Source organism: Clytia hemisphaerica, unplaced genomic scaffold (genome assembly GCF_902728285.1).
Source record: "Clytia hemisphaerica strain Z4C2 unplaced genomic scaffold, Clytia hemisphaerica genome assembly, whole genome shotgun sequence".
In the NCBI taxonomy this organism is placed as follows: Eukaryota; Metazoa; Cnidaria; class Hydrozoa; order Leptothecata; family Clytiidae; genus Clytia; species Clytia hemisphaerica.
This window is the reverse complement of record NW_027104025.1, coordinates 504,325-576,413: the sequence shown is the minus strand read 5'-3', so window position 1 is coordinate 576,413 and position 72,089 is coordinate 504,325. Positions and strand designations below refer to the sequence as shown.

The window sequence follows — 72,089 nt, the reverse complement described above, 5'->3', positions numbered from 1 at the left end:
ATTCATACTTTCTTGAACATTTTCTTTGCTTTAGTGGTCAAGAGACTTTCAAACCAAAGATATTTTGTAATGGTTTTCTTTTATAAACCTTTTTCAACATTCTGCCATATCTTATAGTCTTTGCTCAAGTTTTCATAACGTTTTATGAGTGAAAATTCTACCTTAAATCACTTTTATTTTTAGGAAATAATGGCTTCTGATATGATATAGAAATAAATAAACTGAAATGCAGCTCATGTGTAAATTTGAATAAGATTGGAACTTTTTCCTTGATGCTACACAAGAAAACAGTCACTTCTGGATCTGTCGCTAACAACGGTCAGTGGTGGGAGACCGTGATTATTAAAAGTAAACTGATTTTGGAATTTGGTAATGGACACTAAAATGGACCTGATGTGTAAATTGGAACAAGATTGGTACTTTTTCCATGAGGCTACGCGTGAAAATGGTTATTTCTGGATCGTCTCGTTTGACGATTGGTGCAGTGGCTTGATTTTTCAAATTCGACACAGAATTATTTCAAGCTGATTATAGAATATGTTAGCGGAGACTAAAATTCAGCTCATGTGTAAATTTGAACAAGATTGGGATTTTTTCATGATTCTACACATTAAATAAATGATCAATTCTGGATCTGTCGCATTAAACAGACGGTGGCTTGATTTTTCAAACTCAACTCACATACCGTCAACCGACTCTAACTTGGGACGATTGGTCGAAACATGGGACTGTTGCATATCTGGTCTGTATTTTCACTTACTGTAAAATCGAAAGAGAAATCGTGTATTTTTAAATACGCCTTTCCTTAACTCAAATCAAATAACTTTGGAAGTTCGGTGAAATGGTGGCCGGATTGTTGTCCCATGTTTTTTCAGATAGTCCCAAGTTGGAGCAGTTGATGGTAATTATTTAAAGTATATAAACTGATTCTGGAATCTGTTAAACGGACACTAAAATGCAGCTCATGGGTAAATTCAAACTAGATTGAACATTTCTCATGGTTGAAAGGCATGAACAGTGAAAATGGTCATTTCTGGATCTTCGCATTAACTGTTAACTCACATTAACCACATGAATTTTATTAGCTTGGATATGCAGACCGTAAAAACTATTTCACCGTCTAGTTCTTTAAAGATCATTTTTCTGGTCTACGGTCTGGTCCAATTAACATGCCTGCAGGGATATTTCTCCCTGCAGCCCTGCATATGTGAGTGCACCTTATTCGTTAAAAAGTGCCCACTCACTAAGCAGAATATTCGGGGGATTTTTTTATATTTTTCTATGGGCGCGCATAATTTATGGAAAAAGCTGACCTTGTGAAAAAAGATGAACAAATGAAAATGAAAACACAGGTTCATTTCTAAACAAAATGGCCGCTGGAAAGGAGCCTTTTTAAAATGTGGCTTATGTTTTGATGTAGTTATAAGTAGTTTTCAATTTTTTTTGAGTTTGTAAATAAGGTTTTATGGTAAGTTATGTGTGTCTGCCTGGGTTTTCAAAGTTTTTATAGTCTCACAGGCAGTATCAAACAAACTGTACCCGACATTTTTGGTTACACCAGGTAAGATTTTTTTTCTGAAATTTCAGTCTGGATACACAGGCTAGAATTTTATTGGAAAGTTGACCATGCGCCTGTGTAGGCTCGGTTGGGAGGAGACCATTCAATAAAATTTCAAGCGTCTAACCAATGAGAAGTACCGCGGTGATTTTGAAAATTGTTTTCCTGTCTTCACTTTGATCCATGTCAACGGGGTCATACATTTGCTGTTTTCACGCTTGTTTTCAACACGTTACTTTTCGCTGGGCCTTCACGCCCAACGGGCTTCTTGTTTCTTTTAAATAAAGCGACTCGTCTGAAACTGATGTCAGCAAAATTTTAATAAAAGAGTCCTTTCAAATTTGTAAATAAAAGGAAGAAAAAAATCTTGCTCCACATTTTTCTTTATTCATTACAAAAGATTCTATTTATTTCAATCTGCTGATTCAATATACATTATAACTATGTAAAAGGTCAATGGCTTTAAGATGCTATTTTTAAAACTGGTTCTATGAGGCGGTCGAGGTTTTGAAGATAAGTGGGAGCTATTTTATGGAATTTACTAAAGTAACCAAAATAAACATTAATGAAAATGGTTGCCACTGGAAACAAAGCTGACTTCAGGTGAAATAACTTCATACCTTCAAAAGATGTTAATTAAGTTCTTTTGAACACAACAAATTAATCCAAGCTGCTTTAGATAATCCGTAAGTATTTGCATCAACAAAGCTCTGCAGGAGAGAAAGGAAAATAGCTAATTCAAATTGCTTGATTAGTTTAAGAGCATGACTAACATAAAAATGTAAAATGGCGAGCCATAATTACATGTTTTTTTATAAGAACATCCAATTTTAGAAGCCTTCGGATGTTCTTAACATGTTCTTATTCCCCCCGGGGGGGGGTACTAGGGCAAGATTTTAAACAATTTAGCCCACTCTTATTTACGTAACTACTTACCAGCAAGACTTGCGGCACCGGGTAATCTAAGAACAAGAAATCCTATTTATCAACTTAATATTTGAACTGAGCATTTCCGGAATTCTTTTTATCCATACTGCATAACACAGTGGAATATTCTGGCTGGTCGTATAAGAGATATGCCTTCAGTATCTACCTTCAAAAAAGCAATCCTCGAGTTTCTAAGGCCCAAACCTTCTCCTGTTTTTGGAGCTCGTGACAACCAGGGTGTGATCCTTCTCAATCTTCTTCGAGTAGGATTTATTCACCTCAATGAACATAAATTTAGACACGGTTTTCGTGACACCTTAGATCCATTTGGTGCGTGTAGAACAAATTCCATCGAAAACTCTCAACACTTTCTTTTGCACTGCTCTATTTACTCTCAGGCAAGACATCTTTTGTTCAACAAACTTCTGAACCAAGACATAAATGTTTATCCACTAAGCCCTCTTAATCTCTTCAACCTTTTGTTGTTCGGTGATCCAGAATTACCTTTCAACATAAATAACATAATAATTAATCTTTTCATTGAATTTATTCTCGACTCTGACAGGTTTAGTGGGGGCCTTTAGTAGTGCCTTATTTTAGTTTGATGATCTTCTAGCTCTATAATATTTTTTAATATTTGTGTTTATCCTTTTAGTGATGGTTTTCCCTTTAAATTTTTAATTTTATTCAATAGCTTAGTACCCTTGGTGATATCACTTAGTGCCTTGCGGGGGGATGAGCTATTTATTTTTTCTGTGTTTGTTTTTGTAAGTAGTATATGTTCGTAAGTGTGAGAAAGTTTATTTGAAAGAGAAACATTCTTGACATATCCGGTTAGCTAAATGAGTATACTGGATGCCCGGGGGGTACTAGGTTTGCAGGGTGACGGGTATGTCCAAGCCGAAAATCGAAAATTGACCCTTTGAGAGACAAAATTTTGGTGATTTTGGTACCCTTTGAGAGACTTTTTCCTAAATTTTGGTCCATTTTTTCCAAATTTTGGTTTGATTTTCACCAAATTTTGGTCAAAATTTTTGAAAATCGTGACCCTTTGAGAGAGAAATTTTAGATTTTCGTGATTTTGGGACCCTTTCAAAGACTAATTTTTGAATTTGTACCCCTTTGAGAGACTTTTGAGGATTGAGAAAAGGTACCCTTATGGCTCGCACATACCCGGCACCCATTTTGCCTAAGTACCCCCCCCCCCGGGACTGGATGCAATAGTTACTTCATCATAAACGTTTGAGTTGGATTGTCTGACAATGTATCATTTTAAAACATGCACTGTTCTAAAGATTTCAAAAGCTGAATCATCCATAGCCATTACAATTGAAGTCTTGCGTTATGTTTTCTCCTGCAGCAGTCTTATCACTGACAGAATCATTGGTATTTAAAATCTCATCCCATTTCACTTCATGCCCATCGTCCAGTTGATAGCTGAAATGGAAACGGAACTGCTTGATTAATAGGCAATGGTTAAAGCAGGTATCATGACAGAAGAAGTGTATGGATGAGAGGCAATCACTAGCGCGGTGTCATATGCGTGCTACTTAAAATTTACGTAAATAAATTTCAATTTTTATAGTACAGAACAGGAAACTATGACCCATTACATTTTATATCCATACAGAAGGGTAAAACGAACTTTTCCCTCGGGTAATCTGAAAAAAATTTCCAGAGGGTTTAAGGTAAGTCAAGGGGGTAAAAGTTATTATAAAACCCGTGCACACTCACTTAAAAGGTACGAAGAACTTTTTCCAAGGTTTGTTTTATAGTTTTGACATTTTCAAGGGGTTTCTAGTATCTACCCATTTTAACAAATTATTATTTTTTGCTTGAAAAGTTTTGTCCATCCCCTGTATGGATTTTAAATGTCAGAACACCCAATAAATAGTAAACAAATTAGTGCAGTCAATTCAATTAAACTCTCAAAATTCAAATGTTCAATAAAAACCATACCAATTTCTGCATTTTGAAATCTTGGAGCTTTGAATTCATGTCCAGATCAATTCTTTATAGCTGAAATAAAAAGAGATATCAGATAAAGATATATTACTGTGTATACATCTTAAATTTTGCAAACAGTGCCTCATATCAACAACTTCGATTGAAAGTAAAGGTATTCATTACATGTACAAACCTAAAGATCACTACTTTATGAAAAGTATGACTTACTCTTTTCATCCCCTAACTAGAACAAAATGTTTCATCTCCAAAGAAGTGTTAAGTGCAATGCCAAAGTGTTACTTTCTGCTTGACACATTTAAAACCTTATTACTAATGTCAAAAAGACAATCGTGACCACTACGTCAAAAGATATCGGCTAACTTTATTGGGAAGGAACTTTGGTTTTTAATGTGGCTAATATGTGTAGTCGTATCGATTCATTTAATGATCCCCTTTGTAATCTAGCATAAACCATCTCAAAGGGAAAGTATTGTTGCTCGCAAAAACGCCTTTGAAGAAGGAGCGCGTCACAACATGTCAATCCCGAGAGACAATTTCATTTTAGAGAAAATGACAAGATATAGGTAACTCGCAAAAACGTCTGTCACATTGCTGTTCATCTTAAAATGTATATATATAAATGGTAAAATTAATATGAAATATAAAAAAGAAATGTAAAGAAACTAACCATAGTTTAAAAAAATATATTATATTCTGAGCAAGAAAAAGGTAACTAAGTTCAGCATAGTTCGAGAAGCCCGTCATCGCCCATAATCTTGTATCCAAACCCCCTCGTTTTTTTAGACATATGAATCTTTTGGATCATTCGATTTAAAAAAAGTACCAAACCTTCCCAAAGTTATCCAAAAACACAGAAAATATCTTAGGTCTCAGAATACAGCCAGACAGCAGTATCATCCTTTTAATTATATTCTATTTTGTGTTTTAACGTTAACAATTATTTTTAGTTATTTAATATATCTTTAAAGTATTTCTCCCCTTTGTGAAGGGTTTCAGATGAACCAGTAATGAATAAGTCTCAGATAAACAATTTGAGGAAGTCATAAATGATCTGATTGGTCATAAATATCAGAATCAATAATCAATAACTAATCCAGGATACTGATGCAAAATCAATTGTTATTGATGAGGTATCAATTACTATCGACTACCTTTCGGAATTGGTTCTGACGATTAACAATCGATCATTATCAACTAACTTCCAGTGTATCGATAGTAATTGATTTTTCATTAATTGTTATCGATTTGTCATCAATCATCCATTGATTATTGATTTTGGTTTTATTTATAACACACAATGTGTCACATACTGTGACACAAGCACCATGGCAACACAATCCCAATTTAATAAAAATCTGATCAGATGTTACCAAAGATTACTTGTTAATTCCCAGAAAATACAGTTTGTCATCAAGAAAAGTTTCTTGATTGACATACACAATAACGAACTCTTAATATACGACACATACGTACAGCTACTTAGCTGTGAAACTCACACAAAAATTTTAAACCAAATCTTCAAAGTAAAAAACTTTTACATTGAACTTTTACTAATCCAAAAAAAGTGTAATAATACCATAATATTAAAAAATATTTTAATCATTGGCACAAGAAATTATGTACAAATCACATGGACCAGACTCTCACTAAATACAATTGGCAGCTTTCTTTCACTTAATAACCAAACGAGAACCAATTGATGGATTGGATATCAATCGACTTTGATACTTCAATTGGATTAATTTTCACGAGGATTAAATTTTACTTCTTTGATTGTGGTAAACATGTTTAAAGTGGTCCTTTGACATTTTTTGAAATTTAAGGTGGCGATCTACTGCCAAATTTAAAATCATTGAAAAAATAATTGAATTTCGATTTTTGGGTGTTTTTAGATCCTTAAGTCTTTCGGAACATCCCCTGAAAATTTCAGAGTGATATCTTTATTATTCAGGCTGCGGTGAGCATTTTTTTCCTGCTTGGTGCTTAAAAAATCCCCCTAGCAACGGAAAAAAATCTTTTTGATGGAAGTGATTTTTTTAAATCAAGAATAGACTCTACAGAAGCTAGAAAATTGCTGTACTTTGGTTGTATATGGTTATGTTTGATTTCTGCGTAAAACTGTCAAGTTGCCACCATTTTATTTTGCGCATTGGGCTGGCAGTGTGCTTTTAGTAGCAGACATAATGGTTTGTAGCAGATTTAAATCCAAGCACAACATGATATAACAAAGATGAAAATGTGAATTATAATGAACTGAACATAACTTCTCAAGACATACATTCTCATCTGACACCCGCTACTCATAACTGCCTTAGGTCAAGTCGGCTCATTGTCAGTTCAAGTCTATATGAATGAAAATATGCACCAGAAAGGTTTTTATGGCTACAGAGTCATCCTGGACTATCAATGAAGAATTTGTCACAGTTTTGTGGCAGTTTTCACCCAAATTTTATGTTTTCGCAAGATCACAACAAACTTTGCTATGTTTACGCGACTTAAGCGCAACACGTTTTTGTTGATTTTTGTACCGTGGCTGAAGAGGACCTTTTAGTTTGTATTCAGTTCGCGTTGTAACGCACGGTTCAGCCTTTTAACACGCAGCCACATTTTTCTCAGGTTTTAATGTACCTTGTCAGGAATATCTCAGGATCAGATAAAGACCTTGACTTGAAATTTTCAGGGAAATTGTTGTTTGGCATGCAATGAATTTATTAGATTTTTTAAAAACTGGTTTCCTGACTTAAAATCTCAAAAAATCATTTTTTTAGGATTCAGACCCTCTGAAAAATATTTTTGAAAACATTTTTCAATTCATTCCGCTAACTTTAGAAAAATTAGTCATTAAAAAGGAATTAACTTCATAGCTCAACTCAGTGTTTCAGACACAGGATTTTTGGAATACCACCTTAATACAAAAAAAAATTCATGGCTTAGACCTTGGGGTCGTCCCCATAGTACGTACACACTAAGATGTTGAAAATCAAGTACCCCCTCCCCCTGTACGCAAGCGTACACAAATGGCTATACCCCCTCTAGTAAGTACGTACTTTTTCATTCACCCCCCCCCCTCGGTGGAAGAAAATTTGGAATTCTAATCGTTTGGTTCGAACCTTTATTCATTTATGAAACTCTAAACTGTTTATTAAGAAACCTTTTCTTTTCCTTGATGCGTTTAAGGAGGCCCCCCAGCGGACTCAAAATTCACGCCATCACGCCAATTTTTTTTCGATTTCACGCCATCACGCCTGAAAAATTTGATTTTCACGATCACGCCAATTTTTTTCGGATTTCACGCCATTACGCCTAGAAAATTTAGTTTTCACGCTCATATTTTGTTATATAAACTTAATTTTTACCCAAATATATGTGTGTTTGGTCGTCAATCAGTTTTTCGGCATTCTCATATGCGTAAGTCAAGATTATACCATTTTTCCTATCGAAAACACCCGAAAAATCCGGTAGAAATTTGATCTCTGCTTTTCTATTTTTAGTAATACACAGGGGTTTTACACAGAGTTTTTTGGGTGTTTTCGATAGGAAAAATGACGTAATCTTGACTTATGCATCAAAAATTGTTGGACAACTGGTCACATCAAAGGGCACCGGTTTGAGGGCTGAGGTATATTTGAGTGAATTTGACAAAGCCCACCATGGTTGGGTAACGGAGAAAATTTTTTAGAATTTAGAAGGGTTCAAAGTGCTATTTCAGGACCCATTTCAATTCAATTTGAAAAATAATTCTTGTAAAAATAATGGAAATCTTTTAAAAGTACAATCAACATGAGGGGCCATACCCCCTGGTCCCCCGTTGACGGGACCCATGGGCATTAATTGTGAATTAGCGTGAATAGTTTTCAAAAGGAGAACGAGGAGGCGCAACCATGGTTTGCGCAGACGGGAGAAATTTTCAATTTAGTATGGCTAAAATTGCCCTCATTTACTCTCTTTTTTCCAAAATATGGTTTTTAAACATCATAGGATTCCTTTGATCAATCTGCTTAAAATTACACCTCATAATAAACCTGTTGCTTCTTTCTGTTTAAGGCTTTGCTACAAATGTCGTTTTCCTGAAATAAAGGACCTGGATGTCTTTGATGCATCTATAAGAATAAGCATCTAAGAAAGAGAGGAAAATGTTAGTTACGGAGGAAGCGCAACCATGGTTTGCGCTGACGGGGAAACTTTTCAATTTTCGACCCTCTCATAGCATTCGACTTTATTATTTTGAAGACTAGCTAGCAACTGCTAAAAACAATCATAAGTTACAAGGATAAATGGCAGATAAATAGAACTGTTTGCACCGTTTCTTTTATGTTTAAGTTAAGTTATGTTAAAGTGAGATCTATAGGACTTAGGAGGCCCTATAGGAGGTCCCACCATAGTTGGGGCCGACCAAGAAAATTTTGAAATTTAAACCCTCCTAAATTGGCTAAATTGGACATAGAAATACGATTCAACTAATAAATATAATTTTCACGATCACGCTGAACTGCAAATTTCACGCCGTCACGCCTAAAAAAAACTCGATTTCACGATCACGCCGGCACTTCATTTTCACGCCATCACACCGTTTTTTCCAGAATTTCACGGCATCACGCCACGAAAAACCCTCCATCACGCCATCACGCCAACCGCTGGGGGGCCTCTTTAAGAAGCGCAAGATAAAGAAACAACTGGTATTTTGTAGTTAACAAACGAACAATGATTCTCTTTTTATTCTAATTCTAATTCAAAAGATTTTACGAGCAAAAACGGGCTAAGAAAATATTTTCTCTTTGTAAAATAAGCATTTTAGACTCAGGCAACTTTTTTCTGAAGCCTTTGTTTTAGAATACAATAGCTATTTAAAAGAACAAAAGGAAATTTTTGTTTTTGCTCACTTTGTGCATGATGAGTGAAGTCATCAAAAAGACTTTTGTCAAAAGTTGCCTTATGTGACAAGGATCTTGTGTGCCAAATTTCATCCAAAAAGACTCACTAGATCAAAAGTTAAGGGGTGGTACAGGAAAGCCCCCCCCATCCCTAGTTCTAAACCGCCTCTAAAAGCCTAGGTTGAATGGGGTTAAGAAAACCTAATTATGACATCATAAATACAAAAAGAAATATAGAAATAAAAGTAGCTTTTGAAGAAATTGGGACATGCATTAAGTTACCCAAGTACGTAACAATTCCATCCATTTGACCCCTCCCCCTGTCAAAAGCACAAGCTTTTGAAAAGATCCCCCTCCCTCTTAGTGCGTACGTTCTATGTGGCGGCCGTCTTTTCAGATTTTCATTCAGGAGACTTATTTGTCATCTGAAAAATCGACAAAATTTTTTCCTTGTGGAAACTTATTATCCCATTATTAACTTACTTGATAATCTTTTTTAATTTTTGAGAAGTGAGATTTGGTTGCCTATCCATTGAACAAAACATTGGTAAAAAAAGATACATAGCAAATTATTTATAGACCAGGCTTGATACCCCATCACCATCAGTCGGTCGATATCCAATCAATCAATCAGTTATTGATCGGTCATCAATGGTTGGAAAAAGGTTATCGATTGTATCGAGTGGGAGAGTCTGGTATAGAACTTAAAAGTTAAAAAAAAAACATACCTGGTCATGTTTGTCAGTTTTGAAGTTTGATGTTTTCAGTGTTCTTCTTGACAGTGTTTCATTTTATTTAGTTGTGATCCACCAAGATGTCATAAGTTGAGTTGTTAAAAGATTAGTCCATTTTTGCTCAAAGAACCACAAAAATATCCTCCCCAGTTTCTTCGAGAATAACTGCGAAAGCGTTTCATATAGTTAATCAGTGATTTGTGGCAAGGATCATGATGTTAGGTTAAGATTTACTTTGAAATAGCTTTAACTTTTGCTAAGTTGTACTTTGATACCAACCAGAAAAAAATAATTTCGCGCCACTCTGCTACCATTTTGCAAATTCTATTTTCTTACTTCGTGTAAAGACGGGGGTTACAAGATAGTTTAGTTTTACGCTGGCATTTTATTTTCTGCTACTTTCATGATTTTGTAAAAAACTCTCATTCGAACGATGTAATTTTCTAAACTATGAAAGTTATGGTAGAAATTCTTTTCTAATTTTACAATTGCTTGCTATCATAGCTTACATTTTATGTCACCCCCGTGTTTTAAAATCAAGAGTTTTTAAATTAAGACAGCACGGAACACAAATTACTCCTGGAAAAGTGCCCTACTGTAGAGGAACAGCTCATTTTTTTCAATTTTTTTCAATTTGCCGGCAAAAAGTTTAGCCGTTCCTACTCCAGTAGGGAAGTTTTCCAGGAGCGTCTTGTTTTAAACTGTCTAAGGAGCAGCTCCGAAAAATCGACCGGAACAGCTCTAAATTTCCAGCTGGCCAATTCAAGGAACAGCTCAATCTTTGTCCAGAAAAAACAACTTAATCTCCGAGTCTCGACCGGAACAGCTCCAGATTTCCAGCTAGTTGGCTACAGGAACAGCTCCCAAGTTCTATATCAGTTGTGAAAATTACATGGAATCAACCCGGAACACATGTGAATTTCCAGCTGGAAAGCTGATATAGAACTTTTAGGATTTTTCCAGGGAACAGCTATGTATTTCCAGGAGCAAATTTTTTGAAAATTTCCCGGAACACCTAGGCCATTTCTAGCTGAGGGGGGTTTCCGGAACAGCTATTCCGTCGTTTGCCCTCGGTGGCTGCTTTCGTCGACGCACAGCATTTCAAGGACTTCTAAAAACAAACCAAGCAAATTCCCGCCAAAACTATTTTCCATCTGAGAGAGATTTTCTTGAGTTTCTGTGATGGAGCATAAAACTATTTTAGACATTTGAATAGTATCGAAAAACGTTTCACAAGGCAAGGCCTTGACTTTTCCTTTTTACTTTTGTACAAAAGAAGAAGACCACGCCACTAAAGGCTGATGTGTAATAAGCTTTTCAAAGGGAATTTGAATTACCTAAAATTTCTTGTGAGAATTTTATTCACTGAACGGAAAAACGAAGTGGTGAGAAAAAGCCGGTCTTGTTTTATTTCTTATGAAATCAATTTATCCTCCCTCATTTTGCATTTACAGATAGGTGAAGAAGAGTCGATGTTGAGCTTGTCATGATGGAGGCAGATAGAAAAGACAATTGAGACTGTCAGCTTTATGCTGGAAAAACTAGTATATTCGATAGTAAAAACGTTATGCGTAGCTAATCTACCATTATGGAAAATGACATAATAAAATACGGAACAAAAAGCAAGTAAGACAAATAATAGCTAAAAACATAATAAAAATATCAACACTCCCTCTTGAGGAATACTTTCATTTTCGTTTACTGTCCGAAAAGAAATTGTCCGAATTTGACTAGGAGATGTCTTTTTGGTGGTTTGGTGAAGACATCTGCAACATTGTCATCAGATGGTACATAATCAATAACTACATTTCCATTCGAATAGACTTCTCGAATAAAGTGGTAACGAATATCAATGTGTTTCGATTTAGAATGTTTAACAGGGTTCTTAATCAATGACAATGCTCCTTGATTGTCGTTCTTGATGATGGTTGGTTGTAAATCGTGCTCTGTCAGTTCATTTAGAAGACGAGCAAGATAGATGGTTTCTTGACATGTGATTGACAACGAAACGTATTCGGCTTCACAAGTCGATAGTGCAACGGAGGTTTGCTTCTTGGATTTCCAACTGATTGGTGGACCATGTTCGGTAAGGCTAATGTGATAACCAGTGATGCTACGACGGTCATCAGTTGAAGACGCCCAATCAGCGTCGCAGAATGCGTGGATTCGAAGGTTGAACTGCGATTTTCGGAAAGTTAAATGTTTATCAACAGTTCCTTTGATGTATTGGAAGACGTGTTTGAGCATTGCCCAATCTGATGATTCAGGGCAAGATAGATGTCGAGATAATTTCGTCACGACAAAAGCGATATCGGGTCTTGTGCACGTCATAGCGTAAATTAGACTTCCAACCATTTTACGGTACTTCTGGTTGTCGGTCTCGTCGGATTTCGAATCATTGTAAGCTTTGAGGTTTTGCTCACATGGTGTAGATCGGGGTTTACAGTCCCATAGATTAAAAGTTTTTAAAACAGCTTCAAGGTAATGTGATTGCGACATGGTGATGAATTCCTCTGTCTGTTTGAAGTTAATACCGAGGAAGGTAGATAGTTCTCCGAGGTCTTTCATCTTAAATTTTGATGAGAATTTTGATTTCAGTTGTGCCATGTGGGACTCGGTACGTGTGGCGATAATAATGTCGTCTACCCAAACGAGTAGGATGGCGGTTCCACCCTGTTGAAAATAGACGCATGGGTCTGCTGATGATTGCTTGAAGGATAGTTCGTTAATGAGATAATCGTGTACAAGAGTGTGCCAATTACGACCGCTCTGTTTTAATCCGTAAAGCGACTTGTTCAACTTCCACACTTTATTGACAGGTTCATATCCTTCCGGTGGAGTAACATATACGTCCTCATCGATTGGAGCGTGAAGGTAAGCACTCTTGACATCCATTTGATGGAGTACTAGATCGTTCTGTATGGCGATTTGCATTATGGTACGGACTGATTCCATGCGGGCTGTCGGAGAGAACGTTTCGGTATAATCAATCCCTTGGATCTGAGAATATCCCTTGGCAACGAATCTGGCTTTGTAGATTGGAGAATCTGGATTTCCTTTGATGTGATAAACCCATTTTCCACCAACAATTGATTTGTTCTCAGGCGGTTCGGTTAACGTGTAGGTGTTGTTGAGTTGTAACGATTTAATTTCATCATCCATTGCGGCTGCCCATTTTTGCGAATCTGGGCTGGTCATGGCTTCCTGGTAAGTAAGCGGGGCATTCACCAGGTAGCAAAAATCAATGTGGTTGATGGAATCGGTGTCCTCTTTCACGTCTTCATCTTTCATTGGTTGTTGACGGCTCCTCAATGGATAGCTTTTACGTTGCTCTGGACTGACTACTGGCTTGGAGGGTTCTGTCTCTGTTTTAACTTCTTGCTCCTCAGGTTCAGTTGGAGGCAAGAGTACATCTGATTCCGGTTTAGTTTCAAACTTATCGGTGAACTTTACGAGTCGATATTTCATGACAGTACGTTTGTCTGGGTGATAGACGAGGTATGATGGGCTGTCGCGATCGTACCCAACAAAATAACCCTTTTTGCATCGAGGGTCTAGTTTCTTTGGGTCATGGATGAGAGGGTAGCAAACACTTCCGAATAGATGCATCTTCGAGATGTCGGGTTTCCTTCCAGTGATTACGCTGTACGGTGTAGTTTTCAATCTTTGCACATAGCAACGGTTTCGAATATGTGTGGCGGTTAGGACAGCGTAAGTCCATAGTGACTTTGGTAGGTTGGCTTCGATTAACAAAGATCGTGCCATCTCGAAAAGTGTTCTCCAGTTTCGTTCTGCTGTCCCATTTTGGTGTGGCGAGTAGGGCGATGTCAATTCATGTTTGATATTGTACTTTAACAAAAGTGCTTTGAATTCAGCTGATATATACTCTCCCCCATTGTCACTACGTAGACGATCGGTATCTCCTGTGGGTAGAAATTCAGTATGAAAGTTGAAAGTTTTAACATTACCAAATGGGTTGGTATCCGCTAAGAATTTCTCGGTTGCTTGCAATGCATCTGACTTGTTTTTCAGGAAGTATGTAAACGAGCATCCTGAAAAATCGTCAACGAAAATCATAGCATAGCGGTGGCCATCTTTAGCTACAGGATCGACAGGACCAGCAAGGTCAGTGTGGACTAATTCGAAGGGTTTGGTAGCTCGGATGTCAGCATCTCGGTTACGATTGTTGGTCTGTTTGGCGAGAATACATGTTTCACAATCAAGGTCACTTTTATCTGAAATGTTCATACCTTGGGCGACTCCTTCTAGCTTTTTGACGTCGGAAAGGTTGCAATGACCTAGAAGTTTGTGCCATGTCTTGAGCGATTCAGTTCTGGTATCGGATACTGATGTCTTACAGAGGTAGTACAATCGACCATGTTGCTCGATCGGGAATGTGGTACCATCAGTGGTAATAAGTTCAGCATGATCACCTTCAAAGTTCAATTTTGTTCCTTTCTTTGTTGCTGCTTGGACTGAGAAAATGCATTGTGGAAATGAAGGTACATACAATACATTGTCTAATTTTGCATTAACGACTTTTCCAGTGGAAGATAACAAAGAAATTGACACTGTCCCTTTTTTCTTTGCTAGGTTGTTAGATCTGGAACCATCAGCAAGTTCGATGAAATGTTGGTCTGGTTTGAAAGTTGTATCAATGTCAATAAAGTTTGAGTCTGTGTTCACAATGTGGGTGGTTGCACCACAATCAACTAGAAATTTGTCTGATGAAGTTTTTAAAAGCAGTTTGTTGCTATCCTCAACTGTGAATACAAATGAATGTCCTTCTGATTCGTCCGAAACGGTTTTAGCTGTGTGTTGTTGTTTTTGTTTTCGACATGTCTCGTTCGAATGGGAATCGGTTTTGTGGTACGAGCAATACGGTTTGTCGTAGTTTTGCTTTTTGGGTTTGCGACAGTCGGTTGATTTGTGGCCAGCAGCACCACAATTAAAGCATGTGAGTTTCTTGGTACGATAGGAGTCTGTCTTCATGATATTATCACCTTCAGTTGAGTCAGGACGTTTGTTACGAGTCTGTTCTGTATCCTCGAAGTTCTTGAGGGCTTGTTTGAATTTTTGAAAATCTTGCACTACGTCCTCTGATTGGGTAGTAACGGCTATAAAGGATTTGTATTGATCTGGGAGTCCTTTTACAACCATGGCCACAAGTAGGCCATCACTCACGGTTTCCTTGGCGGTGCGTAGGGCATTTGCAGCTGACTCAGCACGTAAGATGTAGTCAGTGATTGATTCATTGTTTCGTTTGATCAAAGAGGTTAACTGAGTGTACAAAGTTATTATCCTCGGTTTGCCTGAACCAGCATAGTGTTCCTTGAGGATTTTGAATGCAAGTCTACCATTGTCTCTTGCATCTCTCATAATAAGTGAAATGGAACGTTCGTCCAAGAATTGGATGAGTTCAGAGAAAGCTAATTCGTTTTTCTCAGCTGTAATTTCATCTTCAGAAACGAAAACATGTTTCAGTTTACGAATGTTCATGTATCCTAAGAACTTCACCTCCCACAGCTCAAATTTTCTTTCATCTCCATCGAAAGCAATGTTCTGCTAAAGATTGTTCGCACTGGGCCCATAACCTGTTGAGCTTGTCATGATGGAGGCAGATAGAAAAGACAATTGAGACTGTCAGCTTTATGCTGGAAAAACTAGTATATTCGATAGTAAAAACGTTATGCGTAGCTAATCTACCATTATGGAAAATGACATAATAAAATACGGAACAAAAAGCAAGTAAGACAAATAATAGCTAAAAACATAATAAAAATATCAACAGTCGAGACAATTACAAATGCCTTTCTTTATGATTAAAACAGGTATGGTTTTTGGACTATCATTTGCGAAGACACCCCTGTGTCACAGACCCGCTGGACAATTTGGCAAAAATTTGGTCCCCGCTGGGAAAATACCCTGGAATTTCAGCCCTACTGGGAAATTGACTTTGAATTTTGACTTTAACCCATTTGAAATTCAACGATTAAAAATTGCACTCCAAAACCATCCCCACTTGATTTTTTAACGTTGAACAATAGAATCCCCATTGAGCTTTCAATATGAATTTTATCCCCATTGAGGGGAAACTTCCATCGGGGTTGCGAGACAGGGGTGTGCGAAGTTGTGCTTGTGGGAGATCATTAACCCTTTCAGTGCCGCTGTCGGCATTTACCAATAAGAGAGATCGCGACCTATTTGCCAGAGGTTTTTTTTTAGTTTATTGAAAGTTCGATATTGAACTAGATTTCATTAAAAAGCACCGGTAATCAATTAAAATATATTTTAAAGATGTTTTTCATAATTATACATATTTCAACTCAAAGTAAATACATATCACTTATATTTCTGATATTTTTCAGAAAATAAAGCTAAATGTGATGGTCGCTCTTGTCGGCATATGCCGACATCTGGCAAATAGGCAAATAGGTCGAACCTTAAAGAATTCGAACGAAAGTTAAAGGGTTAAGACGAACTGTTTCTACTTCACGACATATGATGCTTATCGGGGCAAAAAGTTTGGAAAAGTAACTCTGAGGACGACCCCAATCTTTCCACCGATTTATTTTAATTCCCGATCTTTATTTATCAATACAACACAATTTAGTAGACACGCCATCTGCCTCCTCATCTCAAATTTCTTCAAGAAAAAAAATAAGTACTCGTCGGTTACACATTTTTTGTAAGCAACCCCAATTTTCGGCTCAGGACTGGAGTTGCTAAGGATTTTCAGGATTTCAGCCAAAAAAGTTGCTTATGGATTTTAAGCCAAAAATGCCAAAATTTTGGCTTTTTATGTAAATTTATGTCCAAAATACCTCAAATTTGGTATTTAAATACCATTGGTACGCATTTTAGGCCTCCTTTTTTAGATATTTTTGGTTGCTTTCCCGGTTCATACTATAAAAAAATGTGTACAAAAATTCGTCGGTAAACGTTTAGTCACAACATACATTTAGTAGATTTTTTGTCACTTTTCGCCGCCAAATTTTCTACTGATATGGTATCTCTTTTTACATTTCCTTTCATTTTCTTTATAGAAGTGGAGGATAAATTTCAACAAATCTTAGCCAACTTAAGAGATCGTCTCGAAAACACTACTCCGAAAGGTATTGTATTACATTACGTAACATTACGTCCGGTACACATTGTACGATTGTTTACACCTTCTATTCATGATATGCACCACTGGAAAAAGTCTTCTGAGAACTTTTTAAAATCTTTCACCCAATACGTCACTTAAACAATAGAAAAAGTGACGTATTGGGTGGGACAAAAACATTAAAGTTGCATAATTTCGTGAAGTCATTGCAGTGGTGCATATCATGAATTGCTTATCAAGCATCATTAAATTCTGAAAAATTAAAATTGACGGATCATGCCCGAAAACCACCTGAATGCTTACGCACGCACTTTTTGCTGACATCGTCAGGCTGGACTATCATTTTGATTACCGGTAATTTGCATGGAGAGATGAGAGAGAATACAGCCCGACTTTTATCGGACTGTATTGTTTCGGACAACTGACGAGGCGGTTTATTTATCATTAATTTGCTTTACTTTCTACTACAGACTGTAATAATAAATTAGCCATACTTTAATGCATATGCATTTAAAGGGCAGAAACTTTCGTGATTTTTGCCCTTTTTTGCATAAGTCTGTATGTTAAAGCATTTACCGTATCTACACATATAGTAGATTTACGGATTCTACATATCTACACATATGGTAGAAATAAGTGCGAGATTGGCCTGATTTGTACAGTATGAAATACAACATTTATGTACGCGTTTTTAGCCAATCAGATTTCTTATATTTTTCATGTGGATGATAAGTTCGAATTATAGAAAAATTCAATTAATAGAAGTTCAGATTAGCGTACCTTATTGGAACTAATTTTCGCGGGAATAGATATTAACGTTTTTCGCGGTTTTTCGTCAAAAGCGCGAAAATTTGAGCCCACGAAAAATTTTGAGAGTTAAAATCCGCGAAAATTAATTCCCGCGAAATACAATTTTTTACAATTTTGTCGTATAATTTGAAAAACTCCTCGGAAAATGAAAGAAATTTGTCCAAAAAAGTGCAAAACCGCGAAAATTGAAATCCGCGAAATGCAATTTTCGGATATTTTTTTCGACCGTGAAAATTAGTTCCAATAAGGTAAGTCCGCCGTATTGGTAACCTCATTCTTTCTTTTGATTATAGAACAATCTCCAAAGAAAGACGAGAAATCATCACTCACCATCAACCCTTCTTCAACAGATGAATTGCAACAAAGGTTGGAACAATGCAAGGCTGTCATCACTGGACAAGAGGCTATCATACAAGTAGGTTCCAAACCTCTTCGTTCAAATTATCCATTTTGTGTATTATAAATTCAATTCGATTTTCGGAGGGAAAAATATTTTCATTGAATAAGGGTTTGAATAGTAGAGTGTATTGAATTGTAGAGAGTCGTTTATGATAGTTTCTTGTTGACGGCGACGACGAATATTAGACGTCGGTCGAATTAGAAAGGGTCAAATGTATTTGAAATTCGGAAAGTCGCCGAATCCAATCCTCAGGTGGAAAGGGAAAAATGGCTCAACATTTGCTGCATTATTTCTTTTTGTAGGAGCTGAAAGAAGGCTATTCACAAGAAGCTTTTGAAAGAGCATTGTTGGTAAGTCTCTTAACAGATCTCATTCACTTTCCATGCCCCTTTGAAACCGTAATAAAATCAATTGTAAGTCTCTTAACAGATCTCATCCACTTTTCATGCCCCTTTGAAACCGTAATAAAATCAATTGTAAGTCTCTTAACAGATCTCATTCACTTTCCATGCCCCTTTGAAACCGTAATAAAATCAATTGTAAGTCTCTTAACAGATCTCATTCACTTTTCATGTCCCTTTGAAACCGTTGTAAAATCAATTGTAAGTCTCTTAACAGATCTCATCCACTTTTCATGCCCCTTTGAAACCGTAGTAAAATCAATTGTAAGTCTCTTCACAGATCTCATTCACTTTTCATGCCCCTTTGAAACCGTAATAAAATCAATTGTAAGTCTCTTAACAGATCTCATTCACTTTTCATGCCCCTTTGAAACCGTTGTAAAATCAATTGTAAGTCTCTTCACAGATCTCATTCACTTTTCATGCCCCTTTGAAACCGTAATAATATCAATTGTAAGTCTCTTCACAGATCTCATTCACTTTTCATGCCCCTTTGAAACCGTTGTAAAATCAATTGTAAGTCTCTTCACAGATCTCATTCACTTTTCATGCCCCTTTGAAACCGTAATAAAATCAATTGTAAGTCTCTTCACAGATCTCATTCACTTTTCATGCCCCTTTGAAACCGTAATAAAATCAATTGTAAGTCTCTTAACAGATCTCAATCACTTTTCATGCCCCTTTGAAACCGTAATAAAATCAATTGTAAGTCTCTTAACAGATCTCATTCACTTTTCATGCCCTTTGAAACCGTTGTTAAATCAATTGTAAGTCTCTTCACAGATCTCATTCACTTTTCATGCCCCTTTGAAACCGTTGTAAAATCAATTGTAAGTCTCTTAACAGATCTCATTCACTTTTCATGCCCCTTTGAAACCGTAGTAAAATTGATTGTAAGTCTCTTAACAGATCTCATTCACTTTTCATGCCCCTGTGAAACCGTTGTAAAATCAATTGCAAGTCTCTTCACAGATCTCATTCACTTTTCATGCCCCTTTGAAACCGTTGTAAAATCAATTGTAAGTCTCTTCACAGATCTCATTCACTTTTCATGCCCCTTTGAAACCGTTGTAAAATCAATTGTAAGTCTCTTAACAGATCTCATTCCCTTTTCATGCCCCTTTGAAACCGTAGTAAAATTGATTGTAAGTCTCTTAACAGATCTCATTCACTTTTCATGCCCCTTTGAGACCGTTGTAAAATCAATTGTAAGTCTCTTCACAGATCTCATTCACTTTTCATGCCCCTTTGAAACCGTTGTAAAATCAATTGTAAGTCTCTTCACAGATCTCATTCACTTTTCATGCCCCTTTGAAACCGTAATAAAATCAATTGTAAGTCTCTTCACAGATCTCATTCACTTTTCATGCCCCTTTGAAACCGTAGTAAAATCAATTGTAAGTCTCTTAACAGATCTCATTCACTTTTCATGCCCCTTTGAAACCGTTGTAAAATCAATTGTAAGTCTCTTAACAGATCTCATTCACTTTTCATGCCCCTTTGAAACCGTAATAAAATCAATTATAAGTCTCTTAACAGATCTCATTCACTTTTCATGCCCCTTTGAAACCGTAATAAAATCAATTGTAAGTCTCTTCACAGATCTCATTCACTTTTCATGCCCCTTTGAAACCGTAATAAAATCAATTGTAAGTCTCTTAACAGATCTGATTCACTTTCATGCCCCTTTGAAACCGTTGTAAAATCAATTGTAAGTCTCTTCACAGATCTCATTCACTTTTCATGCCCCTTTGAAACCGTAATAATATCAATTGTAAGTCTCTTCACAGATCTCATTCACTTTTCATGCCCCTTGAAACCGTTGTAAAATCAATTGTAAGTCTCTTCACAGATCTCATTCACTTTTCATGCCCCTTTGAAACCGTAATAAAATCAATTGTAAGTCTCTTCACAGATCTCATTCACTTTTCATGCCCCTTTGAAACCGTAATAAAATCAATTGTAAGTCTCTTAACAGATCTCAATCACTTTTCATGCCCCTTTGAAACCGTAATAAAATCAATTGTAAGTCTCTTAACAGATCTCATTCACTTTTCATGCCCCTTTGAAACCGTTGTTAAATCAATTGTAAGTCTCTTCACAGATCTCATTCACTTTTCATGCCCCTTTGAAACCGTTGTAAAATCAATTGTAAGTCTCTTAAGGTGGTCGTTAACAAACTTTTTGAAAATGTCAAAAAATATTCAAATTGAAATATCTCAAAATGTATAAATGATATATTGTTGAAACTTTGTATGATGGTACTTCATTATTATGTTGTTCTAAAAATAGAAAAAATAATTAAAAATATCAAAGACGGGGGTCATGACGTCACTTCTAAAAATAGATTCGAAAATCTCTTGGCAGAAAAATCTCAGCAACCAGAAGGAGTTAGCTTTTGATATTTGGCAGTTATGTTACCCTAGTGACCTTCTGTGATCTGAGTGAAAAAAAAATTTGAAAAAAATAAAATCAGGGGGTAAAAACCCAAAAAACTGTTTTTTATAATTATAAAATCAACAAAACATTTTTTTTTAAAACTGTTTCACTCAGATCACACCTTTCCATGAGGGGAAGCTGTGTTGAAAATTTCATGCCAATCGGACCATCCAATCCTGAGATATTTCCGCCAAGAGATCAAAAACCCCCGATTTTGCTGTTTTGCGTAAACTGGCCTTAAAACTATTTATTGCTGTAAAAAGAGGAAAAAAAAGCTTTTAATATGGGATTTTTGACATATTTCAGTTGAACTTGATGCACTAATCCAATTTTCAATATAAGAAAGAAAGTAAAGCCATTTTTTTTGCATGTGTCAGCAAATTCAAGGCTTCGACTGGAACCCTGAGATTTACCGCAAACATGCCAAAAAGTTGCGTAAACCTTACTTTTGCCTGCGAAAAAGCTAAAAGTTGGTGAAAAGTGATTGAAAATTATTCCCTAACCTTTTAATTGATTATAGTAACACATTTTATTGTAGAAAAGTAAATTTCCATCCCCGTTACTTGAAATACAAGCTGCGCTCAAGTCTAGTAAAAGAGCACTTTCACTTTCACTTTTGCGAAAACCCCGAAATGCACCAAAATCAACTATATCACTATCAAAACCCAACTAAAAGTGTATGGATGGTTTCAAGAATATATTATGGACGTTTTTAAAAGTAAATTATCAATTAAATAACTTAAAAAGAGAGAGAAAACAGAAGAAACGTTTCACGTACCTGTCACACATTTGTGGCGCTGAAATTTGATCCCAATGGTGGCAATGGGGAGGAAATTAGAAAGATTATCAAGTAAAAATGTTCCTTGGAGTTTTGAGAAGCTCTTTATATAAAATGGAAGCATTAAAGCATCACTTACTACAAGAAAATAAGCCATGAAACAGTTTTTCCCTTTACCAAAAAACCACACTTGAAATTTGAGAAGATTCAAGATGGCGGGTTTGTTTTGGTTGTCATAAATCCGGAACTATTAATAGTACCGGTGTAAAATTTTCCGGAAATGTCCTTTGTGGCTCTAAGTAGCGACGGTAAAAATTTAAAGTCGCTCCAAGGACCAGAAGAGCAAATATTGCGGTTTTCGTGACGGGCGGCGGGGTGGGCGTTTAGGGCGGACCGCAAGATCTGCTCAGGTAGGTGTCTAAAGAGCTAAATTTTTCCACTTTCCTCTTCTTTATATCAAATAAAACTTCGGGATATTGTTTAGTAAGGTTCAAACTTTAATTTAAACCAAAAATTGAAAAATCGACCCAAAAAAGATGATGCTATCTCAGAAGTGTTAACGACCACCTTAACAGATCTCATTCACTTTTCATGCCCCTTTGAAACCGTAGTAAAATTGATTGTAAGTGTCTTAACAGATCTCATTCACTTTTCATGCCCCTGTGAAACCGTTGTAAAATCAATTGTAAGTCTCTTCACAGATCTCATTCACTTTTCATGCCCCTTTGAAACCGTTGTAAAATCAATTGTAAGTCTCTTCACAGATCTCATTCACTTTTCATGCCCCTTTGAAACCGTTGTAAAATCAATTGTAAGTCTCTTAACAGATCTCATTCCCTTTTCATGCCCCTTTGAAACCGTAGTAAAATTGTTTGTAAGTCTCTTAACAGATCTCATTCACTTTTCATGCCCCTTTGAGACCGTTGTAAAATCAATTGTAAGTCTCTTCACAGATCTCATTCACTTTTCATGCCCCTTTGAAACCGTTGTAAAATCAATTGTAAGTCTCTTCACAGATCTCATTCACTTTTCATGCCCCTTTGAAACCGTAATAAAATCAATTGTAAGTCTCTTCACAGATCTCATTCACTTTTCATGCCCCTTTGAAACCGTAGTAAAATCAATTGTAAGTCTCTTAACAGATCTCATTCACTTTCATGCCCTTTGAAACCGTTGTAAAATCAATTGTAAGTCTCTTAACAGATCTCATTCACTTTTCATGCCCCTTTGAAACCGTTGTAAAATCAATTGTAAGTCTCTTAACAGATCTCATTCACTTTTCATGCCCCTTTGAAACCGTAATAAAATCAATTGTAAGTCTCTTAACAGATCTCATTCACTTTTCATGCCCCTTTTAAACCGTAATAAAATCAATTGTAAGTCTCTTAACAGATCTCATTCACTTTTCATGCCCCTTTGAAACCGTAATAAAATCAATTGTAAGTTTTTTAACAGATATCATTCACTTTTCATGCCCCTTTGAAACCGTAATAAAATCAATTGTAAGTCTCTTCACAGATCTCATTCACTTTTCATGCCCCTTTGAAACCGTAATAAAATCAATTGTAAGTCTCTTCACAGATCTCATTCACCCCTTTGAAACCGTTGTAAAATCAATTGTAAGTCTCTTCACAGATCTCATTCACTTTTCATGCCCCTTTGAAACCGTAATAAAATCAATTGTAAGTCTCTTCACAGATCTCATTCACTTTTCATGTCCCTTTGGAACCGTAATAAAATCAATTGTAAGTCTCTTCACAGATCTCATTCACTTTTCATGCCCCTTTGAAACCGTAATAAAATCAATTGTAAGTCTCTTCACAGATCTCATTCACTTTTCATGCCCCTTTGAAACCGTAGTAAAATCAATTGTAAGTCTCTTAACAGATCTCATTCACTTTTCATGCCCCTTTGAAACCGTTGTAAAATCAATTGTAAGTCTCTTAACAGATCTCATTCACTTTTCATGCCCCTTTGAAACCGTAATAAAATCAATTGTAAGTCTCTTAACAGATCTCAATCACTTTTCATGCCCCTTTGAAACCGTAATAAAATCAATTGTAAGTCTCTTAACAGATCTCATTCACTTTTCATGCCCCTTTGAAACCGTTGTTAAATCAATTGTAAGTCTCTTCACAGATCTCATTCACTTTTCATGCCCCTTTGAAACCGTTGTAAAATCAATTGTAAGTCTCTTAACAGATCTCATTCACTTTTCATGCCCCTTTGAAACCGTAGTAAAATTGATTGTAAGTCTCTTAACAGATCTCATTCACTTTTCATGCCCCTGTGAAACCGTTGTAAAATCAATTGTAAGTCTCTTCACAGATCTCATTCACTTTTCATGCCCCTTTGAAACCGTTGTAAAATCAATTGTAAGTCTCTTCACAGATCTCATTCACTTTTCATGCCCCTTTGAAACGTTGTAAAATCAATTGTAAGTCTCTTAACAGATCTCATTCCCTTTTCATGCCCCTTTGAAACCGTAGTAAAATTGATTGTAAGTCTCTTAACAGATCTCATTCACTTTTCATGCCCCTTTGAGACCGTTGTAAAATCAATTGTAAGTCTCTTCACAGATCTCATTCACTTTTCATGCCCCTTTGAAACCGTTGTAAAATCAATTGTAAGTCTCTTCACAGATCTCATTCACTTTTCATGCCCCTTTGAAACCGTTGTAAAATCAATTGTAAGTCTCTTAACAGATCTCATTCACTTTTCATGCCCCTTTGAAACCGTAGTAAAATGATTGTAAGTCTCTTAACAGATCTCATTCACTTTTCATGCCCCTGTGAAACCGTTGTAAAATCAATTGTAAGTCTCTTCACAGATCTCATTCACTTTTCATGCCCCTTTGAAACCGTTGTAAAATCAATTGTAAGTCTCTTCACAGATCTCATTCACTTTTCATGCCCCTTTGAAACTGTTGTAAAATCAATTGTAAGTCTCTTAACAGATCTCATTCCCTTTTCATGCCCCTTTGAAACCGTAGTAAAATTGATTGTAAGTCTCTTAACAGATCTCATTCACTTTTCATGCCCCTTTGAGACCGTTGTAAAATCAATTGTAAGTCTCTTCACAGATCTCATTCACTTTTCATGCCCCTTTGAAACCGTTGTAAAATCAATTGTAAGTCTCTTCACAGATCTCATTCACTTTTCATGCCCCTTTGAAACCGTAATAAAATCAATTGTAAGTCTCTTCACAGATCTCATTCACTTTTCATGCCCCTTTGAAACCGTAGTAAAATCAATTGTAAGTCTCTTAACAGATCTCATTCACTTTTCATGCCCCTTTGAAACCGTTGTAAAATCAATTGTAAGTCTCTTAACAGATCTCATTCACTTTTCATGCCCCTTTGAAACCGTTGTAAAATCAATTGTAAGTCTCTTAACAGATCTCATTCACTTTTCATGCCCCTTTGAAACCGTTGTAAAATCAATTGTAAGTCTCTTAACAGATCTCATTCACTTTTCATGCCCCTTTGAAACCGTAATAAAATCAATTGTAAGTCTCTTAACAGATCTCATTCACTTTTCATGCCCCTTTGAAACCGTAATAAAATCAATTGTAAGTCTCTTAACAGATCTCATTCACTTTTCATGCCCCTTTGAAACCGTAATAAAATCAATTGTAAGTTTTTTAACAGATATCATTCACTTTTCATGCCCCTTTGAAACCGTAATAAAATCAATTGTAAGTCTCTTCACAGATCTCATTCACCCCTTTGAAACCGTAATAAAATCAATTGTAAGTCTCTTCACAGATCTCATTCACCCCTTTGAAACCGTTGTAAAATCAATTGTAAGTCTCTTCACAGATCTCATTCACTTTTCATGCCCCTTTGAAACCGTAATAAAATCAATTGTAAGTCTCTTCACAGATCTCATTCACTTTTCATGTCCCTTTGGAACCGTAATAAAATCAATTGTAAGTCTCTTCACAGATCTCATTCACTTTTCATGCCCCTTTGAAACCGTAATAAAATCAATTGTAAGTCTCTTAACAGATCTCATTCACTTTTCATGCCCCTTTGAAACCGTAATAAAATCAATTGTAAGTCTCTTAACAGATCTCATTCACTTTTCATGCCCCTTTGAAACCGTTGTAAAATCAATTGTAAGGCTCTTCACAGATCTCATTCACTTTTCATGCCCCTTCGAAACCGTAATAAAATCAATTGTAAGTCTCTTCACAGATCTCATTCTCTTTTCATGCCCCCTTTGAAACCGTTGTAAAATCAATTGTAAGTCTCTTCACAGATCTCATTCCCTTTTCATGCCCCTTTGAAACCGTTGTAAAATCAATTGTAAGTCTCTTCACAGATCTCATTCATTTTTCATGCCCCTTTGAAATTGTAATAAAATCAATTGTAAGTCTCTTCACACATCTCATTCACTTTTCATGCCCCTTTGAAACCGTAGTAAAATCAATTGTAAGTCTCTTAACAGATCTCATTCACTTTTCATGCCCCTTTGAAACCGTTGTAAAATCAATTGTAAGTCTATTCACAGATTTCATTCACTTTTCATGCCCCTTTGAAACCGTTGTAAAATCAATTGTAAGTCTCTTAACAGATCTCATTCACTTTTCATGCCCCTTTGAAACCGTTGTAAAATCAATTGTAAATCTCTTAACAGACCTCATTCACTTTTCATGCCCCTTTGAAACCGTTGTAAAATCAATTGTAAGTCTCTTCACAGATCTCATTCACTTTTCATGCCCCTTTGAAACCGTAATAAAATCAATTGTAAGTCTCTTCACAGATCTCATTCACTTTTCATGTCCCTTTGAAACCGTTGTAAAATCAATTGTAAGTCTCTTAACAGATCTCATTCACTTTTCATGCCCCTTTGAAACCGTTGTAAAATCAATTGTAAGTCTCTTAACAGATCTCATTCACTTTTCATGCCCCTTTGAAACTGTTGCAAAATCAATTGTAAGTCTCTTCACAGATCTCATTCACTTTTCATGCCCCTTTTGAAACCGTTGTAAAATCAATTGTAAGTCTCTTCACAGATCTCATTCACTTTTCATGCCCCTTTGAAACCGTTGTAAAATCAATTATAAGTCTTTTCACAGATCTCATTCACTTTTCATGCCCCTTTGAAACCGTTGTAAAATCAATTGTAAGTCTCTTAACAGATCTCATTCACTCTTCATGCCCCTTTGAAACCGTTGTAAAATCAATTGTAAATCTCTTAACAGACCTCATTCACTTTTCATGCCCCTTTGAAACCGTTTTAAAATCAATTGTAAGTCTCTTCACAGATCTCATTCACTTTTCATGCCCCTTTGAAACCGTAATAAAATCAATTGTAAGTCTCTTCACAGATCTCATTCACTTTTCATGCCCCTTTGAAACCGTAATAAAATCAATTTTAAGTCTCTTAACAGATCTCATTCACTTTTCATGCCCCTTTGAAACCGTAATAAAATCAATTGTAAGTCTCTTAACAGATCTCATTCACTTTTCATGCCCCTTTGAAACCGTAATAAAATCAATTGTAAGTCTTTTAACAGATCTCATTCACTTTTCATGCCCTATTGAAACCGTAATAAAATCAATTGTAAGTCTCTTAACAGATCTCATTCACTTTTCATGCCCCTTTGAAACCGTTGCAAAATCAATTGTAAGTCTCTTCACAGATCTCATTCACTTTTCATGCCCCCTTTGAAACCGTTGTAAAATCAATTGTAAGTCTCTTCACAGATCTCATTCACTTTTCATGCCCCTTTGAAACCGTTGTAAAATCAATTATAAGTCTTTTCACAGATCTCATTCACTTTTCATGCCCCTTTGAAACCGTTGTAAAATCAATTGTAAGCACGGCGGCAAAAAATGAGTTATTTTCTCCCACTGGCCTCAAATTAGCTTATTAGTGACTGTTAGGTTGTCAAACCTATAGATATTGTTAAAGGATATGATTTTGCAAAAAAAATTCAAATTTCAAAAAATTTTCAAAATTCGTGCCCAGTCCCTTTTTAGCAGTTTTTCTAAAAAATCTGAATTTAAAAGTCAGAATCAAACCTTGAATCCACTTCAGTTACAAAGAGTATAAAATTCTGCGTCAGAAAATGGGGGTCACTTTTTATTCTAGGATAATCTGGTCACGAGATATCGTAATTTAAAACTTTTTGGAGACTGGGACGAGGTTGCTAAATATAAAACCATAAAGTATTCAGGGGGTAAGGTCGAAAATTGTTCAAAATTCGTTTTATTGGCTTAAACAACTCGAACTTATCTATATTTTCAGCCAAACAACTTTTAAAGCCCATAAGGTTTATTTCTTTCTGAATACTCAGGTTAATATCGAATTTTATGAGGATTTCTACCAGAAATAAAAGTTTAAAAGTCGATTTACTCGAAACTCTAGTTTTTGAAACATGGGACCCTATTTAAACACCCTCTTAGGGTTGTCGAAAAATCGTCAAATTTGGTAGGTAGGTTCCCTATGATGAAAGAACGATTTTGAATTTTAGAATTTTTGAAATTCCGATTTCCCGATTTTTAATTAACGAAAAACCCAAATTTTACCCCCGTCTTTTAAAAAAATGTTGCCTAGCAACAAGAAAAATGCCTAAATTGAAAAAGTCTAAAATTCAAATTTTTTATTTTCACTTAGGCTTGCTTCATGCCAAATTTCAGGTCTCTACGATGTCGGAAACATACCGTATAAATACCCCTCCAAGCTTTTTCAAGCAAAATTGCCTGGTCAATCGTTGATTTTTACCATATATGGGCAAAACGAAAATCTAAATTTTTCGAGTTTCAGAAGGGTCTCGATAACAAGTGACCCCATTTTCGAGCACTACTCATTGAGAGCTATCGAATGGTCGTACTACCAAAGGACTAACTGAATTTTTATTTTTTCGTTCTAAATTCGATGACGTCATCAGCTATCACGTGACAATTCTTTTTTCAAAATTTTTTTGAAATTTATTTTGGAAATTCATATAAAGGTTGATGGTGGAACAAAAAGTGTATAATGATCAACAAAGTGGTCGAAAATGCCGCAAGTTGTATTAGGTTGCTGAGCGAGTGGGAGAAAAAAGGCCATTTTTAGCCGCCGTGAAGTCTCTTCACAGATCTCATTCACTTTTCATGCCCCTTTGAAACCGTTGTAAAATCAATTGTAAGTCTCTTCACAGATCTCATTCACTTTTCATGCCCCTTTGAAACCGTTGTAAAATCAATTGTAAGTCTCTTAACAGATCTCATTCCCTTTTCATGCCCCTTTGAAACCGTAGTAAAATTGATTGTAAGTCTCTTAACAGATCTCATTCACTTTTCATGCCCCTTTGAGACCGTTGTAAATCAATTGTAAGTCTCTTCACAGATCTCATTCACTTTTCATGCCCCTTTGAAACCGTTGTAAAATCAATTGTAAGTCTTTCACAGATCTCATTCACTTTTCATGCCCCTTTGAAACCGTAATAAAATCAATTGTAAGTCTCTTCACAGATCTCATTCACTTTTCATGCCCCTTTGAAACCGTAGTAAAATCAATTGTAAGTCTCTTAACAGATCTCATTCACTTTTCATGCCCCTTTGAAACCGTTGTAAAATCAATTGTAAGTCTCTTAACAGATCTCATTCACTTTTCATGCCCCTTTGAAACCGTAATAAAATCAATTGTAAGTCTCTTAACAGATCTCATTCACTTTTCATGCCCCTTTGAAACCGTAATAAAATCAATTGTAAGTCTCTTCACAGATCTCATTCACTTTTCATGCCCCTTTGAACCGTAATAAAATCAATTGTAAGTCTCTTAACAGATCTGATTCACTTTTCATGCCCCTTTGAAACCGTTGTAAAATCAATTGTAAGTCTCTTCACAGATCTCATTCACTTTTCATGCCCCTTTGAAACCGTAATAATATCAATTTAAGTCTCTTCACAGATCTCATTCACTTTCATGCCCTTTGAAACCGTTGTAAAATCAATTGTAAGTCTCTTCACAGATCTCATTCACTTTTCATGCCCCTTTGAAACCGTAATAAAATCAATTGTAAGTCTCTTCACAGATCTCATTCACTTTTCATGCCCCTTTGAAACCGTAGTAAAATTGATTGTAAGTCTCTTAACAGATCTCATTCACTTTTCATGCCCCTTTGAGACCGTTGTAAAATCAATTGTAAGTCTCTTCACAGATCTCATTCACTTTTCATGCCCCTTTGAAACCGTTGTAAAATCAATTGTAAGTCTCTTCACAGATCTCATTCACTTTTCATGCCCCTTTGAAACCGTAATAAAATCAATTGTAAGTCTCTTCACAGATCTCATTCACTTTTCATGCCCCTTTGAAACCGTAGTAAAATCAATTGTAAGTCTCTTAACAGATCTCATTCACTTTTCATGCCCCTTTGAAACCGTTGTAAAATCAATTGTAAGTCTCTTAACAGATCTCATTCACTTTTCATGCCCCTTTGAAACCGTAATAAAATCAATTGTAAGTCTCTTAACAGATCTCATTCACTTTTCATGCCCTTTGAAACCGTAATAAAATCAATTGTAAGTCTCTTCACAGATCTCATTCACTTTTCATGCCCCTTTGAAACCGTAATAAAATCAATTGTAAGTCTCTTAACAGATCTGATTCACTTTTCATGCCCCTTTGAAACCGTTGTAAAATCAATTGTAAGTCTCTTCACAGATCTCATTCACTTTTCATGCCCCTTTGAAACCGTAATAATATCAATTTTAAGTCTCTTCACAGATCTCATTCACTTTTCATGCCCCTTTGAAACCGTTGTAAAATCAATTGTAAGTCTCTTCACAGATCTCATTCACTTTTCATGCCCCTTTGAAACCGTAATAAAATCAATTGTAAGTCTCTTCACAGATCTCATTCACTTTTCATGCCCCTTTGAAACCGTAATAAAATCAATTGTAAGTCTCTTAACAGATCTCAATCACTTTTCATGCCCCATTGAAACATTAGTAAAATCAATTGTAAGTCTCTTAACAGATCTCATTCACTTTTCATGCCCCTTTGAAACCGTAATAAAATCAATTGTAAGTCTCTTCACAGATCTCATTCACTTTTCATGCCCCTTTGAAACCGTAGTAAAATCAATTGTAAGTCTCTTAACAGATCTCATTCACTTTTCATGCCTCATTGAAACATTAGTAAAATCAATTGTAAGTCTCTTAACAGATCTCATTCACTTTTCATGCCCCATTGAAACATTAGTAAAATCAATTGTAAGTCTCTTAGCAGATCTCATTCACTTTTCCATGCCCCTTTGAAACCGTAGTAAAATCAATTGTAAGTCTCTTAACAGATCTCATTCACTTTTCCATGCCCCTTTGAAACCGTAGTAAAATCAATTGTAAGTCTCTTAACAGATCTCATTCACTTTTCATGCCCCTTTGAAACCGTAGTAAAATCAATTGTAAGTCTCTTAACAGATCTCATTCACTTTTCCATGCCCCTTTGAAACCGTAGTAAAATCAATTGTAAGTCTCTTAACAGATCTCATTCACTTTTCATGCCCCATTGAAACATTAGTAAAATCAATTGTAAGTCTCTTAACAGATCTCATTCACTTTTCATGCCTCATTGAAACATTAGTAAAATCAATTGTAAGTCTCTTAACAGATCTCATTCACTTTTCATGCCCCATTGAAACATTAGTAAAATCAATTTTAAGTCTCTTAACAGATCTCATTCACTTTTCATGCCCCATTGAAACATTAGTAAAATCAATTGTAAGTCTCTTAACAGATCTCATTCACTTTCCATGCCCCTTTGAAACCGTAGTAAAATCAGTTGTAAGTCTCTTAACAGATCTCATTCACTTTTCATGCCCCATTGAAACCGTAGTAAAATCAATTGTAAGTCTCTTAACAGATCTCATTACAAACTTACGATGTTTACTTCTACGGATTTGAGGAAAATTATACAAATCTTTTTATGAATCGTTGGAAAATGAGCACTTTCAAATGAATGTGACTTATAGGTTAAAAATATTCCCCTAATCCATTATGCTCTTCTCTACTCTCTAAGAATATTCAATAAAAAGTTCAATAATCGTTTTTGCTCGGGAAAGTTTGTCTGCCTTAAAAGCATTAAGTATTTTTAGTTATTATTTTTTGTTTTGAACTTGTTTTACTTCCGGTTTCGAATTCCTTGAGTTCGAAATCGAACTTTTGAATCTTTAATTTCGAACGTTCGAATTATAAAAAGCACATTCGAAAACTCTTTTTCCAAAATACAAGTTTTTGACAAACCCCTTAACGAAAGAACTAACATAAACACGTACCCCTGCTGGAAAACTTGGGAAAATTTCGTCTCTGGTGGAGAAATTACCCTCTAGCTTCTTCAAAAAGTTTCCCTTGCAGAGCGAGACCCTAGAGGCAACAAAATTAAACAAACTTCAGACATCACCCGGTTTATTGAGACAGGGATGTGAAATACAGAGAATTTCAAGACTAGAATTTAATGGAAATAAACCAGCTGCGCTGGAAGGTCAGCCTAAATTGCTTAATATGATTAGAAAGATATGTTGTTAAAAATTGATATGATTTACTAAGACGAGAGTAAAAAAATCATCAAATTTACGTTTGTACACAATATGGATTAACGAAAATATGCCATGTTACAATCTGTATGACAGAATAATTATTCGTCTCTTAATTAGGATAGATATTTAGATATACAGATGAACAGCAACAAAAGACTACATCAACAACAGATTCAAGAAAATAAAAATCCTTGCAAGGAAGTTAAATGCAAGTACTTATCAAAAATCACAAAAAATTTATACACTTATTATTTTTTACTAAGCTTAGACTTATAATTATATTCAAGCTCAAGCTGGACAAAAAATCAAAAAAGTTTCAAAAACAAAGATGCTGTAAATCAGTAAAAGTTAAAATGGTGTCATTCTTATTCATCTTAACTGCAGAAAAATAGTTTAGCTTAAAACTACATGTTTTTCAAAATTCAAAATAAGGTTTACACTGACATCTAAAATTTATTCAAATTTAAAGTTTTATGATTAGCATACCCGCTGTCGTCCCAGAAAGACTGTAATTATTGTACTGTATTTTCCCTAACCTGAGCCTAAATATATATGCTTAAACGTGCAATATTTATCTATTAAAAATATTTAATCCATTTATATACATTTATTATTTATCATTATTAGTCCAGAATGTATAAATGTCCGCCATCAAATCACAGTGGAAAAATGCAAGTCTAGAAAAACATAATTTTTGTCAATAATTTGATGAAGAATACTTCAGCCTTTCTGAAATTTACACAGGAGCTGCACTTTAAATATATACTTGATTAATTTCCATTTACGCTTGATCCTAATTATCTCCAATTCAAAAAGAACAAATGCAAGTGTCTGCTTTCAAATCGCAGTGAAAACTTAAGTCTAGAAAAAATCATTTTTGCGTCAATATAATTTGATGAAGAACTTCGGTCTTTCTCGATTCACATAGGAGCGGTACTTTAATATACTTGATCAATTTCCATTTACGCTTTATAATAATTATCTCCAAGTCGGTCCAAAAAATTAAACGTAACTTCCAGTGAAAAACGCAAGTCTAGAAAAAAATCATATTTGCGTCAATATAATTTGATGAAGAACTTCGGTCTTTCTCGATTCACATAGGAGCGGTACTTTAATATACTTGATCAATTTCCATTTACGCTTTATAATAATTATCTCCAAGTCGGTCCAGAAGAACAAGCATATAAAATGTCTATAAATGTATCAAATAAAAAAAACACTCAATTTCGAGAAAACATTATTTTTGTGAATAATCAGATAATTAAGCTGTGAACTGTAATATATATACACTCCATCAAATTCCAGCAATTGTTGGTGGTTATTCTATATTCAAGTCCAAAATGAAAAACTATGTTTTCATGCTACAAAATAATGAGGGAGGTCTAGCATAGGTAAAAGAATAACTCACAATTCAGGAAAAAACTTGAGCAAATAAGTTAAAATCTTCATACTTTAAAGAAAAGAACATCCTAATAATCTAACTCCAGTGTTGTATCTTCCTTAGTTATAAGTTTAAAAGCCACTTCAACAAAATATAATGATTGTATATAAAATAAACGAACGAACGAAAAAGCACCGCTTTGGCAGCCATATTGAATTGTTTTTAACACATATCGGGAAACCAAACTTAGCCCGATTGGATGAATTGAAAGCGTATCCCAACCGGAACACTGCCCTAAAAAAGCTTGAGAGTAAATACACAGATCGGGAGACCAAACTTAACCCGATCGGATAAAAACTTTAGAAATCGGAATAAAAAAACCAAACTCTTAAGCGTCGGCTGGAAAAAAGGGATTTGAAGGGTCATCGGGGCTGACCAATAAACCAGCTGCGCTGGAAGCTCCGGCTTAAGAGATTAAAAGATGTGAAAGATGAGCTTGCCCACAAACTGCTAATCAGAACAGATCAGAAAGCAAAGTAATAATTCTATTGCAGAGCGAGTATGAGAAATAATCTTAACGAATAAATAAACCAGCTGGAAGTTAAGCTCTTCTAAGTGATTCCACATGCACTTTCTTGCCTAAAGAACCAACACCACCCCCCGCCCACTCATCCTCGACTAAAAAGTTCAAAATTGGAGCTAAATGAGATAAACATTTAGAAGTCAATATTTCCAAGTTCTTGATTTGATTGTCCAGATAAAATTTATGGGAGAAAAGTAGCCTAAATTAGAGGCCACAGGCTTTTACCTAAGCATTATTTTTTCTGTTGGGATAATACTTGGGGGAGAGTAGGATAAACCAAGTAAAATGGTACAATAGTGTGTATGTAATAAATAGTGGTATATTTGGAAAAAACCTGTTTCGGGTTTAAAAAATCTTCAAAAGGAACGGTCGCCCCAGCCAATGAAATTACGACAAAGTCCAAAAAATATCATTTTCAGTTATAACACTGTGAAGATTTCTCCGATCTTGTTCAAATTTACACAGGAATTGTGTTTTAGTATCCTTTACTGAATTCTCATAGTGATATGTTTGTAAAAAATCTGTGTCGGGTTTGAAAAATCAAAGGAACGGTCGCCAGTAATTACGATGAAATTAAGACCAAGTCCAAAAACGATCATTTTCAGCCATACTGTGAAAATTTCTCCAATCTTGTTCAAATTTACACAGGAATTGTTTTTTTGTATCCTTTACTGAATTCTCATAGTGATATGTTTGTAAAAAATCTGTGTCGGGTTTGAAAAATCAAAAGGAACGGTCGCCAGCAGTGATGAAATTAGGACAAAGTCCAAAAACGATCATTTTAAGCCATAATACTGTGAAAACTTCTCCAATCTTGTTCAAATTTACACAGGAATTGTGTTTTAGTATCCGTTATTTAATTCTCATAGTGATATGTTTGTAAAAAATCTGTGTCGGGTTTGAAAAATCAAAAGAAGGAACGGTCGCCCAGTCAAAAAATGATGAATGCAAAACAGGATCATTTTTAGCCAGCCATACACATAACACCACTAAAACTGCTCAGATCGTTTTCAAATTTGCACTGTAATGTTGTAATTTTAGTATTCTCTTTCTAATTCCAATGGATGTGTGTTTGAAAGTTTCATTCCATTGTCAAGTTGTAGAGTTTTATGGTTTTGAAGATTTAAGCACTCTACTACTAGCAGCTGACAATTCATGGCCAAAACTTCTCCAAAGTCTTTCCACATTGTTATAGACCAGTATGCATCAAAATTCTCATAAATCATGTCCAAAACATCATGAATGATGATGAAAATGATCACTATCTTTCACTGAGATTTGCAGCTAAGCCCACACAGCCATCTTTATACTTTCGCAATATTATCGAAATGCAGATAATCCGTTTTTATTAAATCGGAATAGATCATCGGATTAGATAAACAAAAAAAAATGTCTTGACCTTGAACGTCGTTGTCGGAAGAGAGAATTAAAGGCTCCTAGGCCGGAGCAATAAGTTGACTTATGCAATTTCAAAATTCAATAATCATAATCAATTAGGAATATCGTTTAATTGCATCATAAATTCTGAAAATTTTAACAACGTTCTAAAATTATATTAAAACTATTAGCGCTGTAAAATCCTGAGATGAAAATAATGAAAAACCAGATAAAAAGTAAAGATCTGAGTTTTTGAAAGTATTCTTCAACGGTTCTACTAAGCAAAATCTCTAAATTTTACTGGGTGTGTATTTTTTTCAAAGTTGGGAAATCTTAAGGCTCTTAAAAAATCTTAAGTATGTTGGAGACAAATATGACAAGACTTTTACCCTTGAGTTGCTGACAAACAGGAGCAAACTCTTCACATAAAAAAGTAAAAAAAAATCTGTGACTTTTTTCTCGGCTGTAGGCTGTATTAATTGTAGCACAGAAATTTAAAACAGTTAAAGTGCATCATAAAAATAATGTCAAGTTTTGTCGATGTATTTTGACATTTTACAAGTCATTACCATTATCATTATCAACAATAAAATCCTTTAAAATACAATCACATGTCAATGTTCTATTTCTCTGACCACCAATGTGTATTCATAAACAACACTGTTCTTTTTTACGACGAAGTAAAAAATAATAAACGATGTAGAATGAAAACGTTTTCATTTTTCATCGCTTATTTTTTTTCGCCCTATCGCAAATAAAACAATAGGTTTTTAATTCCAGACATCTGTCTGGATTTATTTTTTGCGACAAACAAATTCGCGATGAACTTATTTTTTCCAGTGGACACCCGGCTTAAAAGTCCAAATTCATGTTGTGCTCTCTACTACCAAGAATCAAAATCCAATCATCCAAGGAATGGCAGGAATGGTTCTCCCACCATCATAATACAGTTCATTTTCAGCTTTGAGCCTCTTTTTGCAACGAAGCAACAACTCTGTTGAGGCTGCTGTCCTGTTGATGAAACAATAAAAATTCCATCTTCTTTCTTTCTCATTCCACAGTTTCAGCTGCTTTCTTCATTTCTTTTCATCAAGCACCGTCTCTTTTCAATTTCAAAACAACAATGATTTATTTTTCAAAGACAGAGTCAACATTCGAATTCAGAGTCAACATTCGAAAGTCTTTGCCCGAGTCAATGCAACGACTCCTTGAAAAACGAGCGTTTGAACGCTTCTTGAACGCTTCCATCCCCCGCTGATTTTTCGATCTCTTCTTTAAATTTCCTAATTTAAACATTAGGGAGGTAATCGAAACAGAAACTCAAGGCAAGATTATCTCCGTAATATTTTAGATCTGGTATACATCCTCTATACTAGAAACCAATTTTCCAAATCTACGGAAGCGACGGGAAGCAATGTATGAGAAAGTGCCGTCTGACGGATCGAAATGATGTTTTCGGTACCGTAGAAAACGCACATCAAGTTTTCCTTGGCGCTCCCCAGGTATATAGAATCCAAAGGTACATGCACACGATAGCAAAACTGCTTCGCTCATGTATATTCGCTTCGCAAAAAGATTGCAAAGAAGTTTTCGAATAAATTCACTTAATAGAATGTCTTCATTTAAAAATAGAAGCACTCGATTTCATTCAAAAAGAAAAAGACATTCTTTTTTTTATGTAAGTCTTTTTGTGTTGTTGAACATTATAGTAAATTATATTCACTTTTTTGAATATATTTTTTGGAATAAAGTCACTTTTGGTTTTTGTTATGAACCAGCACTCCTAAATACTCCTCCGTATGGATGTTTGTGCCAATGCTAGATCAGCATTTCATAAATATACCATGCGTCGTTCCCTTTAATACTAATACTACCTTTTCTGCTGTACTTTACTGTATGGTCAGACTTTGTGCCTATGTTTTAATTTCTTTCTTCCTGTTAAGCTGACAGATGACTCTAGAGTGGCAGGAGATGCTTACTCAAGGTACCGCACCTGATCTCAGACTTCGGTCTTCAGCTTATCACTTCCTTTTGTTTTTTGGACCTACCTGGAGGTCCTATAAATTAACCTTTGTTCGTCCGTCCGTCCGTCCGTCCGTCTGTTACCAGCTTTTCTCGAGATTGGCTCATTAGTTTTTTCTGATTTTTGGCACAAAGATGCAAAATGGCAATGCCCAAAATGTGACGGAGCCCGATTTTCGAAAAAAAAAAATTTTCCGGCCGAAAATGCCGGAAATATGCCAGAAAAACCGGTTTTTTGACATTTTCTCGAGATTTCATCATTATTTTTTTCTGATTTTTTGCTTAAAGATGCGTATTAACAATGCCCAGAACATGGCCGGGTCCGATTTTTGAGAAAAAATTTTTTCCGGCCGAAAATGTGGGAAATATGCCGGAAATCACCGTTTTTCTGAATTTTCATTAGACTTTTTCCTTATAATTGGTTGTTTTTTCATTCAAAAACATTATTAATAGCAAATGCCCACCATCAAGCATGTTTCAATTTTCAATAAAATTGATTTTTGAAGCCGGAACTATTAAAAAATCGCCGGAACAACCTATATTCGCTGGAAAGACAGTATTTCTTGAATTTCTCGAGCTGTACTTTATATTTTTTTATGAAATTTTGCACACTGATGCAAAATGACAATACCTAAAATGTGACCGAGTCCAATTTTAGAAAAACATTTTTTTCCGGCCGAAAATGCCGGAAATATGCCGGAAAAACCGGTTTTTTGACATTTTCTCGAATTTTCATCTTTAGTTTTTTCTGATTTTTTACAGAATTCGCAATGCTCAAAACATGACAGAGCTCGATTTTTTGAGAACATTTTTTTTCCGGCCAAAAATGCCGGAAATATGCCGGAAATCGCCGTTTTTGCAGATTTAAATTGGGCTTTTTCCTAACATTTCTTTGTTTTTTCTCCAAAAAAAACATCATTGATAGCAATTCCCACCATCAATCATGATTCGATTGTCAATAAAACTGATTTCTGCAACTGGAACTTTCTATATCTTTTTTCCCTTCTCCCTTTCCCTCTCCCCATCAAGAATCAATGATGAAATTTAACGCATTTTGCCTTTTCGCTAAAAATTATATTTTCTAACGGATTGTTTCCGTTTTTTTCCTTAATGCTATCTAACTTTCATCATCAGGTAGGTTGAAAAACGAATCTTTATCTTATAAGAATCACTATATATAAGCATAGATCAATATTATTATTTTTCTAAAAGAAGAAAATGTCACGGTAGAGCGCGATGGTTTGAGTTTTCTAGAAACCTTTTTTATTAAAGCTGTGCGTTTTTCTGATAGTGTATTGTTTTTATAAAGAAAAGCGTTTAATAACCTTTTTAAGTCTTTTTCAATAGTGTTGATAGTTTCTCCCAATAGATATGCTTTCATTATATATGTGTTTCATTGTTTCAATGTTCATTGATTAGTTTTGGTAACCAGGTAGGTCCATAAAAGTATCACTTGTTTTTTTGTTTTTTTCTTCAAAAATGTATATTGGGTTTTTTGTTACAGATTGTCATGGTTAGTCGCTAGTTTTTAGCTTCTCCAGTGTATATAACTTCACTTTACTTCTTTTATTTCTTACCTACAGACATTTGGTTTATCTGAAGAAAATTACGAAGCATCTGAAAAACGTTTGAAGAAGCTGAGAGAGGAAGAAGAAAAATTGTGCGAAGAACGAAAAAATTTCACTGATTACGTTCTCAAAGTTTCTAAAGAGGTACGTGGGTGGGTGGGTGTGGGTGGTTGTGGGTGTAGGCTCATATTTCTAAGTTCTTTCAAGCTAGTAAATTTAGCGTGCATAAAATTTTCGTGAATGGATTTAAATGTCTGCGAAAAAGAGGTTAATTCGTGAAAATAATTGAAATTGAAAATTTTTGATGCAGCAAAAAATCTATTCCCGCGAGATAAACTTTTTCTGACGAGTTTTAAACTATATTCCATCAATAAAAAAGCGAAATTTCGGGAATCCACAGACCCACGAAATTAACAGGGCTCCCACAGCTCCTCTAATCTCCTCAATTCTCCTTAAATTTCAAATGTCTCCTAAAATCTCCTACTTTTTCTCGAATTTCTCCAATATTTTCTTCAAATCTCCTCAATTAAGTTTGACCAAAAATAAAAAACGTTCAACGTAGTATCGCTGGCCCTCTAGATGTTTCGAAAATTGATTATCAAGAATAAAATGAAAAATTTTTTGCTCGCTTCGCTCTCACATTTCTTTACTCTAATATCATGTTTCCATTTCCTCATTGCTCTTCAATAACTCGAAATTAGTGACGTTCTGCTAAGGACAGGGGGCCACGACCCCACAACAGAGTTTTTTTAAAAGGGCGAAATCAATTACGAAGTAAAAGTTTAGAAACTCTGGGGGTGGGGGTGTTATTTAAAAAATAGACTATTGCCGCTATTGGTTCATGCTGTTATAACATGTCTACATTTAAAAATGTTTTCAGGTTTTTGTAGTTTTACACTTAGAGCCACTGCTCCCCTCTAAGGATAATTACCTATCCCCCCCCCCAAGAAGGAGACTTTGGTAAACCTTTCCTTTGTTTAATTCGTAAAAAGTTCATTTTTACAATAAAGGAGACAATCTCAAAAGATTTTTGTGCTTCTTTAAAGGTCATTTTCAGGAAGAGCCACGCCCCTATGGCATGTGTGGATCATGCCGATGTAAAACATTATCCAATTTTTTTATTGGACAGTGCAGTGTTGCTTTTTTAACAACAAAAAGTATCATTTTAACTTGGAAAGAAAATCTCCTCAATTTTTCTAAAAATATATGAAAAACTCCTCAAATTTTTACAGAAATCTCCTCAAAAAAGTGGAAAATCCTCCTTAATTCTCCTCAATTCGCCTTAAATTTGAAATTTTGAAAGCTGTGGGAACCCTGATTAATCAGGATTTGTAACAGTTAAATCCTATTAGCCCCAACAAAAATCGAAAAAGCTTAAAAGGGGTTAAAGTATTCTGATTTTATTTCTCAAAACCATGTTTGATCTTTTCTTTCCAGCGAGAGGAATTCGAAAAGGAGCGTGTTGAATTTTATATGCATTGTATATCCACGCCCGTCCTTAACAAAGATAAGAAATTAAACCCAAGAAGTGGTGAGTTTAACCATCATTGGTTGTACATGACCGAAATCTTAAGGGGCGTACGGGGTTTGCTAATTCCGAAATACCGAATGATTTTGCTAAAATTTCCGAAATTCCGTAAAAAGATACTTGCAATTCCGATACCGACTTTTTTGGGTATATTTCCTTGTTTTGACTAATTTTTCATCAAATTTGTTTTTCATGTATAAATTCCGAAAAAGGGGGATAAAAACTTTATAATACCGAAATTCCGAAGCAAAAATTCCTGGATTTCCAATACCGAAGCAATTTCAGCATTCCGAAATACCGAAGGAATTTTGCCCGATTTTCGAAATTCTGAAGAGAAAAGGCTCGATTTCCGCAATTCCAAAATACCGTACGCCCCCACCTTGAGGTTTTGCTCAAATCTCGAACTTGTCGCAAAATTCGACGTCCCTTGATAGAGGATGACTTATAAATTTATTGTTCTCGTTCTTGTTTTTAACTTTATTTTGATTTAATTCATATTCATTTATTACAGTAGCCCCTGGCGGAGACAATGGCTGAGCTGCTTAAAAAATGCCACTCAAAATATTAGTTATTGTTATTGTTGTTATAGGAATCTCAACCAAGCATAGTCTTCGTATGGCAACGCCCGCTTTCAGCCCCGCACCTTCAATTTTTGCATCATCTAAGAAGGAGAGATTACCAACTTCAAAACAAATGCCCTCCACCGCAGAACTGTACCGTTTCATGTCATTGAATTACGATGGATCTGTGTCAAGGAATCTTGATCGGTAATTACCTTATCGGCCAAAACTTAGTCGGTCCTAAGTGGCGAAATTTTGGCTTGGTGACTAAAATTAGGGCCGGCTAAAAATTAGGGCCGACTAAAAATTTGGGCCAAATTAAAAGTTTATAATTAAGCTTTCCTCAACCAACTTTTTTGAGTACCACATCATGGTAATTTATTATTTCGTCCGCTATTATTCATTATATATTAGTCGGCGCTAGTGACTAAATTTAGACGAGGTGACTAAAATTAGGGCCGAACGAAAAATGTTATGTTGATACATCACGCTGAAAAAAAAAGTGGTCACGTCTAGTATAGGCTAGCTTTTTGTTTTAGATATTGATGTCGAAGCCAGAGCCCACGCCATGAAATTGAAAGTGGAGGCCAATGAACAAAGAGTCTATAAATAGGCGCAACCAAAAGATTCTACTTCTAAAAAAAGTGGGCCCTGGAAACTCAATTGTCTTTTCTTCTTTCTAGAAATTTGAACGGTTCATTCGTCCAAGCAGATACCTCACCTGATGGTTCACCCTCTCCCAAAAAGTTACACGAGCACGCGGAAAATATTCGTCGCGCGGTCGAAGAGCATCACAATAAAAGTATTGAAGAGAGTGTCACTGAACTGCAAAAAACTCCTAGATCGCACACAAGTTCCAACACTGGATTTAGTGGTGGCGAAATTCCGTTCTATTTAATGGAGTAGGTACTGATGATCACGTATGGTTTATAGTCAAATAAATCTCAATGGGTTGTTGCTGAGCAACGGGAGAGCACTTTCATTTGTCATATATTTGATATGACCAAGAATGAATGCAGAGTCAAACATTGGATTGAAAAGGGAATGGTTTCAATCAGTACATCGGGATTTCTGTCATTTGCTTCACTGGAAAGAAATCAATTCTCATATTAACTTATTTATTCATTCGAGGAGGATACGAAAAAGTCTTCTTCCAGAAGATTCGATTATACAACCATGCGCCTAAGGATGCATGAAAGAGGAGTGGAACCGAGTTTATCAGGGTCGAATGACGTCAATTTTTAGAATTCAATATGATGAAGAACTTGCAGGCAGCATGAACATATAAACCAAAGGATGCATAAAAGAGGATTGGGTCCGAGTTTATAAGGGTCGAATGACGTCAATTTTTGTAATGAAGAACTTGCAGGCAATAAAGATATTTCATGCCATTCGACTCTGGTCAAGTAGATGCTCTGGTTGTGATAGGGTTGGTGTCATACGTATCGAATTGCCAAATTCATGATATGCACCACTGCAATGACTTCACGAAATTATGCAACTTTCTGTTTTTTGTTCCACCCAATACGTCACTTTTCCTATTGTTTAAGTATTGGGTGGAAAATTTTAAAAGTTCTCAGAAGACTCTCCAGTGGTGCATATCATGAATTGTACTACTGAGTAGATTATATATTGAATATTGAGATTTTAGAAACATTTCCGTTCAGTTTGTGGCCTTTTATTTGTAGTAATATTTTTTTAAACTGTATTTAGGATAAAAATAAAAATATTTTTTCTCGAAATTTATTCTTCCAAATTAATTTGAAATATACCATAAATCCTTGCATATCTTCAGACGTATGAACTGTTTGCTTTCAGTTTTCCCTTGCAAAAATGTTTTCCAAGAGAGAAAAACTTCGTCCTTTTATTATTCCAATAGATAGATATTATATATTCACATTTTAACTTTTATAATGTCATACAGCACTTTTTCCCTAATTTCTCAAAAAAGACAAAAAAATTATTTTAGTGACAGGCGATGCTGAAATGACCATGCTTAAGGCCTCAAAATTTCTGCGCCAAACTTATGTCCTTTTTGACATGCCATAAAGTTACACGAGCGGTCAAAGAAAAGTAATGAGGCCTGGAAAACCCGACTTTAAAAACCCGAGTTATGACGTCATAACTCCGGTTTTTTTAGGCCCCTTTACTAACGGTTTTTCGAAGTTTGAAAATTAGATATTTGATGCTACAAACAGATACAGCGCGAAAAGTAAGTAAAGAAAAAGAGTTATTTGTTAAGTTTCTACCACCTGGCCTGGGTGCCGAGAAATGGCATTTTTAAGGCAAAAAATCGACGTTTTAGACGTTTTGACCCTTGATGAGTTCTATCAATTAACTAAAAGTCGATTCACTGGAAAGCTGCCGGAGATTCGAAGGGCATATTCTTTTTGTCAATTCTACACCCTACTAGGAGCATAATATCAGAATTTTGCCCTGATCTAAGGGATGCCCTACGTAAACCTGTTTTAAAGCCTTTTCTGAATCTCGGGCGCTGGTCTACGAAGAAAATTCGCAAACGGGTTTTCTGTCAAAAACAGTGTACAACAGGTAGAGTTTGCCACGCATACTTTCGTAATCCTCTCATGCATTCAATTCCTGTCCCTTACCTAAAAAAGTGTTTAAAATAATCATTTTTAAATAAATCAAAATGAAAAATCCAAATTTTGATCAACAAGGAAAATGTGAAAGTTGTCGTACAAGAGCAAACAAGAGGTAAAAGAAGTCTATACTTCTTTGAAATTTATTGTCAAGGTTGTCGAAGAACTGTTGAGCTTTTCGGCAGCTTGTTTTCCCACTTAGTGACAACTCCGTTTTCTCTCAAAAAACTAATCTACTGCTTTTTCCAATTGTTTAACAATGAAGTTTGGCAAACAAGCTCCACATAGGGGGCCCCCACATATGGTTAACCTATCGCGCAATTGAATTTTACCAAAGTAAGTTGGCATTTATGGAAGTCAGCCTCAACACCAGATTGATGTAACTTTCTCAAGAGTGAAGTGATAAAAAGTATTTTCATACATCTGATGGAACACTGCTTAGAACTAAACAAATTGACTTACCTTTCTTTGTGTTGAGTTTTTGCTGTTTTCTCAGTTGAAAATTCATTTTGCAAAACATAATATCTTCCTGTGTGTTGAAATCATTTCAGTTCTTTGTTTATTATAAGTTAAGTTTATTTGGACTAATATTCGATAATTTTGGGAAAATGGTCTCTCTAAGGGTGACAAAAACATCAAAAAATTAACAAAATTTTCGAAATTTCAGCCTCTCAAAGGGTCGACTTTCAAACTTTGGCATGGACATACGTGTCATTTCGCAAACTTACAATCAGTGACAAAATACTTAGCACAAAAGGGAAATTCCACACGGAATTTCATAACCACAAACAATTTGGAAGCGCTCTAAATTAGGTTGGAAGGGTAGAGTTTTAATTCTGAGTTTTAACGCTAGACTTAAGACTTAGGAACTTAGTAGGATCTAAGTTCAAAATGGTCCAGTAGGGCTTCAATTTGAAGGTCCGAAATTGAAATTCTCGCTCGAACTTCAATTTTCGAAAAATTGTAAAATAGCCAAAATTCCCAATATGTTATCGCACTGATTGTAGTACCCCTCTCCCAGGAGTAAGCAAAACCGAAACAGGCAATGTGGTATTTTCGTTTTCATGACGTACTTTTGTTGAATAAAGGAAGGATAAGCAATCTCGGATGAGAAATGAAAAGACAAATTTGGTTGTGAAAAACACACGTAATAATGGTTTAGATATTTTTGTTTTGGTATCTTATGGATATTGCAGAAATAGTATGTACAAAATATAAATTCATCAACAAATAAATTATAAAACTTTACAGGTCATTAAATGGTATGTTCAATATACCCCCATTCCGGTTAATTTATTTTTGGGAAAATGTTTTTAAAATTCCCTCTTTTAATTCGGCTGCATTAGCCTCCTTTAAAAAAATTTTCCATCCAGAATCCAGGACAAATTCCACCCTCCCCCGCACCTCTTCCCCGGCTATTAGGTACCCGAGAATATACTCAAATTTTTGTCCCCACTAAAAATTATCACATAAACCCATCCTCAATGCATGCTGAAAATTATGCTAGCTGGCTCTGAAAAAATCCTACCGAGTCTATGAGAAGGGGGTGTGTTTGCCATAACTTCTTTCACTCTGCATCCCATGGTATTAATAATCCCTTTTACTTACGCCGAAAAATCAAAATCCTTCAAAAAATAAGAAACTTCAAGACACAAATGAGCCTCATTTTGGTTAATTTACACATTAGACAGCTCCAGGCTTCTTGAACTTACTCTTGGTCTGTATGCACTACTATAGAGGCAGCCACTACGGTAGTGACCCCACTGAAAATTCGCCCACTAATAGGACTAAAAAAATCTTAAAGTTCTTAACAAAGGAAGTTTAACAAAAGAGGTTTTAACGAAAAGAATGATTAAAATATGAAAATTGGCTTAGGTTTCAAATAACTCTGTTTTATGAAAACCTCAGTATGCATGCATCAATATTCAAAAGCAGAGCAGTGCACGTTTCCCGAAGAATAAGAATTTTACGCTATCGAAACGAACATTGGAAATTGTAAAACCCCAAAATAAGGTAAATATAGGCTAAAATCATGACATTTAGAGCAGAATAAGGGACCTTCTCTTTGAAAGCTGAAAAAATTCTTCTATGGAAATTTATCACATTATTATAAAAAAGGGGTAAGATCCGGGGGGCACTGAAATGGTCCGACCTACGGCATGTACCGCCCTCAAGGGTAAGTTTTTGGAGACCCTGTCAGGGTGTACTTTAGTTAGAGTGCACTACAAGGATTTCCTTTTAGCTGGATACACTGTAAGGGTGTGTTTGCGGACTACTGAATTGCAAGTCGGACAGTAAAAATCTGATGTATATTTATAGTTTTGACTTGTACCCATTTTGATTTGTTTGGCACATTTTGTCGAAATCTTAGGCTCATCTTCAGTTGGCTTCATAGGAAAATAAGATATGAAATCAAACTGCAGGGTCAGAAAGGTTCGGTAAAATGCACTGTAAGGGTCCGAAACGTTCGGTAAATACACTGTAAAGGCCCGATTGTCCGATTTGAAAGCCAATTTTTTGAGAAATCGAGAGCCCTCCCCCCGTGTTAAGATTTAAGAACCATTTTTATGGAACCCAAATTGCCGTCAAATTAAAAACACGAGATATCCAGGCAAAAGGACCAGCTGAATGAGCATTGCAACGGTTTTTGTTATGTCCAAGTTTTCAGAAGAATGGAAAAAAATATCTGACTTTCTCAAATAATCCCCAATTATCTTTAGTGGTTTCGCAAATGGTCCTATTACCATTTATGAAAAAGCCCCGGGGGGCACTGGGTTTGCGGACTGACGGTATGCGCGGGCCAAAAATTTGCTTTTAAAATTGCACCTTTACAGTGCAGCAAAAATCAGTGAAAATCATACCCTTAGAGTGCATTTTCCCCCAAATTTTCGATCCCTTTCGTGCAAAAAATGGTCAAAATTCTAGAATTTTTGGTCAAAATCTCTAGGTTTTTCAAGAATTTTCTGAAATTTCTACCCTTACAGTGCATCTCTAGTTTTTCCGACCCTTACAGTGCATTTTAAACATATTGGAAAAGGTACCCTTAGGACCCGCACATACCCGTCGGTCCTTTTGCCCAGCTGCCCCCCCCCCGGGAAAAGCATCCTCATCCACAGAGCTTTCTTTTAATAATCCTTATTTCAAAAACTATGATATAGCAAATAAATTTATAGAGGTCTGTGACCTCCAGACTAATCCATCGATTTCCCAGAAATCAGCATGAAAAGAAATATGATTTTTCCTCCGAAGTATTATCGTTTATTGTTAACCGGTTACTTTTTCGAAGCGGGCTACACGACTTTTTGCGCAATGCAATTGGTTCTTTTCGCATGACGACGGGCCTACATTGTCCAGAGTTGCCCGTCGTTAGGAAAATTCATTGTGACGTCACTTTTTCAAAGGAAAATGAACAATGCGTTGACATCATTTCTCTCATTTTTTATTTCTGACGTCAGAAATTATAAAATTTTTTTATCTCTTTTCGCTTGTTTTTTCGCTTTATTTTGCTATTTTTCCTGAATAAAGCGCTAAAAATCAATCGAAGCTGAAGGAAACGGTTAACAAATACAATAATGACCGGTTTTTTTGGGCTTTACTGAAAATATTGCCCTCGGTCAACGCAACAACCTCGCAAGCTCGGTCGTTACTTGACCTCGAGCAATATTTCTCAGTACAGCCCTCACTAACCGGTCATTATTGTATTAGAAATTCTTAACATTAAAACAAATTAAAAGGTTTGACGTTAATGAGCGTTATGATACAGATTGACGTAATCCAGAGTGACGGTGTTGATCAAAACAAAATTGTAGCCAGACGATTCATAGAGACGTAGAGACGTCAAGCGAATAAATAACGTAAGTGTAAACGGCGTCAAGATGACGGATGCGTGTTTTTCTCATGCGTAATGTTGTTGAAATCTGGAATATAAAAAAACAATAGAAAAATTACAAAATGCATTTCAAACAAACTCGAACCCAATCCTTTAGTTCACTTTTTCATAATTCTGATTGTTCTCACAAAAGGTTTGATTGTATCACGGCCATCAGTTAAATGTGAAAAACGTATCTCATGCCATTTGCTTAGTCAGCATTTTTAAACAAAAGAAAGTACGGCTATTGGTTCTACTCTAGAACAAATATAAGAAATTCTTTTCGTTATACGTCTTTTTTTGTACAAGAACAAACTTTATTTAAGAACATAAGTCTTCATGGCCAAAATATTAAGAACAAGTTAAGAACATTTTAAGGCTTCAAATATTTTGAATAAATGGACTTACTTGGAAAAGTTTGATGGAAGGCGTCGACGAAACGAACAAAAAACCATCGAAAGAAAATCTGAAGAACAAAAGAAAAAATTTGTTCAAAGTAAAGATATTTCGAAGCAAGCGAAACTTATTCAATGAAACATTTTTGAATCCTGAGTATTTCTTTTTAATTCAACTAAAAGAATAAAATAGAAACAAGATGAAAATCATTTCGTTTTCATTTGTAAAAGTTTCAAACCATTGCAAAAAAAGTTTCAAACCATCGCAAAAAAAATTTCAAACCATCGCAAAAAAAATTTCAAACCATCGCAAAAAAAATTTCAAACCATCGCAAAAAAAGTTTCAAACCATCGCAAAAAAAATTTCAAATCATCGCAAAAAAAGTTTCAAACCATCGCAAAAAAATTTCAAACCATCGCAAAAAAAATTTCAAACCATCGCAAAAAAAATTTCAAACCATCGCACGGAAATTAAATCATTGTTTAAAAATATTCCCACCCTAAAAAAACGTGAAAAAGTTGATATTTTTCTTACCAAGACGAACGAAACGATCGAAAGATTTCTTTGGTAACACCATCACAATTACGTTGTTCATCAGGGCGTTCACGAAGATCATTTTTCAAATCATGATCCGCTCCTTTGGCCAACAACCATCTGATGATGTCATGATTGTTCGAACGTGCTGCACGATGCAACGGTGTGTCGTTCCATTCGTTTCTTCCATCGATCAACTTTTCGATTGTTTGTTGATCAAACTTTTCCAAATGGTGAACTGTTCCTCTCCAAGCAACACGATGAAGAACGTTCTGACCATAATTGTTCACGAGTGAAAAATCTTGAGGATAATTCATCAAGTGAACGAAAACGTCGAAACGATCTCCAAGAACAGCATGCATGAGAAGTGTCTGACCAAGACCATCACGCAACGAGTTGACGATGTCCGGTTTTTGGTGGAAAATTTCTTCGAATTTCGCGAATTTCTTTTCGCGCAAAATTTTCCAAACATCTGAAGAAAAAAAGAAGAAATTCAAACTTTCACGGAGTAAAAAAAATTCAACAAAAAATGAATCTCGATATCTCAGGAACTAAAAATACTTTGGAGCTAAAATTTTGCAAACAGAACGAGAAAAATATTTCCGAATTGATGGCGAAGAAATTTTGAATTTTGAATGAAAACTTTTTGCTCAGCGAGAAATCATTTTTATTTGTGACGGTAAAAAAATTAAAGTTAGAAAAAAATGAAGATCTAGATCTCAAGAACTAAAAGAAGATTCAAAGTTGAAAAATTGAAGACGGAATTGGAAATTTGCTTCCAGATTGATCGACTAATTTTTTTTTGGTTTAGATGAAAAATTTTTGTTCAGAAAGAAATTAATTTTTTCAATGCGGAAAACGAAACTCGGTCGTATTCTGAGAAAAAATAAATTTCACGAAAAATTTCTCAGAATGTGAAAAAGTTTTCAAAATAAAATTATTTGTCAAAAGTGAAATTTTGCGTGAAATATTACACAAACAGCAAATATAAGCTACGAATTATTTGAGATGCAATCCGAGAAAACTATGCTAAAATGTAATGAGCCCCCCCCCCCATCGGCACCCCTAATCACTCCATCACGCAAAATCGCTAAAATTTGTCATCACGCAAAAAATAGTGAAAAATAGCCCAAATCACGCATCACGCCAAAATCTTGATCACGTCATCACGCCAAAAAAAATCTCAAATCACGCCATCACGCAAGAAAAAAGTCCCAATCACGCCATCACGCAAACCACTGGGGGCCTCTGTAATGTGTTTCTCAAATCGTCATATAAAGCTGAACCAGTTTTTATTCTAAAAAATCTTAGCTTGAATAAATTTAATTTTGCACCCGTACTTTCAATAAATTAAACAACACTAGAGGTTCAAAAACCGAAAGGGTAAAGGATCTAGAAATTTCTAATTCATTCATTCACTTTTCCACAAAAACCAGTCACCCCACCACCATCACATATCAAACGCAGATGAAAGCGCAAAACTTTCATTTTATAGCAGGAGAAGAAAAAAAATAAATCGTTCCCTTGAGGATGAAATTGACATTTCTTTTATTATAATTTCAATTGATTGTCTTTGTGTCCCTCCCATTTCGTAATAAGAGAAAAACCCTTTCAAGTGAGGCCATTGAAATATCCTAAAATTGTTTCTAAAACGTTAAACCTTGAGCATCTTGGAGGGGGGGGCTGACTTCATCAGTCTCTGAGAATACTGTAGACTGGGCTAACAAAGGGGGAGACGGCTCAGCGGAGAGATCAGTAATTTAAGACTGTATATGGTTTCGTACCATCGATTAACTTGTATTCTCAATTTCAACTTATAATAACTTGACAGCATTTAGTTTAAATGAAACATCTTATAAAATAGGTTATACACTATTCGTGTCTCTTTCAATCTCCGTCTGTGGCGGGATATAAAACTTGAGACGTTTGTAACGATTGACAGGTTCAAACTATTGAATTGAAAAGTAAATAATGACAAGGATTGACTATTTGAAAATTTGAAATTGAAATTATAAAATACTTAAACTGAAATGACGCAAGTGAAAACTGAGAAAAATGTGATTGAACAAACAGAAAATGAGCAAAATGAGACGCACAAAGAAAAAATGACACATGAACTCGCAAGAAAATAGCACACTGAGAATTCAACAGAAAAAGAAATATTGATAAAACCATGTGTCATTGAAGTCTATAAATAAATTTTTACAAAGTGTTTTTGATAAATATGATAAATAAATAAAATCTTACCAAGTTAGCCCAAATGAATATCCCTGAATGAGCTTGAAAATTGGTTGAAATTTAATTGAAAATTGATGAAATTGAAAGTTGAAATTTGTTGAAGTTGAAAATTCATCGATGTTGAAATTTTGTATACGAACCCATCTCCTCGCACTTCTCTCTCATAGAGAATGATAAAAAAAACTTGGATTGGAAATCAGAAAAAGTGAATCGGATTTATGAGTCTCTCAAATACCCGAGAGACTTTGAATAATGACGTAATCTATTTATAAGTAATTAGCTAAAGTATAATTTTTTTATTGCACGATTTTTTATGTGATAATTAAATAAAAACAATCAAACGAAATAACTTTTTCATTCAATGATCGCGTTACACTGGCCCAACCAGGATGCAAAAGTTATTTTGTAGCTGAATACACACTATTCAGATCATCCACCAAATCATGTTCATCTGTTTTGAATATGACTATCAGTTCTCTGACAGCACGTGTTGTTTCACGAAACGACTTCTCATTAGCATTTTGGTAAAGAACAGTCACTTTACGAATTTTGTTATCATTACCGTGATGCGTTTCTTTGACGATTCCGTATTGGTAAGTGGAAGAAATAGCAGAATCATTCTTGCGAAAAGAACAATATCGTCGACGGCGATATCACGATCTTGGACGAACCATTTTGGTTGGTGCATCAACTTTGGTACATGGTTGATGAGCCATTGATCAAACAAACAACGTTGTAGATTGCAGTGTTTGAGTCGAGTATTTTGGAGAAGCTTTTCGTAACTTCTAACGGACCACCGGACTACGATCATTGTTTCGTCCTAACTTCAATCGATTTGCGTGATAAGGTCCATGGTATCGAAATTGGACACAATACCATTGAGTGCGAGGGGCAAATCGTTGATTGAATTAGCGACTTCTGAGCAGAGTTTCCCATTGGATGACTGATAACCGATGCCCAGAAAACGACTTTTCGATTGATGATTTCACCTCACGAATCTTTCTCTCGACCTTTCCATTGTAATTGTGACCTCCAACTGGACAAAGTTCGAAGTCGACCAAAACGTCGACGTGAAGACGATGTTGTAGATCGTTGAAACTGATTTTGGTGTCTTGGAAGCCTTTGATGATTTGACTTCCTCGATCAACGTACATTGTCTTTGGATACCCATTGTCGCAAGCGAAACGAGTGAACGACATGAGGAACGACGGAGTACTGTAGTCGTCCATCACTTTGATTGACAATGTTGATGTAGAGATGCAGCAATAGAGTGATAACCAGATCTTGATAGTTTTACGTTTGTTGTGGCTTGAATAGGCTTGGAAGGGTCCAGCGAGGTCACATTGTGTGTTATAGAAAGCAGGAGCAATCGTTCTGCAACACTTGGTGTTTTGCCCATGCTGACTTTCACTTTCGATTTTTCGAGGAACGACACAATTTGCAAGATGCTTTGACCTTCTTTGCAACTTCGGCGTCTTCATGATGAATGCCTTCTGGGATGCATAGCGTAACGTAGCTTCGATGCCGGAATGTTGGGAACGACTTTGTTGTGCCAGTGAACGTCANTGGATAGAAAGTAGCAAGACGAACAACACATCAAACCACAAGCCTGCATTTCCTAAATCTTATCTAGTCTAACTAATTTCAAACGAATTACACATCGAAAATAAATGAGAGAGTGAGACACAAATATTATGATCTAGTGTCTGAGAAAAGTTTTATCTTTGTGAACGATAGTTTTTTGTGCTATTTCACAATTTTTGTATTTTTCGTTGAGTGTTCTCTTTAAATTCAATCTCAAATTTCAGTTGATACAACAATCTAGATGTGTAAACATCATTGAAAATCAAAATATCGAATATTTATATTTGCCAAAAATTGTTAACCAACGTAAGAAAATTACCCTCTATGTTGAGGAGGTTAAATTTTGGAAGTTCAAACCCCCTTTTTGGATTTTTGTCAAAGATCCGCTTGGGATTTTTTACAAACAGCACATTTTTTCCATTTCTCGCCGAAGTAACATATTCAAAATTGAAAAACAAAGTTGACAAACAAGATGATATGTAAATGAATGATGACGTTGTTTTGCAGTGAGATCAATCTGGGATTTTTTTTAATTAAAAATTACAATTATGATTATGAAATTAAGATTAAAATGATATGTACTAAGATTAAAAAAATAATACTTTGGATAAAAGCGATAATTGATCCAACACAGTGTAGTCCCCATAACTCAAACACGCACAGGGTATTGAAATTAGTCCGAGTTTTGAAAGAATTCGAACAGTAACGACTGTTTTAAAGGAGTTTTTTACCAGACAGGAACAAGGAACTTTGTTCGAGTTAAGTAGATATTGGGGTTGCTATAGAGGCTCGAGTTATGAAGACAGTGTAGAGGGTGACAGAGGGGGTGCTTAGGAAAAATGGGTGCTGGATATGCGTGACAAATGGTTTGAGCTTTTTACCTTCCAAAGTCTCTCTAAGGATTTCAAAAATCAGAAGATTTTAAATTAGTGTCTCTAAGACACACACTTTCACAAACTCGATTCAAAGACGAGTCTCTCCAAGTTTAAGGGTTTGGAGTTCCGGCACGCACACATACCCAGCTTCCCTCGACCCCCGGCGACCCAGGATAGTATAAGATAATAATATAATTGTTCATAATGCGATCTTGTGGGTAATATATAAGGAAGTTATTTTCAATAAAATACATTAGCTTGACGATGTTATTATGCTTTTATATTATAACCCAGTTAGGGAGATAATGAGAAGTTAATCTGTATCAAACACTCCCATTAGCGAGTTTATGTATTTGCTCTTTTGAGGACGGTAGAGTGACTGAAGCGATTTGGAATAACCCGCAGTTCTGCCCCGCAAACTTGAGGACGTTGGTCAGGATCTTTTCAAATTAGAACCTTACCGTTTTCGCCGCAGAAAAACATTCATACATAAATTCGGTACTCAAGGAGCGATAATCAAGCTATAAGTCACTATTACAAACCAGGGATGTGCAGTTCGAATCCTTGCTTCTTCTAATTTTCCGTTCAGTTCATAGATAGCCGAACCAGCTGGCCGTGAACCCCCGTGAAAACAATCGAAAGACTGTCTAAAAGTCCTAGATTACTGGGCTATCCACGTAAACTATCGACTATATCTATCTTGTGGCTCCAAGGAGGGCAATTTTCCCGGTGTGGGAGATTCACGGGGCAATTTCTTGGAAACAATTTCAGCGTAGGCTCTTTAAAATATAGGCACTGCACTACCTTATCGGCACTTTTTATGCCGACTCTTAATGGCGTTACTTTTTCGAAATAAAATTGGGGCAGGGCTAAAAATGGAAAAATAATGAGCTTTGGCGTAATAAGAGCTGGCTTAAAAGGGTCCGGCACTAAATTAGGGCAGGCGTAAAAGGACTGATAAGGTAATTTGCAATCAGGTTTGATTGGAAATACTTACCTAAAAGAGACCAGTAGGTTACCGACAATCTTATTTTCTTCAATATTCAAGATAGTTCCTAAACCAACATTTTGAGCTTTGCAAAAATCATGTGCTTGTTGATAATAAGTTCTGAATCTGGTTGAGCTTCAAATATGGCGACATTTATCCAGTAAATCATTCAATTCTCTTAACGGTGGTGGCACTTTCGTTGGCAGTCATACTGGCGGTGGTGGTCCTACTGGCGGCCTAGTTCTACTTAAAAACCGGCAGTAATGGAGGCCAGTAATGACCGTTTCGGGAATTAAAAGCTGACAAAATTACGCTAAATCACTGTAACTATGCAGCCATAACTTCAGTTAAAATTATCGAAATGTCGCGTATTGTCATCAAAAGTACTAAGAAATGATGGAATGGTAATTTAAAGTTTATTAACGCTGGTTTCCATCCTAAAAATTTAGGTTTTTGAGGCAATTTCTCAAGAAAAACATCAACTGCGAACTAGAAATTAGCATATTTACCCCCTGATTTGTCATCTGTATCCCTGATGCCAGATAATGAAAACCACTGATTGCTTTTATATTGTCTATCAGAAAGTATCAATGTTTCCAGTAGTTAGAAATCAAATTTCATACACCTTAATACTGTTTTATGGGTCCAATGGGCCCAAGAATCAATAAAAATCGATAAAAATTCACTAAAATGGAACACTCTGAATGTGATAGTTTCAAGTCAGAATTATAATTTTCCAGAGTATATTACACTAAAATCAAATTAAAACTATTTTTAAAAACATTTCAGGCGAGATAAACAGTGAAAATTGCTCAAATTATGTAAAAATTCAATAAAATGGGCATTTTTACCCCGTGAAGCGTCGAAAATGATACTAAATACAGTTGACAAGTAATTTTTCTGGTGTATCGCATCAAATTTTCCCAGTGAAAATTCAGTGAAAATACCCAAATTTCCCCCATTTTCCCCCAGCCAAACCCCCAAAAATAATTTTTCGCAAAAATCTTTTGCAAATGATGATCACCAATCTGTTTTGAAACTTTTGGCAAAGTTTCAAAGCAATTAGTCAATTCATTCATGAGATATAGCAAATTATATCATACATGGAAAGGTATTTTCCTTAACAAATCCTTACAAAGGGTAAAAAGTACCCCCTAAACTCGGGCCCAGTATGAAAAATTGACCAGGAATTAGGGTTGGGGACCGATCATTTCTTAAACTAGGATAGTTGAGGATTCCAAAAATGTATAGTTTATCCTGTAGAATCTTGGGTTAAGCAAAATGCCATTTTTCAGGTTTGGCTCCCGGACTAGCTGGTGAATAGGACCAATATCTATCGTGAAGGCGACGGTATCGAACACACAAGTGCAGCAGTGCTCTTATGTAAGATGCCCTTCCATTGAAGCGATAAAGTTACGTCAATATAGTTTAGCTATTCGAGTGCATGCTAAAAATAGTTAGCAATCTACCGCAGAGCCTCGGGAAATTGTCTCTAAAGTTTTGGCAGGAATTTGCTTGGTTTGGTTTAGTTGTAGCCTAGAAATGTCGTGCGTCGATCATAAAAATTCCTTGCAAATTTATTACCAGTCCCCTAAAAAGCTGACTGCGCCGCTAAGGGTTGAAAGGGGTATTCTCTGGCATCCATAAGTAGCATAAATAAAGCCTGGGATACACGGGGACGAGGTTGAAGAAAAACTTTAGAGGGAATATGACTATAAAATATAGTCGCCCAAGTGACACTGGCGATCAGCTGGATTCAAAATAATAAATCATATTTAATCATCATTTACAATTCGACCGAAGCCGCCAATTGCCGTGCGGACATTTTTTTTGTATTATTGAAACCGTCAATAAAAGATATTTTAAGGCTCATTCCATGAGTGATTAGTGGTCAGCAGTGAATTATTCGTTCAAGTGCATCATTTTACCACACAGCAGCGAGTTTATTTTTTCGATCAAAAAATTCATAAAAAATGGAACCAAAATTGAGATTTGTCCGTTTATTTATGAGCCTATAAGTCGGATTTCGAAGATCCAAAAAAGTACCCTTAACGTATACACCCACCCCGGGTCCTCCCCTCATTTTACTGCACACGCTTTTTATAAGAATATATTCTATAAGGATTATTCATGATAAGATGTGCCAAAAAATTAAGAATACGCCAAGAATATCTCCATCATAGAATTTGGCAATTGAACCTTAGAATGTTACTTTTAACTGTATTTTAACTTGTAATTGCTGATTATCCCCCAATAAGGCTCAAAACCTTTTATAAAATGCCATTTTTGCTTCAGGTACGCGTTACATGTTAAATCTAGGTTGAATTACCTAAGAATACCTTAACAATATTTTAGGAAATTTTTTTAAAAAAGTTAAGAATATCCATGATGAAATGAAAAAACACAATCCGCATGAAAAAGCTTATAAAATGAGACGTATTATCCTTGGCTGCCTAATTGTCTTCTATTTATGAAGTATTTTTCATCTCTAACTACCCGCTTTTTTATAAGACTGGTGTTCTTTCATTTCATATTCTTAACTTTTCGGGGAAAATCATCTTAAAATATTATTACGGCATATTCAAAGGTTGTGACGCCTAAATCTAGTATGTAATACATATCTCGGGTAAAAATATGGCATTTTTGTGAAAGCGTTTAGCATTGCTGAAGGATAATTGGTAATTTACATTTTCATTTACATTTTCATCATTAATATTTTTATAGAGCATGTTGTTGTGTATGTTCTGGCCGGGTAGCTCAGTCGGTAGAGCATTCGCCTTACAATCTAAGGTTTGTGGGTTCGATCCCCGGTCACCGCCAACTCAGCAGATGAGTAGCCTAGCTTGGGTAATCTGATCTAAGTGGGAGCTGAGAGTAGGTGTGGCGCTCCACCTCAGCATTCGATCTCCCAGGTCTAGCGCAAATAGAAAAGAGGATAGACTTCCTCACTCCCGGCTCTGCCGACAGCCACCAGATGAATATACTTACTTACTAGTGATAAAGACAACCGTCGAAACGTCGCATACACAACTGTGTTTTTTATGTTCACCTTATTTACTAGTGTATGTTCTTATAAAAAAAGGTGTAAGAAGTAATTATTGTATATGCCGTATATAATTAGTTTTGCAGGAATTTCTACTTAATGATGTCAAAACAAATGAGAAAATGTGAAAACATTACAATGATATTTCTTGGTTAGTTTTGTTACAGTGGCTGTTTAAACTGGTTTTAGTTACTGCTGTTTTTTAATTTTTGAAAATAATTTCAATGCTTTTGTTTTTCATTACTTTTGAAAGATTTAGGCAGGTTATCGTTGCTGAAACTATCAAATTTCATTACCGGCTTTGGGCTCTCACAGCTCGAAATTACAAAAGTGTGCACAACTTACACAACAAAACCGTACCTTGAGTATCAGAGGCTAAGTTTTCAAAGAAGATATCGACCTCTGACGACCAAGCAAAGAAATTTTATCGCGCATGTCTCAATCTGTCAGGCGCGTGTCACTTGATTATTTAATTATCCCCCTAAACTCGATCCAATCCTTTTTTGATACTTTTTTCTATTGTCTATAGGTGCAAAAAAAGGACTGGGCGGTTTTAGTGGAATAAAGCGAACAAAAAGATTTCCGCGCGGCAATTGGCGGCTACGGTCGAGAAGGTGTATTAATGTCTAGCAGACTGTATCAATATACATGTTTACTATTTGACAAATTCGCCCTCCAAGAGTAATTGAAATGAGTTTCTTTCAAAAAAAATCTTCTTCGTGATTCCCAAATGTATAACAGTAATTACTAAACTATTGATTATGACAATGTTACTTCAATGGAATCGAAATAATAGACAAATCTTTATGTTATGATTCTCTATCACTGACTCTTTTTAAAAAGTGTTGATAACATTTCTGAGTTGTGTTTTCAACGACGCGAAAAAAATATTAACTTTGAACTTAATCCAGATCTTGGATTGTCGTCATTGTTATCTTTCTCTGCGTGGTTTGCGCGCTGATAGAATCTGGATTGGTCGGCACAAGTCAATATATGATTTTGGCCTGTGCTTCTTTCACGGCAACAAAGCCGTGCATAATGTAAGAATCACTCAAAAGTTGGACTGAGAGGAATAATATTGATTTAATTATCTAATGTTCATTTACAAGTTATTTAACTGGACATTAATCAGGGTAAACTGATTTAGAAAACTTTCAAGGAAATCGCTAGCGATTTTAACCTGCCGTAAATCTTTTTCTGATATGTTAAATTAGGGAAGTCCAAGAATTCTATTTTAGTAAAGTATAGAAATATTTATTTTTCATCTTCATTTTCAAATCTTTTGTAAAACTTAAAACCTTTAAATTCATCCACTTAAAATAATTCTTCCAGTGAGGTTTAACTACGGAAAATTCATGTCTGTTGTACCTGTAGTATCCAAGGTACTTCGCTACGTTATACGTGTGTTATACTCCGGTACAGGGTAGGGTATCACTTGCAATTATACTTTATATCTTGCAATGATTTCAAGAGCAATGTATTAAAATGTGGTGACTTTACTAGATTTCACTGTTTTCATTTTAGAGAAAACTACTCCTGAAATAGACAAAATATAGACACTAGAAAAAAGAGACCACACCCAACAAAAAGGTCTGGAAATGAGTAAACTAAACGCAACGCTTGCTAAAAGTCATATCCGCAAAAACGGAACACAAGCCCGGCCATCAATTGATATTCATTTGAACGGAAAAGGTCACGTGGAAACTGAATTGGTAAAGCACAGAACGATCAACCGGACAACCTCATCTCCAGCCCACTCACCAACCTTAACACGTGCTATAAAATGTAGAAGTTTCCTTGACGATGAACTAGATCTGGATGATTTTTGTTCGGCAAAATCTGGTCTTGGTACCCCAAATGTGACGCATAAAACACAGAACAAATTAAGCCCGAAAATGCGGAAACGAAGCCACTCCACTAAGAGTGAGAAAGAACTTTTAAAACATTTTAGTCGAATCAACCTCAACAACTGATCTAAACAACTTGCTTTTTCGCAGTTATTTTCCAAAGTGTCATAGCAGATCTTTGCAAAGAACTTAAGGGGGTAGTCATATGAGATTTTGAAAATTGGTGAAAAATTCATCAATTTCGGGATTTAGGGCTTTTTAGGATCCTTTATCCTTCCTGAACATACCCTGAAAATTTCAAGGCCGTAGCATAAATATCTGCCGATATATTGGGTTTCTTATGAGCCCTGGTATACAATTTTCTCCTTAGCAACGGGAAATCGCATCCGTTGCTAGGGCCTCATTTCCGTATGGTTGCTCTAAACATAGCATCATGACATACCAAATGAAAGCTCTTTTTACGCCCTTTTTGGGCGTCTAAGTCAATACCGCCTTTTTTTCCCGGGATTTCTTAATATGACGTAATTAAAGATGGTAACCGAAGAAGTGGTATTTGCAAAAACATTCACATTTTGAGGGCAGTCAGCTGTGTTTTTGACATGGAAACTGAGCTTATGTATTGTTTTGGATTGAATTATGATATTATTGAATGTTTCATTTCATTTCTCACATCTGAGAAAGCTTTGGAAGCCTATGATTTGAGTGAAAGCAACAATTTGATTCTGCGAACTGATGTTTTCGAACAGTAAAACTTGTACACCGAAAAAAACTTTTCAAAGTGATGGATTATAGACTTTGAATAAAGTTTGAAGCAAGGAACCAAACACATTCAATGATGTATCCATTATGATTCTTAAGTCCAGTGGAAATCTAGTCTTTCATGAGTCATGGCGCCAGAGGCGATCCTGGAAAATTAAGTAAAACTATGCATGATTGACGTTTTCAACCTGAAGACACGTTTCCCTAAGATCAACACTGACATTCAACTGTAAATGATATAAACAGATTTGAGAGAGCACAAGGATGATATATTTTGTTGGCAATATGTTTTTTGATGAGAAAATGCACTTTTATTGACTTAAAGCCATGTTTACGCGTTGTACGCAGAGTTGACGCAAAATACCTGGAGATTCCCGGAGCACGTGGAAGGCCATTTTTTTCAAAAAACTTGGACTAATTTAGTATTTCCAGTACCTTTTCAACATTAAAAGTTATGTGTCAATCCATTTTGGTCAACCACAGCAAAAATTTTGTAAAACGGTCTATGTATCGCAGAAAAAATGAGAAAAAAACCTCTATTTTCAACTTTCTGCGCCGTTTTCTCAAAACACGTTTTAGGGGGTTTTCGCGCACCTTGTCAGCCTTTTCTCAGGATTGAGAAAAGCTATTGACTTGAAATTTTCAGGGTAGTTTTCCATTATGGTAAGCCTCAGGATGAATGAAGCAGTTTTTTCAAAACAAATCATTTTTTGGCTTTTAAACTGGAAAAAGTACAAATTTTAGGTTCCAGACCCCCTGGCTTGAAATTTTGAAAAATTTTTCCACTCATTCTGGAGACTTTCATAATACTGACCTTCACCAGAAAAAATTTTTTGAATAGCTTTCTTAGCTTTTCTTAAAAGGTTGACACAATATTTTTATAGCTTTTACCCCCTGGACGATAGTACCCCCGTCTTTGCTATTTTTAGAATTTTTTTTTAATTTTTCATATCCTTTATAGTTGTGCTACAATTGTGGAAAGTTTCATTGAAAAATATTTACTACTTCACAAGATATAACAAAAAGTTTAAAAAATGACATTTCAAATTTCTCATATGACTACCCCCTTAAACTTTGTAAGTGTTACTGTCACGGCGTTTACGCTTTATAGTTATGATATTCAAATTTCGAAATTTATACTAAATACCAAAAGCTTTATTCATTGAGTTTAAAGCCCGAAGGGCTAGAGTAGAATCTCTAACCTTTCCCAGGCAAAGTGAAGCCACTTATTTCCCATCCAGGACGCGCCTAGAACGCACTGCATTCGTGACATGGTTCAGGTGATGTATTTATTTAGTATCTAAAATATAGTTAAAAAAATATATAATCTCATTTTTGGCAATTTTCTCCACTAAATTTCCATACGAAAACAGCTATAACTTGGGATGTAGCCAAATAGAAAATTTTTCCGAAAAAATCTAAATAACAAAATTATTTATCATTAACTTAAACTTAAACTTAAAAAAAGTTTGAAACAATAAAATGATTTCCCCGAGGAGATTAGGCTTATTTTGTGAAAAGTACATGAATAGCGTCGTTATGACGTTTTATTAAGGTCCGTGTCACACTTATTCCTTGATTACTCATGATGTAATTACTTAAATTCATTTTTTCAAAAACAGTTTGTTCTTAAACATGTCAAAGAAGAGAAAACATAAGGTTTTATCTTCAAATTCTGAAATTGATTTTTCACAATGACCAGAGCCCTTAAATCCGGCGTTTGTGTAAAAACCACGCATGGGCGTTCTGGATGGGAAGTAATTGGCTTCATTTCCCATCCAGGAGTCTCGAGTCTAGCCTTTCAGGCTTGGAAGTCAATGGCTTTATTCCGATCCATGCTATGATTTCTTCTTTTCCAAACTAATAGACGATATCGGCTTAACGTGAAAACTCAGATTTGACCCTAGAGAATTGCCCACAATACTTTGTGCAGAAAGAGTTTCGCTCTTTTTCATGTGAAGCCGATATCGTCTATTGCGAAATGAATGGCATGGTTTTATTTGGGCTATGAGTTTGAATTTCCCAGATCCATATGATATGTGAAAAAACAGCCAATCAAATTTTGTTATTTTTTCACTGGTCACACCTCTTAGAAAAAAAATCAAGTTGCTAAACTAGTTTTTATTTTAGTAAGCGAGGACAGTGCTTAATTCGAATTTCCTACTGTGAATTTTTTGAGACATAAATCTGCCTCACAGCCCAAACCCGTCCTGTATACATCAGTTTATAAAAATACAGGACGGGTCTCCTGTCTTTATTCCGATGTTTCGTATAAAATGTTTTCGATATATGGATTTGAAGATTTGAAATTTGTCGAGCCAATTGATTGGACACAAGGGTTATTTTGTATTTGATATTTTCTTTACACAATATTGTTCTGTAAATATTATTTTCATTTTTTCTGTTGATTTTCTTAGTTGTATCATTGGTTTTATTAAATATGGTAGCTTTAAAAAGTATTTCTTGGGAAATACACGCCTCTTTAGGCCCTCTCCTCTTCAAAAGGAGCTTCTCTGTAGGAATTTGAAAAAAAAAACATTTAGTATGTCTTAAAACCATGATTGAGGGTTAAGGGATCCATTTCACTGACCTACGCAAACCAGCTGACAGACTAACGTTGTTTCAACGTTTATCAAATGTTCATAACGTCCATATAACGTCGAAACAACGTTGTGTGTCAGCTGGGAAACTCCGACTTCATGAAGTAGTAAATAAATAGTTCATAGCAGCATACCAGCATGGATATAAACTTTAACAAAACCTACTATATCCCTGTGTTACAGTTGCAGTCATGCTTCCCCTAACACACTGGAAAGTTTGGCAGCAAAATTTCTTCTCTGGTGGAAAAAATACTTAACGATTATAGCCCAACTGGAAAATTGACTTTTTTCATTCCCATTTAAAGTTGCAAAAAAATTTGCAAACAATAAAACCATCCCCACTGTTTTTTTTCAGCGGAGAACAATAGAATTTCTATCCCCAGTGTGATTTTGATAGCAATTTTCATCCCATATGTGGGAAGAAGTTCCACCGGGGCTGTGATACAGGGGTGTTTTGTATATCTAAGAAGAAAAGACCTTAATCTCATCCTCAAGGTGTTCTTGATATGGTAGATTCGCTGGATTGCAGGATAGGGATTCAAGGATTCATATTCGGATTCAGGATTCGAAAAAAGCTTTGCGATTAAAAATTGAAAGAAAATATTGACTTCAAACCAAAAGATCTTGAAAAATTACATAACAGAGAGCAAGTCTTGACAAAAACTGTTAACAAAATGGGCATGGCCTTGACGCTAGTTTGGGAAATTCCCCTTTAGTTTGTTGACACTTTAACTGTTTCCCAGCCCCCTCGTTGTATTTGGATCAATTTCTAAACACCAGATCTTGAGGTTCATATCAATGCCACAATGATTAATTGTGAACAAAATTTATCGACAAAATAAGCGTGGCCTTGACGCTAATCTTTTCAAATTTCACTTTTTCAAGATTCAAAACACTCAAATGACAAGGTTTGGCTAGTTTCCAGTCCCCTAATTGTATTAAGACCAAATGTCCAGTATTTATTTGGACGCAGTTTCATCCAATATGGAGAACATTGGGCGTGCGAGAAAAGATAATGGACGAGGCGATATTTTTTGCATATTGGATTCAACTTTGTCAAACAACTGTTTAATATTTTTTCAAAGTGTCGAAAGTATGAAGTAATCTTTATGTCTCAGCCAATCAGAGCTTTACTCAACCTTTTTTCGTGACTTCTTTACATGAATCTGATAATAGGAAATTTGTGTATTCTTTGTAGACCGCAGATAAAACGGTAAAAACAAAAAAGGTGAAAGTTATTTGAGTTATTTGAGTGGGAAGGTTTGACGTGAATAGAGGACTTAAAAATACAATGAACTCTAATATTAGCAGACAATAAAACAGTTCTGCAAATAGCTGTCATCTTTGCCTATGCACCGAAACACCGAAAATCTGCACTTTTAAGGGCATTGGGTTTGAATTTACCAGGTCCTTGAGGGCTCTCAAGATAAGCGATCTACTGTTGAGCAGACCCACGAGTGGATTGGCTGTGTATTGTCTAATTTTTACGTCAATTACAACCAATCAGGCTGTTGGGTTTATGATGTTACCTTAAGGGAACTTATTTTGGCGGAAACTAATTTTGGCGAGCGGCGAAAATCTTAAAATATTTTAATTTTGGCGGGAACTTATTTTGGCGAATAGTGAATTTTATTAATTTTGGCGGGAACTAATTTTGGCGAATGACAAGCGTAAATCTGTTCTATTTTGCCTTATTTTTAGCAATTTTGATGAATTTCAGGGGTTATTTAGGCAAGGGAACAAAAAATTTAATTTTGGCGGGAACTTATTTTGGTGAGTGAGCAAAATATTTAATTTGGCGGGAACTAATTTTGGCGAATTTTGCCTAAATTCGCCAAATTCGCCAAAATTAGTTCCCGCCAAAATAAGTTCCCTTAAGGTATGTTAGGAAACATTGCATAGTATGATGAAATGCTTTTTCCAAATTCATGATATGCAACATTACAATGTCTTCCACGGACCCAACGGCTGATTGGTTGAAAGTGACGTATGGACTGATTTTACGCCACTTACAACCAATCAGCTATTGGGTCCGTGATGTAATGTCAGAAGACATTGCAATGGTGCATATCATGAATATTAAAATCACAGGACAAAATAAAAAATAATTACCATGATTTTTTGGGTGTTTTCACAGCCTTTCATCCAGTGGGATTACTGAGAGGCTTCTGATTGGTTGACGAGTCAATGGAAACCCTTTAAACAAGCAATCGAATTTTGGGTCATAAGATAAAGTTGCTTTCCAGAAGAGGCAGGTTCTCAAGGTTTGGAGGGTTATACAAATAGATAAACCACATCCAATATGTACTTATAGTGACAAATGGCAGGTTCCGAGTGTTCCGAGGGTTCCCAGTTAGATATAGAACACAAATACATTTACACAGATAGTGACAAATGGCATGTTCCCAAGGTTCTGAAGGGTCCCAGATAGATAGAGCACAAATACATTTACACAGATAGTGACAAATGGCATGTCCCCAAGGTTCTGAAGGTTCCCAGATAGATAGAGCACAAATACATTTACACAGATAGTGACAAATGGCATGTCCCCAAGGTTCTGAAGGCTCCCAGATAGATAGTGGTTTACGAAAAATCTAGCCCGGGGTCAACTTAAAGCTTTTATAGACTGGTTGGCGCGATTAAGTACTTCATTGGACTCAGCCAGTCAAGAACACCTTCAAATTAGCCTATCATAGGCTGACTAGCGTATCATAGTCTATTTAGACTATTTAAATAGGCTATTTAACCGAAAATCGATAAAAAACTCGATTTCTGACGAAATATGAATAGTCGTGTCTTCTCTAAGGAATACATGCTTTCCCATTGTCAGAGAAATGCTCATGACAAATTTTGACTTTGGGTCAATTTTGGTTTAGGAAATATTCCACTTTTTGGTACTGCGCATGCGTGCGGATGCGCAGGGTAAGAAAATCGGGCTTTTTGTCGATTCAGCAGAACTTCATTATCAGAAAATTAGCCTATAATCGGTTAATTAGCCGATGGATGATAAATTTATTCATATTTCTGTTTCCAAAATTTAATGTTATATCAAATTAAGTGAAAAAGATTCTTTTGGCTTTGGGGAATGAAGTAATGGTGAAAAATAGACGAGACTATTTATATTTCATCAGAAATCGAGGTTTTTATCGATTTTCGGCTAAATAGCCTATTTAAAATAGTCTAAATAGCCTATGATAGACTAATCAGCCTATGATAGGCTAATTTGAAGGTGTTCTTGACTGTCAGCGTCATTAAAAATTCTCCAAAAGCAAAGTTCAGTCAGGAGTAGACTCTAGTCTACAAAAAATCCCGAGTTAGAGACTTATCGATTCTTTAGAACTACCTTTAACCTATTATGACAAATGAAACTTTATAAACGTCTAATCAATGAATGAAAATATAACTCATAACAGATTAAGTCCTGGCATGTGACCTTTTGCTTTACTATACTATACAAAAATTTTTTATTAACTTCAAAGGCTTCTAGAATAATGCTAATTAAGTCACCATTTATTTCAAACATTTTCTTCTCTACCTCATATTTTGAAATGTTTGCCATAGCATTAGGGTTAGCGAATCATTAATTTTTTAATTCATTGCTATCTAGCACAACAGTGTGGGACTTTAAAACATGGAGTGTTGATTGATTTTGGATAAGCCTTTAGAAATTTGAAGAGATAATCGGTATGTGGAATCCTCGGGGGAATCCTTCTATTGTCCTGAGCAAATCCTCAAAATATTTTGTCTAAATATTTCCCAAAGTCGAGATAATTAAGTTACAAGTTTTTGGGATGAGCTGGAGTTTTTACAAGATACTTCACTAATTGGTTATTTGAAGTGATAGAGATGACGCGTTCTTTAGAAAATTACTGGTTAACGACCAACCAAATCAAATAAGAACTTGTAAAAACTCCAGCTAGTCCCAAGTTTTTGACTTATAGAAAAGAACAATAGAATTTCAACGGTAAGAATCGTGTGAGAACCCATTTTCAGAAATTTTAAATTGTGATAATTCGACTTTGGAAAATAGTTAGACAAAAATACTTGGCGATTTTACTCAAAACCACAGAGGGTTTCTTCAGGCAAAAAACTCAAACCATCTGATGATCCTTTTAAAGTATTTTTAAGCTTTAAATTTCAAGTAAGTGTTTCGTGCCTATATTTCTCTAAGTTTTGTTGCTCGTTTAACAGGGGCAGTCTTTCTTAGTATGCGGAATATCAACTCCGTCAAACGGCAGTGCTATAGTAGATTTTGCTGATCAACTGATGTTGGCAATATCACCATTATTCTAATCACATTCATGGAATTTCACTAATTGGAAAGACAATAAACAACCATATAACCAGAAAGTTTTAAACTAGTTTTGTAAATTTGTTCTTGTTGGACCTTCTTATTGGACAGACTACCCTAGGTCAGAATTAAATGATCGGTCCATTTCTTTTAGAGTCAAAGGGCTTGTTAGGTCAATACAATCACTTTTTCACTTATTTCACTTTTATTTCACTCTTTCTCACTCTTTCTCAGGTTTGTTCAGTTTTTCGTACTTCTTTGCCTTTTTGTATACTACATGCAAATTTCCTTCATGATTTTGTCCATTAACCCAGGACTTTATTGGGAAAACTGCTTTGAAAAGGGGAAACATATTGAATATGCAAAACCCTGAAATTCAGCAAAAGAACAAGACCTAATAAACCTCTTTTAGTCTTGTGAGACCAAAAAGAACGGGTTTAGAGTATAGACTATTATTAAGGTTTATTGGTTCTGTTATTTCGCTTAAAGGACAAACTAAATTTGATATATCACCTAGAATACATAATACATCCCCGAAATTTATTCAAAGAGGAAATATCCTCATTTTAAAGTTCTGGTCCAAAAAGGGCCCCTAAAAGATAAAGAACTGTTTTAGGGATATTTATCAAATCTTTTCAAAAAGAATATGTTTATATGTTGGTTCTATTGTTTTCTTTATTAAGGCAGTAACAATATGGGAGGACCTGAGTTTGGTACGGTGCTGAGCTGTTTAATGGAATTTTGACCGAGGTTTTTGGTCTCTTTGAGGAAACAAAGTAGACTGGCTACAAAAAGATGGACTTGTCCTAGTTGTGCGGGTTTTGGTGATGTTTTGATATGTTTTAATCTTGATTGAACCTTTCAGTGGTGGGCTTCCTGGAAGGAGACACAAAAGATGGAAATTTGAGAATATTTTTTTCTCCAGGCATTAGATCTTTTAAAAATCAAAATAGACAATAGCAGATTTTTGACAAAAAAAAAATCTAACGTGACTGGATGTGCTTCATTTATGCCTGGGATATTTTCCTCTCTCTAGAAATAAATTGAAAAAAAACCTAATGACGTCAAATGGATAAAAAGGCATCATTACATCACTGGTTCAGTTGAGGTTTCCTGGAAAGGAATGAACTAAAATTTAAATACTAAATTTAGGGTTATAGAATAACACTGTTAGTTCGAAAATATTAGTTGAGTGATCAAATGCTTGGAGCAATAGAAATGGTATATATGGTGGGGGGGGGGGCACTCATATGGTGCGACCCACGGCATGTGCTGCCCTTAAAAGTAGGTTTTTTGATACCCTCAAAATGCACTGAAAGAGTTTACTTTTGATAGAATGCACTAGAAGGGTCTTCTTTTAGCTGGATATACTGTAAGAGTGTGTTTTTGGGGACTGTTGAATTTTGCAAGTCCACATGGCTAGGATATGTTCAAGATTTAATCGCACTTTGTTAATAGCTCTTGATATGCAGTTATCAAGAAATGTTACTGATGAAATACATGAGCCCCGTCAACGGGGGGGGGGGTCCATGGCCCCCGAATTTTTGGTAGACCATGTCAAACGTTTTTAAGAGTTACTATTTTAAGCTGGTTTGAGACCAAATCAAACCACAAAAACTATTATTCTTCCCAATTAGATATCGTTTTAAGGTGTTTTTTAGGTGTATGTAAAAAGTGAAAAATTTTCTTCGGCGCCCAACCATGGTGGGCGACATTTTTTTCAAAAATGTTGGCCCCCTCACTCAAAATAGCTCGCAGGGGCCATGAAATAAGGTAATATTCCACAGAAAAGTTACAGTAATTCTGAAGAGGTAGTGTAACATACAGGGGCTCCAAATTTAGTAGTTTAATATACAGGGGGTTCACATTTTCAAACTTTGGAGGCAACATCGATTCCCTTTTCTAGAAGAGGCAGCAATGTACAACGATAGCCATAATATTTGGAACAAAGTAGGAAATTTCTTAGCTAATTTTTAACTGGGAATGATTGGAAAAATTCTTTTCCTATCCTTTAGAGCTTATACAGTTGTCATGCACTTCGGCAATAAAACTTAAAGTATGTACTACTAAATACGGAAACTGCTTTGTAAATTTCTCATTTGTAAATTCCTCAGTCAAAAGCTTTTCTAAAAATATACCAACTCATTGACATTGCCAAGCCGAAAGTAGGCAAGAGTAGGATCAACGGCTCAATATATATTTATAATTCGTTGTTAGGATTTAATGTTACAGAGTATTATTTAAAGCTTTTCTGTAAAAAAGCGGATTATATCCCATTCTATATTGATGGCGTATTGAATCATTCTGAAAATAAATTGTGAGGAATGCCACTATAAAAAGCCACTATATAAAGATTTGAAATAAAATCATGATTAGGAACATATTAAGATTTCTTTCTATTGTTTCTATTAAAAAATTCATAAATTAAGAATATCACGAAAATATGATGTAAATTCATTTATTTCATGCAATCCTATGACGTTTACAAGTGGTATTCGTAGATTCTATTAAAATCTTTGAAATATATGTAATAGTTATCGGACAGTTCCGAGTACAATATGAGAAATATTTTACGAGTTCCGAGATTTTTCCGTACAATATTTTCCGAGCCTTTAGGCAAGGAAAATATACGGAAAATCCGGAACGAGTGAAATATTTCCATATTGTACGAGCAAATGTCTGATAACTGGTTTATCGGTGACCCAAAAAATGCACTTGTTGTGTTGGAGGACACTTTTGTAGCAAAGTGACGTTAGATTGCTTCTACCGCTACAATGCAACAACATCTTTTCGTCAATTTATATTTTTACATGTAAAATACAAGATATATTGTACTCTTTTTAACCAATCAGATTGCAAATATTTTATGGACCGCCGATAAAAAATATATATTTTTTGTGATTAAAATCAATTCTTAACCCTTCAAACCCGAGTGACGCGTATACACGACGTTTCAAATTAACAAATATACCAGAGTTGAAAGTGTTCACATTTTTTAAAAAATCTTGCACGTTGGAAAGGTTAATCTAACTACCACTTTACTCTTTTAAATGGAGGTAAACTGTTCCTTTATAATAATATATCAGTCATTAATGGTGTCAGCATCTCAACATGACGTCATTGAATGGCTCAACTATATGCTATGCCATATGTACTAAAGTATATTATTAGAAAAAGCTTTGTAAAAAATTGGATATACACGTTGAAGGGGCTGAGCATGGGATGGAGTATGTCGACTTAGAGAGCGTCAATTTCCACCATTATGGAAGAAAATGTTTGAATCTATTAAGGCGATCCCTTACGCAAATCGAACGCTTGCTTTCATAATGGCGGAAATTTCGATTTAAAATACCGATATCCAAACCAACTTATAATATCATTTCAATCATAGAAGAATAAAATACAAACCACACTATGACAACCACTCAAACATTAAGGTACTTGGTCACACTGGCCATATTAACGACGATTACAACTGGCTTTCCCATTGGTCATCACAGTAAGGGCCTGAGCACGACTTGTGCATACTTCTCGTGGGTATTATGCGACGCACCGAAGAAGAGAGACAATATTGAAACTAATGAAGAATCAAACGTGAGTAGCGTCCAAGCTTGCACACAACGTTGTTTCAACGTTTATCTAACGTTATATGGACGTTGTGAACGTTAGATAAACGTTGAAACAACGTTGTGTGCCAGCTTGGGTTTAACTCATAAACCGTTAAGTAATTTTTTCGAACGGAGTAGGAACGAAAGGCTCTTCTTTTTCTAATCTCCGAGCAGATTTTGATACTCTGCGCATGAGACCAATAACAAACATAAAAATCAGAAGCCAGTCGCTTTCACTTTCGTTTTCGAGCAAAATGAAACGCGGGTTTTGATTGTTTTGACAACTGTGTCAAACCGTCATATTTGCCATGCGCAGAATGAATGATCTGTTATGAGATTATTCTTTTTCTAACTAACTTCCCGAAGGTAGGGGAAAGGGTACCGGCTTACCCTTAATCCTCCTCCTCAATCTAAGAAGAAAAACATCAACTAACTTTTTTATTAAGTTCCTGGTAAGTCTTTGGCCTGAAGTCTTACCATAGTCCATACAAAAAACCCCGGTCTGGAACCCTTTTGTTTCTTTCCATTGTTTCTTAGTTGAACTTGCGTTCATAAATCAGTTTGTTTTGCTCACTTTTTGATCATGTGATTAAATCTTAAACCAATCCCAAGGGGAGTACTTGGTAACGTGATAAAAAAATGAGCAAATCGATTTTCATCTTTTGATAATAACAAAGGAAAAAGCTAACAAAAAGTTAAAACAATAAGCTTCCAGACCAGTGTTTTTTATAAGGACTATGGTCTTACGCACCTAACTAACTGGAAAATGTTAGATAACAATTTTGTAGCCGCACTGGTTGGGAAAATACCGATCTTCCAACAAAAAAATGGGTCATAATGTCTCGACTCATTGAACATTAGGACCTGAGTTGAATGAGTGAAAATAATTAAGACATATGTGAGAAACATTTTCTTGATCTAAATCACAAGAAAGAGGGAATGAAACTTAACCTTTCCGCCCCGAAAGACGTATCTGATACGTTCGCCATACGTTCCGAAAGACGTATCTGATACGTTTTTAAGATGACCTTTATATTTGGTCGGATTACGCCCCAACCGTCAGAGGTACGGTAAAACCGATTAAAAAATCGGAATCAGCGTGAAATTTCCGATAAGAAACAATCGGGGTTTGTTTTGGTATGACGCAACATTTTTCAAAAATAGAAATGGTAGACCAAGCTGTGTTGCGTGATTTTGTGAAACTGGAGGAGGCAGAAAGTTAGCTATGAAAGTAAGGGTTTATAAAAGTGTTTTAGAGTTTTATTTGGCTTTTCAAAAGTATGGAATTGTATTACCTAACTATAAAGAAACCTTC

General features: G+C 35.5%; 2 protein-coding genes and 1 long non-coding RNA gene across 3 annotated transcripts in view; 2 read left to right on the top strand and 1 right to left on the bottom strand.

Moving 5' to 3' along the window:
* Positions 1-15,864: 15,864 nt before the first annotated feature.
* LOC136811616 (afadin- and alpha-actinin-binding protein-like) lies at positions 15,865-42,529 on the top strand. Its single transcript, XM_067068240.1, has 8 exons — positions 15,865-15,889; positions 17,105-17,173; positions 18,270-18,391; positions 18,679-18,726; positions 39,471-39,599; positions 40,893-40,986; positions 41,573-41,750; positions 42,227-42,529. Exons 1-8 carry the CDS (start codon positions 15,865-15,867, stop codon positions 42,447-42,449), a joined length of 888 nt encoding a protein of 295 aa, XP_066924341.1. The 3' UTR covers positions 42,450-42,529.
* Positions 42,530-47,868: 5,339 nt separating this feature from the next.
* On the bottom strand, positions 47,869-49,005 carry LOC136811611 (uncharacterized). The gene is made up of 3 exons (XR_010847256.1): positions 48,942-49,005; positions 48,420-48,477; positions 47,869-48,060 (listed from the first exon to the last, which is right to left on the bottom strand). It is a non-coding gene; the product is annotated as an uncharacterized lncRNA (long non-coding RNA).
* A 21,457-nt stretch (positions 49,006-70,462) lies between these two features.
* LOC136811610 (uncharacterized) overlaps positions 70,463-72,089 on the top strand; it is a 3,961-nt gene continuing 2,334 nt past the window's right edge. The window contains exon 1 of the mRNA XM_067068235.1: positions 70,463-70,760. Coding sequence (XP_066924336.1) covers positions 70,581-70,760 — 180 coding nt within the window. The 5' untranslated portion in view covers positions 70,463-70,580. The remainder of the gene's footprint in view (positions 70,761-72,089) is intronic.

Bases quoted from the DNA above. Each gene is read 5' to 3' on its own strand.
- LOC136811616 (XM_067068240.1), top strand. From the start codon at position 15,865: ATGCCTTTCTTTATGATTAAAACAG. The intron at 39,600-40,892 runs GTACGTGGGTGG...TTTTCTTTCCAG, and splicing joins TTCTCAAAGTTTCTAAAGAG to CGAGAGGAATTCGAAAAGGA. The intron at 40,987-41,572 runs GTGAGTTTAACC...TTGTTGTTATAG, and splicing joins GAAATTAAACCCAAGAAGTG to GAATCTCAACCAAGCATAGT.